Source organism: Canis lupus, chromosome 16, assembly GCF_011100685.1.
Source record: "Canis lupus familiaris isolate Mischka breed German Shepherd chromosome 16, alternate assembly UU_Cfam_GSD_1.0, whole genome shotgun sequence".
Lineage (NCBI taxonomy): Eukaryota > Metazoa > Chordata > Mammalia > Carnivora > Canidae > Canis > Canis lupus.
Genome location: NC_049237.1, coordinates 51,115,814 through 51,176,761, shown reverse-complemented (window position 1 = coordinate 51,176,761; position 60,948 = coordinate 51,115,814). Strand labels below are relative to the sequence as shown.

At 34.7% G+C, this 60,948-nt stretch overlaps 1 long non-coding RNA gene across 3 annotated transcripts; it reads left to right on the top strand.

Annotated features, from left to right (window-relative positions):
• The first annotated feature begins 3,808 nt into the window (after positions 1-3,808).
• On the top strand, positions 3,809-42,463 carry LOC119874733. 3 transcript variants are annotated; one of them, XR_005371137.1, is made up of 8 exons: positions 3,809-3,940; positions 7,589-7,837; positions 29,086-29,208; positions 31,947-32,082; positions 38,849-38,947; positions 40,952-41,032; positions 41,505-41,650; positions 41,977-42,463. It is a non-coding gene; the product is annotated as an uncharacterized LOC119874733 (long non-coding RNA). The 3 variants fall into 3 exon arrangements; XR_005371136.1 differs by having other exon boundaries at positions 40,882-41,032; XR_005371135.1 differs by lacking the exon at positions 40,952-41,032.
• The last annotated feature ends 18,485 nt before the right edge of the window (positions 42,464-60,948 follow it).

The following is a 60,948-nucleotide window of genomic DNA, read 5'->3' as shown; positions in this document are numbered from 1 at the left end:
AAAAATGTTTATTAATTTAGGTATAAAATTTCTCAACTTGTTGCTTTTTGCACCACCGAACCACAGTGGCTGTGCATAAAGTACACCAGGTCCATGAAATTCAACAAACTATAGAGAAATACGGTATTGAATACGATGCCTGGTCACCCTAAATTCTTGCTCTTTGCTCTGCTGGGTCAAAGGACCATTGCTAGAAATTCTCATCGGGTCTGTTTCTCTAATCTTATGTAACTTATCAGTCTCAAGCCTTTTTTTTTTTTTTTTTTTTTTTTTTAAGATTTTATTTGAAAGGAGGAAGTGAAAGAGCACAAGTTTGGGAGGCAGAAGCAGGCTCCCCACTGAGCAATGGGCCTATGGGTGGGCTCAATCCCATAACCCTGGGATCACAACCTGAGCTGATGGCAGACACTTAACCTACTGAGTCACCAGGTGCCCCATCGTAAAGCCTTCTTTACATATTTTTCTATGAACTAACTTCAATGCATTTTTAATGGCAGATCTAAAATTTAGCATAGTATTACATATTTAAGATTTAATACGCTTGTTTTTATCTGTAGGTTTGCTTGCTTGATTCTAAATATTCACGTGTACTGGAAAATTTGCTGTGAAACCTCTTTTCAATATAACCTAGTAGCAAGTTTAAGGTAATAATGTTCTTGCCTAATTCTGCCAATTAATTATTTCCATTATACTCCCAAATAAGTTAATATTTGTGCCTAATAACATTGATTCAGCCTCCTTTTTAAAATTTATAATTTTTCATAAGTAATTTTTTTAGGAACAGACTTACTCTCTTGGATTTCTGTTATTTAAGAACCTATTCTGTGTAGTCATTGGTACTATTTGTCAAATATTCCTGGCCTGTGCCTTCTGGACGCCTGGTAGTAGTGGGGGCCATATGTGTGGGTCTTATTTGTAAACTGTGAACAGCAATGATGCTTATCACTTGCAAAATAGAGACTTAATTGATGATGCAAGACTCAACTACAGAGCTTTTTTTTTTTTTTTTTTTTTTTTTTTTTTTAACTTTGGGCAAGGTGATTGACATCCTTCAACTAGTTGCTTCTCTGCCAGTTTGAGTTTGTGAGTTATGAGCAGCCTGGATCTTTGAGTTACTACCATTAGTGATGGACATAAAGCAAATGCAGGCAATTAAGCTTTGCTCAAGCATCTAGGATTTGGGGATATTTTGTTAACTGCTGCATAAATTAGCCTATCTTAACAGATGTGAAGTAAAACTATATCTAATGACAGAGGTACTCTTTATACTCACAGGCTAAAATTCATTGGTTACCTTGTATATTTGGGTACTTTGAGTTCTTATTTTTATTTTTTAAAAGATTTTATTTATTTATTCATGAAAGACACAGAGAGAGGCAGAGACATAGGCAAAGGCAGAAGCAGGTTCCCTACAGGGAGCCTTATGTGGGATTCGATCCTACAACCTGGGGATCATGACCTGAGGTAAAGACAGATGCTCAACCTCTGAGCCACCTAGGTGCCCCAGAGTTCTTATGTTTAAAGTAGAGCCAAACTTCATGTAGAATTATGTGAATGTAAAATCAGTCTCCCAAGTCATTTATAAATCTTAGAAAAAAAACATATTACAAATATGGTACCATTAATTAATAAACCATTGTTAGAAAATTGTTGTAAATACTGTTTAGATTTTATTTAGAACTTTTATGATTAACAGATGAAGATGTTGAGATTATATACCTTTTATTAATAATCCATCTATAGGGACACCTGGGTGGCTCAGTAGTTGCGTCTGCCTTTGGCTCAGGTCATGATCCAAGGGTCCTGGGATTAAGACCCCCAATGGGCTTCCCTCATGGAGCCTGCTTCTCCCTCTGCCTATGTCTCTGCCTCCCTCTCTGTGTCTCTCATGAATAAATAAATAAAATCTTAAAAAATATATTTAAAAAATCCATCCATAAATGGCACCAGTTTTTACAAGTATAGCACGATTCAATTCCAATACATTTCCTTAAAAACTGTATATTTATAGTAGAGTTTTAATTGTGTTTTTAGCACATTCATATTCTTGGTAACTATTGTATAATAAATGTTAAACGTTTTTCCTTCTGCATTTTTAGAATACATTTTTAGTTTTACAAATTAACTAAATTCATCTCCACAAAAAAATTCCACAATATAATGCATTTTAAAATTAAGAGAAAAATGTTAAGATTTTTATTTTCATTATGAAGTGTTTTCAATCACCTTCTAAAGTGTTAAAATATTCCCAACATTAGGGCAGCCCAGGTTGCTCAGTGGTTTAGCACTGCCTTAGGCCTAGGGCCTGATCCTGGGGACCCAGGATGGAGTCCCAAGTCCGGCTCCCTGCATGGAGCCTGCTTCTCCCTCTGCCTGTGTCTCTGCCTCTCTCTCTCTCTGTGTGACTATCATAAATAAATAAAATCTTTAAAATAAATAAATAAATAAATAAATAAATAAATAAATAAATAAATAAATAAATAAAATCTTTAAAAAAATATTCCCAGCATTAAAATAAATGCTCAGAAAAATGACAATTATTATTTTTTTTTATTTTTTACTTTTTCTTGAGGGGGGATTTTATGTTGAAGTAATCTCCACTCCCAGTGTGAGGCTCCATTCACAACCCCAAGATTAAGAGTTACCCATGCTCTACTGACTGAACCAGCCAGGCTCTCCAAAAATTACTTTTAAAATATTTTATGTATGTATGTATTTATTTGACAGAGAGCACAAGCAGGGGGAGCAGCAGAGGGAGAGGAAAAAACAGATTCCTTGCTGATCAGGGAGCCTGACGCAGGGCTCCATTCCAGGACCTTGAGATCCTGACCTGAGCCACCTAGGCGCCCCTCAATAATTCCCTTTTTTATAAACAAATCAGAGGTAGTTTGTCTATCTCTATTTTGATGGCTTTTATCAAAAAGGAATATTAAATCTCTCTGCTAACTTGCTTGCATTCTCTTTCCTTCTTTTTTTCCTCCCTCTCCTTTCCTTATCTTTTCCCCTTCCCCTCTCTGCCTGCCTGCCTTCCTTCCTCCCTCCCTCCGTCACTCCCTCCCTGTCTTCCTCCCTTCATCATTCCTTCCTTCTCTTTCTCTCTCCCCCTTTGTCTCTCTCTCTCCCTTTTTTCACTCTTTCTTTCTCTACCTAAGGAACTTTGCTTGGAGTAATTAAGCTTTTTGTGTATTTCTTGGATCATGGCTTTTTAAAATATCATTCTAACACTTGCATTTTTCTTTAGACAATTCACAGTGGCATAGCCTAGTGTTAAATAGCACAGACTGGTCAGACAGCTTGAAACTTAGCTGCAGAACGTGTTATTTGCTTCTAGGGCAGGTTTCTTAACATTCTCACTGAGAACGTTTTACATTTAATTTGTTTAGTTACAAAGAAAAATTCAGAAGCTATATTTCTCTTGAATGTTTTGACATTTTTGTGTCTCTGTGGAATTTTTTTCATTTAAATTCATTGAAAAAGTCGTTTTTTAAAAAAAGTAGTTCCTTATATTGTCTTCTAATTTATGTAGGATCTGTAGTGATGCCCTCTCTTCAGTGTTACCAGTAATTGTGTCATTGACTTTTTAAATTATTATCGCTCTGAGTAGGAGTGTTGATTTATAGACAAGCAATCAGTTTTTGGATTTATTATTTTCTCTATTTTTTTGTTCATTTTGTAGTCATTAATTTTGTGCTCTTCATTTACTTATGCTAATTTGACTTTTTTTTTTTTTTTTTTTTATGATAGTCACAGAGAGAGAGAGAGAGAGAGAGAGAGAGGCAGAGGGAGAAGCAGGCTCCATGCACCGGGAGCCCGACGTGGGATTCGATCCCGGGTCTCCAGGATCGTGCCCTGGGCCAAAGGCAGGCGCTAAACCGCTGCGCCACCCAGGGATCCCTGCTAATTTGACTTTAATTTGTTCTTCTATATTCTACTCAGTAAGGTAGAAGCTTAAATCGTTAATTTAAACTTTTATCCTTTTCTAATATCTAAACTCTTAAAACAATAAATTTCACTGTAAGCACTATTTTATCTTCATACAACAAATTGTAATATATTATGATTTTAATTTCAGGAGGTTATTTTTAATTTTATTTAACATGCAGTTTCCTTAACTGTACTGTTTGATTTCCAAATCATTACTTTCATTAAAGTCAGAAAAAAACTTTTCATCATAACAAATCCTTGAAATTTGTTGAGTTTTATGGTCTATTTTGTTGAATGCTCCTTACTTGATGAGAAAGGAGTGTTGAAATTTTACAATTGTACATTTTTCTGTTTTCCTTTTAAATTGCCAGATTTTGGTTCTATTAATATCATTTTTGAGTATGTACAATTAAGGATTGATGTCTTACTGAAAAATTGACCAGTTATAATATGAAATGTTCTCCTTTATCTCTTCTAATAGTTCTTGTTCTGAAGTCTAGTTTGACATTAATTTAGCCATACCAGCTTTCTTATGATTAGTTACATATCATATATTTTTGTTGTTGTTACTGATTTTACTTTTTAAACATGGAAAATTGTATGCATCCTTGTAAATTTCCTTAAACCTGTTTTCTTTCTTTCCTTCTTAACTAGTTTGTTTTGATAAATTGAAAATGGATTTACTTCAGATAGCACATAGTTAGAATTCATGTTTTTATTTCCTTTTTAATTTTTTATTGTCTAGGTCATTTATATTTGAGGTAATTTACCATATGTTTGTGTTTAACTCTAGCACTTTTTAAAATTCCATATGTATTATGTTTTTCCATCTTCCTAAAATTTATTTTTTAGGATGGCATTTTCCCCCACTCTTGGCATGATTACTGTAACATTTATTTTTTATTCTGTGGTGTTTTTTTTTCCAGGATTTACACTACATATATTTATAGTATTATAATCTACTTTCATAAAATATAATGTCAGCCCACATAAAAAAGCTTCAATATAGGTAGATCCTCCTACTACCATTTATTCTATTGTTGAAATATATTTTATTTCTATGCATTAGAAATCAAAAATTAAATGCCCAATTACCATACAAACAAAATACTAGAAAAGTATAATTATTTATTTATCCCTTTCACTATTCTTCTCTTATTATTTCCATCTGATATCATTTCCCTTCAGCTCAAAGAAGTTTCTTTAAAAATTTCTTGTAGCTGAAGTCTGCTGGCAGCTACATCACTCATATTTGTTCATCTTGTTCTTTATTTTTACTTTTTTTATTTGCTGGTTTTATAATTGTAGGCTGACAGCTTTTTTCTTCCAATAATTTAAAGGTTGCATAATTTTTGATGAAAAAGTTATGGGAATTTTCATTTTTGTTTCTTAATATATAATGATTGGGTGTGCCTGTGTGTTTTCCTGACTGCTTTATTAATTGTTTTCAACAATTTGATTATGATGTGACATGGTATGTTTTTGTTTTTGTATTACTTGTGGTTTGTACTGCTTCTTGAATTTCTACGTTTATAGTTTTCATCAAATATGAAATATTTTCATATAAAATTTCTTCAAATATATTTTCTGTCCCCTGCCCTTTTCTAAGACTTCAATTTCATATGTGTTATTGTCCTACAAGTCACTCAGACATTCTTACTATCCTTTTTTCAGTTTTTGCTATCTCTGTGTTTTATTTTGAATATTTTATATTACTTTACTTTCAGGTTCACCTGTTATTTCATCTTTAGGGTCTATTCTATTAATCTTATTTAGGAAAATTTGATACATAAATTGTGTTTTATATCTTTTAGAATCATTGCTAATTCCATAATTCTTATCTCTTGCAATTTTTTATTGCCAGATTTTTCTATGATATAGGTCACATTAACTTATTTATTCATTTATGTGTTTTTGGGAGACAGGAATGCCATTATTCTAGGATTAGGCCTATTTTCTTCAAACCTGTTGCTAAGGTACAGCTTTGCTCTTGTATTAAGCAGATGCTCTCCATTCCAACTGTTCAAGACTCTAAAAGTTTCAGGGAGATCTGGAAGTTGTTCTTCCTACTACAGTTTTTCTTGTTTGGTCTTATGGAGTTTAATCCTAAATTTGTTCAGACTGGTATTTACCTGAAGACTTAGAGACTTTGAGATTCTGGAATTTATTTCTCTGTGCAGTTCCTGCTGCTCAGGTACTCTGACCTACAAATCTAGGTGCCTTCACTTTCTTGAACGCTAATTTTAGTTTCTTCAACTCAGAGAAAGTGCTGAATTCTGTTTGGGTTTCCTCTCCCCACACTGCTATCTGCAAATTGTTCCCAGACAGAAAGCAAAGCATTTCATAGGATTCATCTTGCATCCTTTCTTTCAGTGACTACAGCCCTGCATTTCTGGGGTCCAATGACTGAAAAGTACTGTTTCCTATATGTTGTCCACATTTCTAGTTATATGTGTGAGAAGGTAATTCTCATAGAAGTTACTCCTTCATGGACTAAAGGCCAAGAATCCAAAACATCATTTTAATTCAATAATATTTGTGTGGCTTATAGAACTTCAGTCTTTTTGAAGGAAGATATAATCTTAAGTGTAAATGAAACCATATAACATACTAAGGGCAACTTTCTTATTTATTCATAGTAAAAATTTTTATCTATTCAACATGTGTTGCTGAACTAAGATTCTTTATTCTATATGCAAATAATTCTTCTATGATCTGACTTTTTGTAAGTTTAGTCTTACTCAAGAAAACTATTATTTCACTTTTACCTTTTGTAAGCTTTAAAGTATAGGAACTTAAGGGATTCTTTTTACTGAAATAAGTCTCTGTAGGCACAAGTGTTAGTTCAGTTAATATTGATTTAACAGCCTGTACCAGAATGCCATATTGCTTTTGGCAAGTTGTCTAGATGTCCATTATCTCTAATGTGGGTTCACCTAAGGATCAAGAATTCCAATGACAGTAACAAGAGGGCTAAATCTTTTATTAAGGTGATATAATCCAGAGGTTCCTGGCATCTTTGGAGGTGAAAAACCACAGGCTGTGTGAAACAATTTAAAGAATAGGTTTACTTGACACCAAGAGTAGAGAATAAGAAACACTGGCTTCTTCAGCTCCCACAAAGGTATTAAACTCAGAGGGAATCTCAGGGGCTAATATTTAAGTGAAATAATATGGAAGAATAATTGTAAGGACCCTTCACCACTTTGAAACCTTCTCCATTTTTGACTTGAGTTTCTCGGTTCATGATCCCAATGTATAGTAGTTAATTTGTGGCAAGATTCATCTTTCTATATTTACCATACCTTCATTCTGGCTACCTTCATGTAGCCAGAATGAAAATTTAATTTTAATTTTCCATTAAAAATCTGAGGAACGAAGTATTCAGAATCCATGAAGAGAAAGCTACAAGTTGAGGTCATTTCAGTTATTCTAAGTATGATGTTATTGACCAGGAGCATTGGTTGTTCATTTTAAAATGAGTTAGGTAGATGTTCCAATAATCATAACATAAGGAAAATTTCGTTTTTTAAGAATTTTTTCTTCAAATAAGAAACAGGGAGAGATGGTGACAGAGACACTTGACAGGTTGACAAGCAACCAAGCCCATTTTATGTTTCCTACCTGAGATAACACTGCATTTAAAATCTGATTGCTTTTTCAGGTCCTGAGTCAGACAGAGCTGTCTCTGGCAACAGAAAGGATGGAAAAGGAGATATCTAAAATAAGACAACTGTGTGATGCCGGTACTCATAATTCAGTTATGAGCTTCTGTTGTAGTAAGTGTCTATATTGCTATGAACAACCAGGACTATGCCAGAATGTTGGAGCAGTAAGGACCAAAGACCCACGTTTCAGATTAAGACTGTCATTGACTGAAATCTGCTTATAGGAAAACACCGTTAGCTGAAAGGTGAGTGGTTTGACTTATCTTTCTTCTTAGTAGTTTGAAATTACAAATGTTCTTTTATAAGGCTATAAGGAACCCTTGTATTTAAAGAATCATAACTCATTGTTACTTGATCTGCCATCCATGTTCTCCTTCTAAGAACTCTCTCTTAGCCAGCGGTCTCTTTTTATATCATAACATTGTATTCAGGGGTTTCTTGTAGCACAAAAGAACCCAGAGCATTTTTGGCAGGAGAGGTAAAAGGAAAACAGATGAAGAAAGCAAGCCAAGTCATCTCGGTTGGTATATATATATATATATATATATATATATATATATATATACACACACACACATATATATATGTGTGTGTGCGTGCACGCACGCAGTCCATTTTTGAAACTAGCTGATATAGGTATCACCTGATTTCTGATCATATTTTCTCCCAGAATTACTTTCCATTTCCTTTGTTTCAACAGCATAGAGGGATTCTCAAAGCATGTTCTCAGGACAATTTTGCCAAAAATCCCAAACCACAGAAGGGTAGAGGAATCTGAGACTCCACAATCTGCCACTTTGACCTATTGATTATTTTGAGCTGTAGGTACTTGGAAAACAGCAAATTCAGGGATATTTCTCTGAACTCCCCTTATGTGCTTAAAGGAAGATCCTCCAAATGGAACTCCTTGTCATAAATCACCTCCCAGGACTGTCATGAACCAGGGAGTACGGACTTGTCACAGGAGAGGAGTCTAAAAGTCAACACCATACCCAGAAAAACTTCATCTCAAGCTATCACATTTCCCATTTCTTCTCCTTTCAGCCATCACCATTCCTAAAAATCATTTCATCTCCCCTAAGAGATGCACATCCCTTCCCCTTTCTTTCTTAGAGTGATATCTAAATCTGTATTTTAAACCACCTCAGGGAATTACTCATTTTCTCGTGGGCATCTTCTTGTATACATGACAGATACCTGTTAATCAAATGTCTGTTTCTTTTATTCTTCTTAATCTGCCTTTAACTTTAGGATTCTGAGCTAAGAACTCCAGAAGGTAGAGGTGATATTTTTTTTTTTTTGGCCTCCTCTACACCACAAATAATTCTTTTAATATAGTGTGATAGTACATAATTATGGCATGTCGCTTGAATCCCTTGTACCATGTTTATTTGTTATAATATATCTTATTCATAGGAACCAATATTTGTTGAGAAATAACTCAATAAGTACTGAAGTATTGTTCTAAGTCACTTAATACTCATAACATTATAAAGTACTATCAACATCCACATTTCATAGATGAGGAAAGAAATTAAATAATGTCCCCAAGTTTACACAGACTGTAAGTAGTAAGGCAAAAATTCAAACCCAGCCAATCAAATCCATGCTTTTACACACTATACTATAATGTCTTTTTATAGCCTCATAGGGTCACACACAGTATTGTACAAATAATATGAACTCAGTAAGTACGTGTAGAATAATGATTTTTGAGGTCAAATAGGCTGTTAATAAATGGCATTTTTAAATTTTATAATTAAAATGCATATTATTAAGCACTATTTTTGGACTGTTAAAGTTATTTTGTTTAGTTAGAAAATAAAAATATAAGAAATAATTTTATTTTAATATTATATTGATCTAATAAGGTATAAGTAGTTGAGTAGAACCACTCACTTGGAATTTTCTAAATTACCACGTGTAATTTTAAACAACTCTAGCAATTTACTAGGGATTCTCAAACTCCTCCTAGAATTCTATTATTGAACTGCTCTTATATTTTGGTAAAGTCGCTTAACCTTCTTTCAGTGCTCACTTCTGAAAAAGAAAGATAAATAATTCTTACATAAGTTCAGGAGGCAATTCACAGAGAAGTAAATAAAAGATTCTACACATTCATAAAATTCTAGAGCTATGCTTGACCTTAGGAGCTCATTTATCCTCCTGGGAATCAAGTTTCTTGTAGGTAGATGTTTTTTCAGCATTGTGTGTGTGTGTGTGTGTGTGTGTGTGTGTGCAGCTTCCAACAGTACAAAAAATTTGCTGTGAGGATTTAGAAAAAAGGAAAATCTGGATCCTAAACCATTTGCATATCCTATTTTTAAACACCATTTCAGATTCAATATTTATCTAAGATATACACTGACTTATTCTTATGTCCTATAATTCAACATTTAATCTTTACTTTTGACTTAACATCTTAGAAATTTTTTGTTACCTTCCCTTATGGAACTACCATTCTCTCCATCATGAGAATTCCCCTGTCAAGCTCTTCATTAAGATTAAGACTCCTTTCTTGATCTTTGGTACTCTTCCAGTATCTTTTAACTTTACTTTCTCTGTCCTCTATTTGCTTTGCTTCATTCAGGTGAGACTCTTAATGAGGTCTTTAGTCTCTCTTTCTCCTATTTTTTTTTAATGCTTAACCTCTCTTTCTAACACTTAGAATGATATCCTTTGCAATCAAAACTTAAATTCTGATGTCATGCCTATTAATGTACTCCAAGACCTATGCCACTTTTTATATATCTTGGACTTAATAATAGTAGGCTGTAGAATCTTCACCTCCTTTAGCCTATATCCTCTAAAGACAAATAATTTATTCTGAATACCATGCCATTTTTCTTTATACTTTTGAAATTTTAGTGCATATATACTGGGAATGAGAATATACAATAAAAAGAGAATACAGAGAGTTTAGAAAACTTAAAAATGTAATGAATATGCTAGACTAGGAAATATAGAAGTGGAGATAAAATATTGAACATTGATAACTAGATGATTGATTGTACCATTAATACAGATTTTGAATTCAGGATGGAAACATTTAGTTGGAAAAAACTGTGGTTTTGTTGAATCTGAGTTGCTGGCAGTGCAATAAGGCATAATGGTTTTACAAGTATTTAGAAATTTATGACTCTAGAATCTTGCGAATGACTTGAGGATTGGAGGTACAGACATATATTTCACAAAGAGATGTGACTTGAAGTCATAGAAATAGATGAAATTTTAAAGAAAAAGAATGAAAAGTGAGTGAGCCATAGGTGAATTATTGAGAAATGCTGACATTTGGGGAAAAATTAGAAAATAAATTGTCACAGATAGAAAGAAAACTAGGAGAATGCAGAATTATAAAAGCAAAGTCTTTAATTAGAAGTACATACTCAATATAGTCAAGATGCCTATACATAGAATTAAAGATATTTCAGGGAGTGATATTTGCCAATCAGTCTATTTTCTTTAAATAGTATTCTTTTAACTCCTAAGCAGAGAAGTGATATTGCTACAAACAAGGAGTATATTTATTAAACCGGGTATGTTTTATGAGAGATACCTTGGAAATAGAGTGTTTTTTTAATAAGTCATGACACATTTTAAAACTTGTGTCCAGTTCCTAGCTTGTGAAGGGTTCACAAGGTCCACAGTGCCTGACTTTCTCACAGAGGCTATTCCAAGGACTACATATTCCAGACATGCTGAGCCAGTTCATTCTCAGGTTAATACAGTGTGGTCTTCATCTGTCAAGGGTGAAATGTTGCTGGGAATCTAACTACCTTACAAGTGGAGTCACAAGAACGGCCACATTTCATTAATATTAGAGTTAGATCAAGATATTGTGGGTCTCGGGATGCCTGGGTGGCTCAGCAGTTAAGCGTCTGCCTTTGGCTCAGGGCGTGAACCTGGAGTCTCGGGATCGAGTCCCGCATTGGCTCCCTGCATGGAGCCTGCTTCTCCCTCTGCCTGGGTCTCTGCCTCTCTCTCTCCCTCTCTGTGTGTCTGTCATGAATAAATAAATAAAATCTTTTTTTTAAAAGGTATTGTGGATCTCTAACTGGCTAGTCTTTATTTTTTGAACTTGAATTTGACCTTGCGATTATTAATTCATTATCTCTCTGCTCCAAAGTAACCTCCTCTTTTTTTCTGTTCTGTGAAAATGAATATGGACCTTTAAAATATGTTTGTGGTTTTTTTTTTCAGGCAGTACTGAAGCTTTCTCAATAGAGAATTCTAGAGAAACATAGTGGGCAGAAAGGGTTTTGCTTCCTAATAGTGGTATGCTTGATAGACTCCTGCACTGCATGTGGCTTACCCAGTTCACAGCTCCTATAATGTGAGAAGTTTGTCCAGTATTAGGCTCTTACAGTGTAGATGGCTTCTCTAGCACCGGGTGCCTGCAGTAGATGACGGTTAGCAGCACCCATATGCCAACAGCTTTCCCCAATCTTTTTTGGACAGTTTTGTATCGGAGGACCTCCAGCTTTTTCAGGCCTTACAGGATGAATAGCTTTCCCAGGCCCTAGGGGGTAGATTTCTAGCATGTTCCACGAGCCTCCACTCCAGGAAGCTTTCTGCCAAAATGTGAGTCATAGTGGTATACTCTCCAACAAAGTCTGAACCTCAGAAGGATGGGGATATATAGGGAGCTTTTTCTTGGGTGTTCATATCAATACTAGGGCTAATGACTACTCCTTATATCTAATATTTCTATGGTCTCTAGAGTTCTCTTGTTAACCCATCTCTCATTATTTTAAAATCTTGTTATATTTAATAACTCTTTATATTGATATTATTGTTCAAATTACTGCATGGTTTCCTTTTCCTGATTGAACCCATCCTGGTACATTGACCAAATGACATCCTACAATCAAATTTATGAAACTTTATGCAACTTAATAGAAAATGTATGTTTTTGTGCTAGTTATCATAATTAAATATCACCACCTCTCCAAATCTATATCCTACATGGATTATAGATATAAATTTAAAAATTAAGGTTATACAGTTTTTAGAACAAAATATCAGTGAACATATTTATTGATTTAGAAAAGACAAAAATATCTTGCATAGAACCATTGCAAAACCCATTATAAAATTTTAAAAAATGAAAAATTGTACTAAGTTCAAATAAGAATTTATATTCATCAAGAGGCACCATTAAGTAATTATAAATTAAATGACTTTAATTTACAAAAACAACTCCTATAAATGATTACAAAATGCTGACAACACAATGGAAAAATAAGCAAAAGACTTGATATAAAACAAGATGTATATCCAAATGGCAAATAATTATATGAAAATGTGTTCAATTTCATCAGTCATTAGGAAAACACCAATTATCTAAAATGTGATATGTGCTAACACTACAAATACTAGAAGGGCAAAGATGAAAAAAAAATAAGAAAAAATGTACAAAATACTAAGTTTCCAGCAAGGGTGTGAAACACGTGGAATGCTCACAAATTGTTAGTAAGAATACAAAATGGTATAACAAGTTTTCTAAATTGTTTGCCAATATCTACTAAAATGAATATATGGATAGTGTATCACCCAAGCATGTATGTTTACCAAAAATATGTTCAAAAATGTTCATAACAGGGGATCCCTGGGTGGCTCAGTGGTTTGGCTCCTGCCTTTGGCCCAGGGCGCAATCCTGGAGTCCCAGGATTGAGTCCCGCGTTGGGCTCCCGGCATGGAGCCTGCTTCTTCCTTCTCCTGTGTCTCTGCCTCTCTCTCTCTCTCTCTCTCTCTAAAATGAATAAATAATTAAACCTTTATAAAAAAAAGTTCATAACAGGACTATATATAATAATCCAGGACTTGAAGTAACTGCTATCCAACAACAATGAATTGGAAAAAATATAGTATAATTAAGTAATTGAATACAGAAATGAGAACTGCCAAACTCTTCCACACAGAAGAAGCTAGACAAGAATCAAATAATTGGAAATCAACCTCAGTGGATAAAGTCAAGTTTGTGGAAAAAAGTATGTGGATGGACAGAGGGTGGATTTGGAGATGGCTGTTAATCTTCTGGTTCTCAGTGCTAAAATAACAAGTGTGCTGACATTTTAAAATTAATTAAGGCTCTACTGTTCTTTTGGTTTCTATTTCATTGATCTCTATTCCCATCTTCATCATTCCTCTTCTCCTGAGTTTTGGCTTATTTGCTATTTCTTCCCTAATTCCGTTAGGCATAAGGTTAGGTTGTGTATTTGAGACCTTTCTTGTTTCTTGAGAAAGGCTTGTATTGCTATATACTTCCCTCATAGGACTGCCTTAGCTGCATTCCAACGGTTTTGAACCATTGTATGTTCATTTTCATTTGTTTCCATGAATTTTTAAAATTCCTCTTTAATTTCCTGGTTGACCATTCAATCTTTAGTAGGATGTTATTTACCCTCCATGTATTTGAGTTCTTTCCAAATTTCTTCTTGTGATTGAGTTCCAGTTTCTCAGCATTGTGGTCCAATCTTTTGATACCAGTTTAGACCTGATTTGTGACCCAGTATGTGATCTATTCTGGAGAATATTCCATGTCTGGTCTATGTTACATTTGGGCTCTCTTTTCATGTAAAGGTTTCCTTTTAATATTTCTTATAGGGTTAGTTTGGTGATCACAAATTCTTATAGTTTGTTTCTGGAAGTTTTTTATCTTTCCTTCTACTTTGAATGACATCCTAGCTAGATAAAATATTCTTGGCTGCATATTTTACTCACTTAGCATGCTGAATATATCATGCCAGTCCTTTCTGGCCTGCTAGGTCTCTGTGAATATGTCTGCTACCAGTCTAATGTTTCTACACTTGTAGGTTATGAACCTCTTCTCTGCAGCTGCTTTCAGAACAGATCAACAAAACTAAGAGCTGGTTCTTTGAAAGAATCGATAATATTAATAACCTCTGGCCAGACTTATTAAAGAGAAGAAAGAAAGGACCAAATAGATTAATTCATGAATGAAAAAGGAGAGATCACAACCAACACTGAAGAAATACAATTACAAGAACATATTATGAGCAACTATATGCCAACAAAATAAGCAATCTGGAAGAAATGAATGCCTTCCTGGAGACGTATAAATACCAAGACTGAAACAAGAAGAAGTAGGAAACCTGAACAGGCCCATAACCAGCGAGGAAATTGAAGCAGTAATCAAAAATCTCCCAACAAATAAGAGTCCAGGGCCAGAGGGCTTCCCAGGAGAATTCTACCAAACATTTAAAGAAGAATTAATACCTATTCTTCTGAAGTGGTTTCAAAAAATAGACATGGCAGAAAAACTTCTGAACTCTCTATGAAGCCAGCATTACCTTGGTTCTCAAACCAGATAAAGACCACACCAAAAGAATTACAGACAACTATCCTTGATGAACATGGATGCAAAAATTCTCACTAAGATACTAGGCAATAGGATCCAACTGTACATTAAAAGGATTATTCACCACAGCTGAGTGGGATTTATTCCTGGGCTGTAAGTATGGTTCAATACCTGCAAATTTAATCGATGTGATACACTAAATTGATAAAAGAAATGAGAGGAACCATATGATCCTGTCAATAGATGTAGAAAAAGCATTTGACAAAGTGCAGCATGGTTTCCTGATTAAAATTCTTTACATTATAGGGATGGAGGGAACAAACCTCAGTATTATAAAAGCCATATGTAAAAAGCCCACAGAAAATATCATTCTCAGATGATGTTTGAGTTTTTTCCAAATCTCTCAGATTTTCCCCTAAGGTCAAGAATACAGCAGGGATGTCCACTATCACCACTGCTGTTCAACAAAGTACTAGTCCTAGCATCAGCAATCAGACAACAAAAGGAAATAAAAGGCATCCAAATCAGCAAAGAGGAAGCCAAACTTTCAGTCTTTGCAGAGGATATGATACTCTATATGGAAAACTAAAAAGACTCCACCCCAAATTGCTAGAACTTATTCAGGAAAGTGACAGGATATAAAATCAATGCACAGAAATCAGCTGCATTTCTATACACTAACAATGAGACAGGAGAAAGAGAAATTAAGGAGTCGATCACATTTACAATTGCACCCCGAAACATAAGATACCTAGGAATAAACCTAACCAAGAAAGCAAAGGATCTCTACTCAGAAAACTATACAACACTCATGAAAGTAACTGAGGAAGACACAAAGAATTGGAAAAAAATGTTCCATGCTTATGGATTGGAACAACAAATATTGTTAAAATATCCATGCTACCCAGAGCAATCTATACATTCAATGCAGTCCCTATCAAAATACCATTGACTTATTTCACAGAGTTGGAGCAAATAATCCTAAAATTTGTATGGAATCAGAAAAGACCTCTAATAGCCAAAGGAATATTAGAAAAAGAAAACCAAAACTGTTGGCATCACAATTCAAGACTTCAAGCTCTATTACAAAGCTGTAATCATCTAGCCAGTATGGTACTGGCACAAAAATGACACATAGATCAATGGAACAGAATAGAGAGCCCAGAAATGGACCCTCAATTCTGTGGTCAACTAATCTTCAACAAAGTAGGAAAGAATATCCAATAGAAAACACAGTCTCTTCAACAAATGGTGTGGGGAAAACTGAACAGCCACATGCAGAATTAAGCTGGATCATTTCCTCACACCATATACACAAAAATAGACTTAAAATGGATGAAAGACCTAAATGTGAAATAGGAATCCATCAAAATCATAGCGAACACAGGCAACAATCTCTGTGATCTCGGCTGCAGCAACTTCTTACTAAATAAACATGTCTCCAAAGGCAAAGGAAACAAATGCAAAAATAAACTATTAGGACTTCATCAAGATAAAAAGCTTTTGCACAGAAAAGGAAACAGTCACAAAACCAAAAGAGAACCAAAAGAATGGAAGAAGATAGTTGCAAATGACATATCAGATAAAGGGCTATACCCAATATCTGTGAAGAACTTATCAAACTTAACACCCAAAGAACAAATAATTCAATCAAGAAATGGACAGAAGACATGAACAGAAATTTCTCCAAAGAAGACATACAAAAGGCCAACAGACACATGAGAAAAGTGCTCAACATCACTTGACATCAGGGAAATAACAAATCAGATCACAATGAGCTACCACCTAACACCTGTCAGAATGGCTAAAATTAACAAGTCAGAAAATGAAAGATATTGGCAAAGTTGCAGAGAAAGGGAAACTCTAATACACCCTTGCTGGGAATGCAAGCTGGTACAGCCAATCTAGAAAAAAGTATGGAGGTCCCTCAAAAAGTTGAGGATAGAGCTAGCCTATGGCCTAAGAATTGCACTACTGGGTATTTGCCCCAAAGATACAAATGTAGTGATCTGAAGGGGCACCTGCACCCCAATGTTTTTAGCAGCAATTTCCACAATAGCCAAACTATGGAAAGAGCCCAGATGTGCATTGGTAGATTAATAGGTAAAGACAATGTGGTATATAAATAGAATGGAATACTACTCAGACATCAAAAAACATGAAATCTTGCCATTTGCAATGACATGGATGGAACTAGAGGATATTGTGCTAAGCAGAATAAGTGAATCAGAGAAAGACAATTATATGATCTCATTTATGTGTGGAATTTAAGAAATAAAACAGAGGATCATAGGGGAAGAGAGGAAAAATAAAACACAGAGAGACAAACCATAAGAGACTCTTAATAATAGGGGATAAACTGAGGGTCGCTTGAAGGTGGGGTATGGGGGGTTGGGGTCACTGGGTGATGGACATTAAGTAGGTCATGTGATGTGATGAACACTGTGTGTTGTATAAGACTTATGAATACCTGACTTCTAAATAATGCATTATATGTTAGTTGTATTTGTTTTTAAAGTTTTAAAAATTGAAACCAATAATACATCATATATTAGTTGAATTTAAATTTTTTAAAAGTTTTAAAAATTTAAAAAATGAATTAGAACAAAACGAAATCCATTAAGGTTCACAGAAGATTTGTACCATTTTCTGGATGTTTGTTACATTATCAGAAGAGATTAAAAAATAATAACAATAACATGGTTCTTTAATAGAATAAGAAATTCATACATGTAATATATGATATGCCCATTCAGTTCTCTAAAGCATTGAAACTCCCTGGGGTCATATTACTCACTGAATTATTATTAATTCACAATTATCTTTATTGATGTTACTTTCTAAAAGGTCTTTTTAATTTACATTAGTTACTTCTATTCCTCTCTTTATTGGACCTATAAATTAGCCATTCAGTTACATGCTTACAGTCTGAAGCTTTCCATTTCTCACAGATTTATGTGACAAATAACAAACAGTTATACTACTTAGAGAAAATTGTATGAGTCCCATCAAAAGCACCCAGAAACTTATATATAACATTTTGTTAAATGAGACGACAACCATTCTTGCCTTAGACTTTCAATATTCAAGGTTTAAGGGTAAAGAAGTAGGCATATGAATTAAAGCACAAGTAACAACAGAAGCTGACATATTTGGCCTGTAAGAATCCTTTCAATTTGCACTACTCCATCTGTCAGAATCTTGGGGCCACTAGCAAGTTTAAGTTCTAGGATCTTGACTCCATAATGAAGTGCATTTTATGATGGGCATGATGTGGTGCTCAGTTGGTGGATTAATGTATTGTGATGGTTGCTATGCTTGCAATCAAAAGAATGACTCACTGTTCATCTATTTATTATTTATGGATTACATGGTGGGCCAGCAGAGAAAGAGAAGAAGAAAACTTGCAAACTAAAATCAATACAAATAATAGCCTCTCCCAAGAGAAATCCCAGGGGCTTAGATAGCTCTCCCCTTTCTTTGAGCTTTTTCTTTTTCACTTTTTTCTCTTCCTCTCTTTGCCCTAAAAACAATTCTCTATGAAAGAGTGTTTCGCTGTTTTGCTCTATTATATTCTTTGTAAATAATCATTAACGTTTCTGCCCTGTTTTTTCCTAAATGATCCATTCTAAATTACAGTAGTAGCAAGTAGGATATCCTTTAGTTAATTTTATACTCCCTTATGATTTGTAGAAAATATATGTTGAATGGTAGACACCTTTCAAGACCAGGAAGACAATCAACTTGAATAATCAACTATGCCAAGATTTATATTTTATTCTTCCTAATAACCTTTTGAGATATTATTCTCTCTCCTTACTAATTTGTCATTACTACATAAATAAGTACGCTAACTCTTGACACTAGGTCTATACCATATACATAGACTCTTTTATTCAGTGTCTTCAGGATTTTATTTTCCTGAATAGAACTATATTAAAATGGCTTCACATTGATATAAATAGTACCACAACATTAAATATATTATTAATAGAGTGTTAGGAAGTGAAAGAGGCAAATACAAAATGTAGTATCTGGAATATGCAAATGAAGTTTTTTAAAAAGCAATCTTTCCAATATTTTATTTCTGTTCACTAAAGTTGAGTAATAATTTAGGTAGGTGAGCAGAAAGAGTTTAGGAATCTATTTACTTGTTGAAAAAAATAAGTGCTGCTCAAAATCTTAAGAAAAAAGAAACCTCTAAGTTATATGCTTAAGTTTACTAGTATATATCTCTGTAATAATATTAACAAAAAATTACAAAAATAATTTCCTTCAGTATATAAAACAATCAATATTTTCCAAAACTGCATTTTATTTTTTTTAAAGATTGTATTTATTTATTCATGAAAGACACACAGAGAGAGGCAGAGACACAGGTAGAGGGAGAAGCAGGCTCCCTGTGGGGACACTGATGCGGGACTCAATCCCAGGACCCCAGGATCACAACCTGAACCAAAGGCATCTGCTGAGCCACCCAGGCTTCCCTTCTTATATCCCTTTATATCAAGCACTAAGTATTCTTCACTTCGTCACACTGATAACTAGATTATCTTCTTTTTTCTTTTTTTGACAGTTTATCTTCTTACCTTCTTGTTTTTCAGTTCACAAATGGGAACTTGATTTAATATAATCACAAAGGATAATGGTTGATGGAGTCCAGTAATGAAGGGTCTTGTGGGTCACAGAACAACACTGATTTTGATTCTGAGCAAGCTAAGAAGCCATTAGAAAAATTTCACTGATGAAAAAGATAAGATTCCATTTAAAAATTTTCACTCTAGCCACTCATTTGATAATGGAATGAAGAGGCCAAGAGAGGAGCTAGGGAAACAGCAAGGAATGATGAAGGTGGTAGCAGTAGAGATAGTGAAGGTGGCTGGGTTCTTGGCACCTTTTTGAAGGATTTAATTTCCCCAACAGGATTTCCTAATGGTTTGGACATATCGAGTGGGGGAAAAGAGTTAAGGAAGTCTAAGGTGGTAGACTTGAACATTGCAAAGATAGAACTGCTCTTGACTCTGAAAGAAAAGATAAAACAGTTTGGAGGAAAGTGTATTAACTTTGAGATGCCCATTAGATGCCTATGAGACATCCAAAGAGCCATGTGTTCAAAAAACGTGATAAAAGAATCCAGAGTACAAGGAGGGTATACATTTCCCAAAAGGTAAAATTTCCCAAAGATATATTAAACATTATACTTTGCTACTGAATGTGAGGTTGAAAGGATAATTTTTTGAAAGCTGTACTCCGCATCTTGTTTTCTGACATCAAAGCTAAGTATATGTGTAATCAGAAAGAATGAAATGAGATTTAAAGTCAGTATTGTCTGAATATTGCCATGGTTTATACATCTTCCAAAAAGTTAACAAGTCCTTAAAAATATATGATGTCACTGAGATTCCTTCCTCTTTGGAAGGGGCTATGAAAAACTACCAAGTTTTGAAATCTGTTAATCATATTTTTTTATTCCATAGCACCCTAAGGTTGTGTGAGAAATGAATGTTTTCTATTCAAAATAATTAAAATCTAGCTTTTGACCGACTTATAGTGCAAAGTATTTACGCTTTTCCTGATTAGCTTATAGTAAATTATATATCCACATTATCTACATAGAAAAAAATTGATAATATACTCAATTGTTGTCATTCATGGTACTTGTATGCTATATAGTCTCTGCAAAGACTGAATTAGCTAATACTGAACAAATGTCCCTAGAGAAAATACACAGTGGTTCCTGCAAACTCTGATCACAACGTTTTGTCAGCTGATCAACATGTAACATTGTCTTCTATATTAGTTTTGGTTCCACAGCACCTTACTCAATGTTATCATTGATTCATTAACATTGGACTCAAAGGCACTGTAACTCCTATCTGGAGGGAACTTATCGAACACATGTACTTTCATGTACTTTCTCCTTGAGGCACATCATAGCCTTCTTGCTCTTGGGAACCCTAGAGAGCACTTCAGCACTGCATCTGGATGACATTGTAAGTAATAAAATCACTAATAGCTCCAAAATGTGAATTATGTCACATGAAATAGGCTGAAAAAGCTATGTTTGTAGTATGAGAGCTGACACGGGAAGGCAGGGCATCATACTGTTTGACCTTCTCTAGGAACATACACATAAAATGACTCAGAGTTTTACTCACTCTGCACATATCTGTGAATGACCATGAATGAGCTGCAAGTATTGATTTGAGGGGTTAAAATAGACACTATGGGTAGGAAAATTTGCAAATAAAGAATCTGTGAATGAGGATCCATTGGTTCTATGTGCATATATTTTTATAGTCACATCTAAAAATCGATTTCTCCCCCACAGACAATAAAATGCCAAATACTCAGTAGGAGAGTGGGAAAAAGATAAAATAAGTGAAAAAGCAAAAAACAAACATAAGAGGGCTGCATCATAATGTCAGTGCTATACGACTGAAGAAAAATTAGAATGGGGGAAAAATGCATACTGGATACTAGCAGAAAATTATGTTAGCTTATAACCGATTAGACCTAACGTGGCTTTACAAGCTGATATTCTTCATGGTTCTATATAATTTTCCTGGTATCACATGTCTTTTACCTCTGTTAATTGCATCATTTATATTTCACTCTGAAACATGTTCCAACTAATACATATGCTATGGTAAAACGTGCCTTATTAGTTGATTTTCTACTGATGCCAGTTACCAACATTATCACCATGCCCTTCAGTCTCATATTGAACTTTAAGATTCCATCCTATCTTAAATTACTGATCATTGCCTTTCTGTATGCCAGCAAGAATAAAATCAACTTGGAATTCTTAGAATTCTACAGAATATATTTGGGCATCTGAACAAGAAGGCATAATTCTAGATATTTGTCCTATGTTTATAAGGAAACCTGAATGAGGGATTATGATGATCTGTAAACATTTCAAATTAAGCAATATTTGATTATTAACACACTAACATAATCATTGCACAATGGCAATTTTATTTCTAAAGTTTTTCATAATTTAAAAAATTTCCAAGTAAGTCTTTCAAACTACTTTACTTACCTTTGTTCAAAATTTGCCAATGAATTATGTCTTGATTTGGGATCATATCAGTACGTTTATAATATGTTATTTTATAAGTAGATTTTAAGAATTATTATAGTGTAGGCAGTCCCATTCCAAGGACCCAGAGGGAGGGGTTCACACAGGACCAACCAAGAGGTTCATTGGTTATGCACAGGATAGGAATCAAATGTCAGCCAGCAGGAAGTGAAAGCAGAATTTATTGAAGTTATTTGGAGAGAGTGCAAGTACAGGTAGAGTGTCTGGGAGATTCAGAAAGTAGGGGAAAGAGAGTCTCTTCTTTGCATCTTGGGTTTTTATTGAGGATTGTGGTCTGGTGTATGTGTCCTCTTAGATGTCTATCCAGGAACTGGTTAGAACAAGGAAAAGTTTCCAGGTGTCCTCTATAAATTACTTATTTCTTAGAACTAGGGGGTCTTGGTGTCAAGATGTCTGGCGCCAGTAGTCTAATATGTACTTGATGGCTTCATCCAGTCATTCTTGCCTGGTCCTTCCTTAGATGTTATCTATTGGGCTGGGAGGCTTTAAAGAAATCATTGACTCCTTGTCCCTCATAAGGAAGATATACAGTATGAGGCACATATGGGGTGGGGGGTGCGGGTCCTAGCAAGAACAGGAAAAGGAGCAAAAACAAGTTTTTTATAGAATCTCTTCAGCTCCCCTATCTCAATTATATTAACAGAAATAACATTGCAGAGCTTTTTATTTGCCCCATCTGATATTTCTAAAGCTCTCTTTGTTATCTAAAATTTACTTCCTTTCTTTGCTCTATAATTATTTTCTTTGAATTTTACTGTGCTCTAGATTTTAGATCAACTTTACAGTTGCATATAGCTATACCCCAAACCTACCAACTGGATACACAACTGCCATAGAGAGAAAAAAAAATAACTCACATAAGTAAACACTGAATCACAGAGTTTGTAGAATAATTTAGTCTCATTGCTTTTAGTGACTTTTGGACATTCAAAGTATCTACTAGATATCACAATAACCGAGTAGTTAATTATCATGAAAACACAGAACTAACAATGCTCACTTCCATGCAGGTTAGAATTATGCTACTCACATACCAGTTGGTCATGGTGCTTAAAATCTTTTAATTAAATGTCCCTATGCAAATTTATTATTAATAAACATTTCAAATTAATACATATTTCATATCAAACAATATTTGATTATTACAGATTTGGTTCAAGATTTCTTCAGCCAGTACTTACACCAACTATCAAAAATTCATGTTCACATATATATGAACAAATTTTGCACTACTTATTTTGAAAAACATCATTTTTTTTTTTTTGGTTCTCCAATGATCATTTTGCTTTTAAATAATTTAATAATTTCTTCTGGTCATTTTGTCTTAATACTCAGTGGCACATTGAATAGTTTGTGCCCCATCAAAAAAAAAGTGGCAGAAAAAGTGTAAAGAAATATTGTAACTGAACTTACATGAGTTCGCTCCTTGGTGAGTCACATAGAAACCATACCAGGTAGGGTTGTCACACAAAGGAAACTTTATTTGCAGCAAATAAGGAGTTCATGGGGAATAACCTTCAAAGCTGCGACTCTCCAGATGAAAATGAATAAATCCTTTTATTTAGTGTTCGGGATGAATACTTAGAAAGGGGAGCCTTGTTCATTGTATATAAAAGCAGGAATAAGGTTGCCCATAGATCTTAAGGAAACCTAGGTATCCATATATCGTATGTTATTTAAATGAGGCTTGTGCTTCTCGCTGGGCAGGGGTTTTAGTATTGCAGTGAGGTGAAGATAACTGCCGGTCCCTGCATGGGTCACTCCATGGTCCATCTGTACACATGTGCATCAAGGTGAGGTTCAAACAGGTCTGGGTGGTCTGGGTGCTGGAAGCTCCTCGTCCAGGCAGTCATTATTGCTTCTGAGGTAGTTCCAGATACCACGGGGGATGCTATGCCTGTAACTCTTTTACCAGAGTTAAGAGATAAACTGGAAGGAAGAGCTTAAGGGATGAAGGTGTGTGGATACAAGCAGGTGAATAAAGGTCAGGTCTTAGGGTGTAGCTGGTGACAATATTATAGCAAAAGATTATTTTAAGTGTCATTGCAAGACATGTATTCAAAGAGGCTGTGGCCTGAAAGCTCACAGAGAGAAAGAACTGAGAGGGGGTTGTGGACATTGCGACTATTCTCTATTATTTTCTTCAATCTATTGACCACTAAGTTCTTTGGACTTTGTTCCTATATATTATTTGATCCATACTTTACATTTTTGTCATAATTTGTTAAATAGTACAATTAAAACATTAATCAGTGATTTTACCTTTCTTTACATTTTAGACACATATCATTTGGGGAAGAAAAACTAATTATAGAAACTTCCTCTTGATTATATTAACCAGAAGTGTTTTAGTAAAACAATATCTTGATTAAGCCACATAAATCATAACTCTTAATGTTTTTATCAATGGAGATCATGTGTATTTTTACTGAGTCCAAATCAATAGCAGAAATAAATTAATGATGAAGTAGCAAAGACCATATGGTAAATTCAATTAAATTAATTAAGAATTTAATTAGAAACAAACATGTGCCTAGAAGTCTATTAAATATTGAAGGGCATACAAAAGCAGCACAGGGCACAGAACATGTTCTCCAGACACATACAACAGCATTTTAAAAATACATGAGATATACACCTGAAATAATTAAGACTAAGACAACTTAGAACTTTGGAAGTGGAGTGGCTTGGGTATAAAACTAAGAATCCCAGCTTCTAAATCTTTAACTTTGGGCACATTGTTTGAATTATTTCATCCTCAGAGCCTCAATTGTACAATGGCAATGTAAACAAACACATCTGTGGGTTACTTCAGGAATAAAATGATATATGAATATAAAATAGTTTATAAAATACTTGACATATTGTAAATATTTTTTAAATGGTAAGTGAAAATAAGGCAGTTTGCATCAATTAGCATGGTAATGGCGATATGGTATCTAACCATATAGATACTACAGTAATCAAGATGTTAGGAAAGCCTACAAATGTGTACAGGATGATGCTATAGAGGGTGCTATAAAAATTAGTCATGATTTTTCAGAGTGGTTGAAAGGATAAATGATATTTATGTTTTGTCTTTACACTCTCCTATATCTTCAGAATAGTTTTTTTTATAGTAGTCATTGATTACTTTTAATCAAGAAATTGAATAATGAGTGAGATATATTGCGTTTGTCAGTGTTCTCCCGCAAAAGAGAACCTGGGGTGGGGGAGAGAGACATACACACACACACCCCAATTCATTTTTATGAGGAAGTGGCTCACACAATTATAGAGGATGAAAAGGCTCATGATCTTCCATCCACAACCTGAAGATTTAGCAAAGCCAGTGGTATAATTCAGTCAGATGCCCAAATGCCTGAGAAGCAGGGGAGCTAAAGTTGTCAGTCACCCCAGGACAGGAGAAGAATGCTGACCCAGATCCACAGTCTCACTGAAAGATAAATTTTACTTTATTCCAACGTTTTTGTTTTATCAGGCACTCAACAGTTGAATGCTGTACACTCACACGGGGGAGAGTACTCTGCTTTACTCAGTCTATCAATTCAAATGCTAATCTCATCTAGAAACACCCTAATAGACATCCTCAAAAATAACGTTCAGCCAAGTCTCTTGGCATCCTGTAATCTAGTCATGTTGACATGCAAAGTTATTCCTTACATATATTTCAAAGACATTATATTTTAAGAACAATTAAGTATGGAAAATTTATTATCAGAGCATGCCATCTCTTCCCCTCTTCTGTAGTTATAAGAAATGCAGGGCATGGAGGGCATGAACTTGAACTCATTGGACATAATGACTACTCCTTCTTTGAAACATTTTGTCTTAGGGCTTTGTCTTTGTCTTTGTCTAGGGCTGCCATTATAAATATCATTGACTGGGTAGCTTAAATAACAGAATTTTTTTAACAGAAATGTTTTAATCATAGTTTTGGAAGTTAGAAGTCCAAGACCAATGTGCCAATAGGGTTGGTTTCTGGTAAGATTCTCTTCCTGACTTATACATGGCTGCCTTCTCATTGCATGATCACATGTCCTCTCTTCTGAGCAAGCATGGAAAAACAGACATGTTGTCTCTTTCTTATAAGGATACGAGCCAAAGCAAACTTGGACCCAACGGTTATTGTGTCCCTTAACCTTAACTACCTCCCAAAAGGTCCTATCTGCAAATATAGTCTCATTTGGGGTTGAGCCTCAACATATGAATTTGGGGGAGACATAATTCAGTCCAGGACATCTTTATTTAAGCTTCTGTAAGACACAATATTCTTTGACTTCTCTTGTCCTTTCACCACAAGACTGGCTTCATGGGTGTGCAAAATGTGTCTAGCTGCACAGCGTTTCCAACTTAAAAGAGTCCCATGAGTGATTATATTCTTTAATGTTGTCATTGTAAAGTTACTAGTAGCTTTTTTTAATTAGGAAACTTTGTTTTTATAGCAACTTTTGGTTCACAGCAAAATTAGGTGGAGGTACAGATTTCCCAAAGACTCCATCCCGGCCCGTACACTGCTTCCTCTACTGTTACTTACCATCAGTAGATGATAAATCTATGACAACTGGCTCACCTAACTGGCACATCATTATCATTCAAGGCCATAGTTTATGTAAGAGTTTGCTCTTGCTTTTGTATATTCTATAGATTTTGACAAATTGTATGATGACATGTACCTACCATTTCACTATGATACAAGATAGCTTCATGACCTCTGTGCTCTCTGCCTACCCATCAATCCCTTTCTTAGCCCCTGGCAATCACTGATCTTTTCACTACCTCCATAGTTTTCGTTTTCCAGAATATCATACAGTACGTAGTCTTCTCAGATTGGCTTCTTTCACTTAGTGATTTGCATTATATTTCCTCTGTGTCTTTCCATGGCTCAATAGCTCCTTTTTGAGTGAATAAAACTCCATTGTCTGGATGTTCCCAAGTTTATTCATCCATTTATTTACTGAAAGATAATCTTGGTTGCTTTTAAGTTTTTGGTGTTTTTTTTTTCCTTTTTTAAAGATTTTAGTTATTTATTCATGAGAGAGAGAGAGAGAGAGAGAGTGAGAGAGAGAGAGAGAGAGAGAGAAGCAGACGGAGAAGCAGGCTCCTTGCAAGGAGCCTGATGTGGGACTTGATCCAGGACTCCTGGATTATGCCCTGGGCCAAAGGCAAGCGCTAAACCACTGAGCCACCCAGGGATCCCTTTTGGTGGTTTTTGTTTGTTTGTTTCTCACATTTTTAATATCCCACTCTACTCTCTTCTTGCTTGCATGGTTTCTAGGAGAAATCGTATATAATTCTCATCTTTGATGCTCTTTAAGTACCCCCCAACTTTGTTCAAGATTTTTCTTGATCTTTGATTTTCTGAAATTTAAGTATGATTTGCCTAAGTGTAGCTCTTCTTACATTTATCCTTAGTGTTCTCCCAACTTCCTACATTTGTGGTTAGGTGTCTGACATTAATTTGAGGACATTATCAGTCATTGCTTTGATTATTGCTCCTGTTCCTTTCCCTTTCTTCTGGTATTCTTATTTACATGTTATACCTTCTGTAGTTGTCTCACAGTTCTTGGATATTCTGTATTTTTTCCAAATATTTCTCTCTTTTCAGTTTTTGAAGTTTCTATTGTCATATTGTCAAGCTCAGCCAAGCCCAGTCTTCTAATGTGTCATTCAAAGACATACAAAAAAAAAAAAAAACTCTTCAGTTCTATTACACTGGTATTGATCTCTAGCATTTCCTTTTTATTCATTCTCAGAATGTCCATCTTCCTGCTTATATTATCCATATGTTGTCCATTGAAGCCCTAGCATACTAATTATAGTTTTACAGAAATTTCTTATCTGATAATCCTTACTTTCTTGCCGTATCTGTCTCTGGTTCTGATAGCTGCTCATTTTCTTCAAACTCTGGGTTTTCCTCTTAGTATGCTTTGTCATTTTGGTTGAAAGGTGTACATGATCTACTGAGTGAAAGAAACTTCTATATGTTGGTGTTCAGTAACATGTTAAAGGGTGGGGGAACAAGGGCATGTTCCATAATCCTACAATCAAGTCCCAGTCTCTAGGTGAGGCTGTGTATCTGAACCGTGAATTTCACCAGTGCTTCCAGTTTTGTGCCCCCTCAGGTGGGATAGAATGGCTGACGTTCACTGGAGTTGTGTTCTCTCTTCCCCTATACAAAAGACTTGAGAGGGCTGGAGTTGGAGATTTCCCTTCTCCCAAGTATGTTAGGATCTAATAAAAGTTTCTCCTTAGAGCATGTTTTGCTAAGAGGAACAACAAGCTTTGGTCTATTTCAGAATGACTCACTTTCCCCTTACCCTGCCAGAAACCTGAGGGGATTTTTCTACAATATTCACTGTGAGGCCTGATACAACTAGAGGTAAAACTGGGACTCCTGGGGTTTTTCTCTCTCAAACTTGTCTACACCAAGACTCCAGCAATTTCTCAATTACAGTTTAGGTTTTCCAGTCCCAATACCAGTTTCTGGGCTGGTTTCTGTTCTTATAGTTGTGACTCTGAATCTGCTTGTCTGTCTCTCTAATTCTGCTGGCAGAAATTTGCCCTGGCATCTCACTTCTATGTTACATCTATGAGGAGTTTGATATTTTTAGTTTGCTGGGTTTTTTTTCACTTGTCATTATGATGGAGTAAAGACTTCTAAGCTTTTTAAATGCTGGATTGGAAGCCAGTAATTCAAGTCTCAGCAGCTTTTTGAACAAGTGGCCCATGTTTCTGAGTCCTGCAAATTGCATAGGACAGACTGTTAAAGTGTTCAGAGGCTCAGCTTGTGCCTGCTTCCTCTCACCCTCCCTCTCTGCTTTTGCACTCACCCTCCTATAACTCCCTATGTGTTCTCATCCATGATGACTGTCTACTGACTCCTCCCAGATGTACTATACCCAACTGCCTCCTTGGTATCTGGATTCTCATATCTAGCAAAAATCTGAAATATTATTTTTCTTGAAGATTTTTCATCAGCATAATAGGATCACCATACACAAAATCACATAATCAAGAACAAAAAGCCTAAGAGTCTTTTTATGTTTAATTCTTTCATTCCCCAGATTCTACATCCAATTCAACAGAATGTCCTGCCAACTCTACCTCCAAAGTCAATCCAAAGTGGACAACCTCTCACCCTTTCTATTATCTGGCATCAACCACTACCAGTAATCAAGCCACATACGGTACGGATCCATTTATATGAGATGTCCACAAAAAGCAAACCTATAGAGACAGAAAGAAGAGACGTGCTTGCCTGAATTTTGGGATGGGAATGGCAATGAACTACAGATGGACGTGATGGATCTTTGGTGGGGGACAAGGAAGGGTGTTCTAAAACCTATTCATAATGATGATGAAACTCTTGGGTAGTTATTAAAAATCAATGATGGTTTGAGATGGGTAAACTTTGTGATATATAAAATATACCTCAACAAAGCTATTGAACCCTTAACCTCTTCTTTTCCTAAACCTGCACCTATAGCATGCATTTTCAACTCAACTGTCAGAATAAAATTCCTACCAGTCACTCTTCCTCATGTTTCCAGTGACTTCTCATCACCTTGCCTAGATACCTGACTCATTATTCTACTACAGCTTGGAGTGCACTCCAGCTGCATTTGGTTCATTTTTGTTTCTTGAACGAGCAAACCTTGTTTCTGACTTGGGCTCTCATAGTTGTTATGATCTTGGCCATTGGCTGGTGCTTCTCCTTATTCAGGCATAATGTCAAAGCTCACAAGGGCTTCCCAGATAATCTAGATGGTACACTCTCTCCCTTTAGCCTAGTTAATTTTCTTCATACCATCCTGTCAGTCTCTGAAATTCTTATTTCTGTGTTTATGTCTTGAGATTTGCTTCTTCCAGCAGAATATAAGTTCCTTGAAGACAGGGATTCCATTCACCACTAAACTCCTAATGCTCAGACTAGTAGCTGTTAAATGTTAGGGGCTTCAACACTTTGACCGATTGATATCAGAAATGAAGCCTAAGAGTGAATTAAAAAGACACCTTTGATTGTATAAGAAAAGAATTTTAAAAGAAGTCTAAGAAACATAACTGCATATCTCTTCCTAAATAGTATGTCATTTTATAACATTCATAATATAAATGGTTCTTTAAAATGTTACCCATGCCATATTTTTTATCTACATTCTTCATCATTATAATCTTTAATAATACTACTTAACAAGCATAGCATGTTCCAGCTTCAAACTGCTTTATAAATGATAACTGACATTAATTAATTAGTCATTATCAATTGATTTGTTGAATTAATCTCATTTCTAAAATTTCATTTTTATTAAAGATAATTAAGAAGGTGTCCAAACAGGATCTCAGGCCATATCTAATCATATCTCCTGTGCATATATTGTGTCTCAGTAAGAAATGGAAAATTCTTTTTTTCTGTGTATTTCTAAATTAGTACAGTTAAAATGACCTTCAGCTAACACCTAATTTATTCATAGTCTCTCACTTTTCTTTCTAGATCTCAAAAATCTTTAAAAATGTCCTATGATAATACATTTTCTTATCATAGTCTAAAAAGCTCACAGGTGATCAGAATAAATTCACTATTTCTCATCCTTCTTGTCTTTCAGTATATCTTAAATATTTATTTTTATTAATAATGTTTGGAAAGCATTTCTGTGTTTTATCACCATATATTTTATCTTCAGATTTAGGATATTTACAATTAACCAAAAAATCTATCTCAATTTTAAGTTTTATATATTATGCTACACAAAGAACTTCTAACCCCCAGCAACAAAATATCAACAAAGTATGAAAGAACGGTTCTCTTCTTTTCACTGGTATTTCCATAAGTATTTAATGCTTTCACGTTCTTCATTAAGAGAGGTGAGAAGATACTTTAAACACTGTAAAACCCAGTTTAAACATCTGTTTTATATCACTTTAGTAGTATGAATTATAGAAAAATAATAACACTCCCTGAATGGCAGTTTTAAAACTCTCAGTATTTGTATTTTCTATCTTATCTCTGTCAGTAATAGCAAAACTGAATCAAATTTGAACTATTCTATGGAGATCTCTAGCCAATATACCTAAAATAACAAAATGTCATAAATGACTTGGCTTATCCAAAAACAAAAAAAAAGTATAAAAAATATTTTCCGACTTTTACTCCTTTTAAAAAATCTAGCTTTAAATTTGTTGTCTTATCATTTCTACATGTGGGTGACCATATTTACAGTACAGTTTTAAGTGACTTTGATGTAGGTACTCCCCCCATCATCTGCTTTTATAATCTTATTCACACAAAGTACAACCAAACAAAAACAAAAAAAAATTACAGTTTCATGCTAGTGTATTAAACAATATTTCTGGTTTGAATGTAGGTTCATTAAATATAATTTTGAGGTACCTATTCAAAACAATTGAAACCGGCCTAGATGAATGATTGAATATATTTTTATCTTTACTTTGTTATGACGGGGGGAAGATGACTATAAAAAGTGTTAGGGCTTTTTCTCTGCATATGGCACATCGCATATATAAATAATATGTATTTGTATCCTTTTCCTGTTTGGTCTCCATTTAAATTAGGTATACTATGTTTATAGGATTAACCATATAATTTTGACCATATGGTAATTTGTTTTAGTGGCAATGTGAATTGATACATTAAGGGAGTTACTAGGGTAGAAAACATTATTAATTCTATTATGATAATTTACTATATAGCAGCAACAGTATATATTAGTTTCCTAGGGCTGCTATAACAAAGAGCCACGAACTGAAGCATTGGAAACAACAAAAATTTATTCTTTTACAATTCTAAAATCAAGGCAGAGGTAGGGCTGGTGCCAGCTGGAGGCCCTGAGGGAAGATCTGTTCCATGCCTCTGTCCTAGTTTCTGGTGGTTGACAGAAATTTTTGGTGTTCCTTGCCTTCCTTACAGATGCATCCATCTAATCTCCACCTCCATGTTTTCATGTTCAAATTTCCCATTTCTTAAAGGAGCATCTTTCATACTGGTGTAGAGCCTGAGCTAATCCATTTTGAATTGATCACATCTGCAAAAATCCTAACTCCAGGTAAGGTTACACACTGAGGTTTGGGTGGATGTGAATTTAGGGAGGAGGGCACTATTCAACCCAGTACTGTCCATCTTCTGTCCTCCCCAACTCAAATCCTTTCCATGTGCAAAATACAGTCACCCAATTCCAACATCTCCAGGTCTTTTTTAAAATTTATTTATTTATTTATTTATTTATTCATTCATTCATTCATCCATTCATTCATTCATGAGAGACAGAGAGAGAGGCCGAGACATAGGCAGAGGGAGAAGCAGGCTCCCTTCAGGGAGCTCTATGTGGGAGTCGATCCCAGGACTCTAGGATCACGACCTGAGCCAAAGGCTGACACTCAACCACTGAGCCACCCAGGCATCCCAACATCTCCAGAAGTCTTAACCCATTCAAGAATGAACTCTAAATCTGAAATCTCATCTAAATATCAATTCAAGAATATCCCAAATCTATTTTTTTAAATATTATTCATTTATTCATGAGAGATACAGAGAGAGAGAGAGGCAGAGACATAGGCAGAGGGAGAAGCAGGCTCCATGCAGGGAGCCTGATGTGGGACTCGATCCCGGGACCCTGGATCACACCCTGGGCCGAAGGCGTGCTAAACCGCTGAGCCACCCAGGGATCCCCTCTTCCAAATCTTATTATCTAAATCAGTTATGAGTCTCAGCATATTGTCCATTCTAGGACAAAATTTCTTTTTATCCAGTGATCAATAAAACAAAACAAACAAACAAAAAAAAAAAACAACCTAGTTATATGCTCCCAAAATACAGTGATGGAACAGAAATGGAATATATATTCCCATTCCAAAAGGGGGAAGATGAAAAAAAGGTGGGGGGATTACTGGTCTAAAGCAAGTTTAGAACCTATCACTGCAAATTCCTTAGAGTCCTCTCCTGTGGCTGAAGCTCTGTCCTGTAAGGCTTCTGGGACACTCCACTGTCTTGACCCTCCAGGGCAGCAGACTTGTCCTTTCTGTCCTCAAAATCCTTGTCTCTACTCTCAGCATAATTCTTCCTTCATTTTGTCCCATTTCTCCCCTTTTCAGTCTAGGCTAGAAGTGTCAGTATAAAATTCTCAAAAGCCTTACTATTGCCCTTCTGTGACTATCAAGGGTATCCATACCATTAAATATGAGGGTTCTCCACAGATCTCTTCTGGATAATCCCATGTCTATTCCTGGCCTCTGTTGAGATGGTTGTTGGATCCATAAATTACATCCTAATCTGTTTAGCAAAGATTGCCCAGCTACACTCTCGGGCTTGTTTCCAAGGCAGGCTACCTAGAAAGGCTGAGAAATATCCAAGTCATCAAGTGTGACTCCTTTGTGTTTAACAGCTTCTTCCTCTCACATTTCATCGTAAACAGCAAAGAGAAATCAGGCTTCAGTTTTTGCACATTGCTTGGATAGCTCCTCAGCTAAATATCCAAGTTTATTATTTACAAGATCTACTTTCCACTCAACAGACGTTAATTCAGTCATAATTTCTATCATTTTAAAACATGGATCCGGGTCCGTGGGTGGCTCAGCTGGTTAATCACCCAACTCTTGATCTCAGTAGAGGTCTTAATCTCAGGGTTGTGGGTTCAAGTCCTGTATTGGTCTCCATACTGGGCATAGAATCTACTTACAAAATGGAAAAACAAACAAGGATCATCTTATTCCAATGTCCAATAATATGTTTCTCATTTGTGCCTGAGACTTTACCAGAAGTACTTTATTTCTAACAGTATCCTGTTCATGATAATATGTTTCCCTAAGATAATAGACATGTTCTCTCTGTTTTAACTTCTTTTTGAAACCTCACCAGAATTGCCATTAATATCCATTATTTCTATAAACAGTCTCTTCAAGGAAGCTTGGATTTTTCTATCCTGAGCATCAAAATTCTTCTAGCCTCTGCCTATTACCCAATTTCAAAGCCACTTCCACATTTTTCCGTAGTTGTTACCGTAGTGCCCCAGGGCCCGGTACCAGTATCTGTATTAGTTTTCAAGAGCTGCTATAGAACAGATCCCAACAAACCAGGGGGTTTAAAACAATAGAAATATTTTCTGTCACAGTTAGGAGGGTAAAGTCTAAAATCAAGGTATCAGCAGGGTTGGTTCCATTGAAGACCCTGAAGAGGAATCTACTCTATGCCTCTTTCCTAGCTTCTGGAAGTTGCCAGAAATCCTTGGTGTTCCTTGCCTTGTAGATGCACCACTTCAATCTCCATCTTTTGTCATCATATGGTGTTTGCCCTCTGCGTCTCTATGTCTGTTTTTCTCTCTTTCTATAAGGGAATCTACTTTTCATAATTTGAGAAGGGCACACTATTCAACCCAGTATAGCATATTGTTCAAAGATTTTATTTATTTATTCACGAGAGACACACACAGACAGAGACACAGGCAGAGGGAGAAGCAGGCTTCCTGCGGGGAGCCCAATGCGGGACTGGATCCCAGGACGCCGGGGTCATGCCCTGAGCCAAAGGCTGACACTCAACCACTGAGCCACCCAGGTGCTCCCCAGTACACCATATTTTAAGGAAATGAGTAAACCTGATAAGGTGGCCTATTAACTGAATAACTGAAAGGTTAATTATCATGTAAACCCAATATTTGGAACTGTAATTCCTTGAATTTGAAGAAACTCAGAAAAAAATGACATAAAATAATTTGGTACCTGCAGTTTTTATAAAATAAACAAAACTATCATTAAAATATGAATGCCACTGTTTTACTAACAGAAATGACTACTATTACTAGTGATCATACATTAAAAAATCTAATATTAAAATGTAATTATTAAATTTGAATTGATCAGTAACTTACTTTTGAATATTACAAGTTTTGTCCTATGTAAGCCTCATTCCCCCTCCCTAACCCACATAAATTTTATTTAATCCATGTTAACAGATACAGAAATTAAAGGAACAAAGATTCATTTACTTGATTCACATGGGAGTAAGGAGACAGATCTGCTTGATGGCATGCTTTAGCATGCTAAACATGTTTATTTTGCTACCATCTTCTTCAAAAAGTTTTGCTATTTGCTATTTCTTTAGTTATCAAATCTTTCTTCTAGTCCCGGATAAAGTTTATCATCATAAATTCCTTTATGATTCCTATAACTTGAAGGTAGTCTTGCCTAAGATCTACTGGAGAAAGCATAGTGAATATTGATCACATGCAAATTTATTTCATGAAATACTGATGGAGATCATATACTATCTATATGCTGATACAGAAGTTTGGATCTATGCAGGCTTACAATTATGGTTTTTATCAAAGAAATTATTTAAAAGTCAGTCAGTCTCATAGTCACTGTGTATTAAAAAAGGAACCAGGCTTTGGGCAAAGAAGAATGTTCATCAAAATTGAAAGTAAGATTCATGTCATTATTAGTGTTTTCCTTGGGGCCATGGTGCTACTTACTGCAGTGTCTTCCGCCCGTTCTTTATTGTGTTCTCGGAAAATGGGAGTAAGTGGGGGAGTTGGCCTATGGTGGGGGCTCAGTGGGAGGATAAAAATAGAATTTGTGGATTTATCTCCCAGTCAGAAATTTTCTTTAGTAGCTTAAAATGACTTATGACCGTGATTATTACATTTATTTTCATGACACCCTTGGGCGACAGTTTGAAATATCATTGTCGCTATTTTTAGAGAGAAAAACCTAAAATTAACAGATTAAATAACTTTGCACAGGGCAAACACATCCTGAAGTGGGAACAATGTTCCCAGAACAGGACTTAAGTCTTCTATTCCGTAAAAGTACAGGAAATCTTTCACCAAAGGCAGAAATCTAGTTCCAGATAGGCCTTTGAAAGTCCTTGAGGCTTCCGATGCAATGTGGTAAGATGGTCAACACAACAGACGGTCTGAACATTTGGATTAAAATCCACTGTCTATCTGGGTAACTTCTTAACCGGTGCATGACTTTATGCAAGTTGTTTAACTTCTCTGAGCCTCAATTTCTACCTAACAATTCTGCTTCACTGTGTTTTAGCGACTGAATGAGGACGTATATACAGGAAAACACTAAGCCTAACAGTTTGGCACATAACAGGCACTGTGGAAACATTCACGTCAGTTCATTACCTCCACACATGCCTCCAGGACACAAGATTGCAAGTCACAGTTAGAAGTCTATTCCTACCTTTAATGACCCTCAGATTAAGTCTCTGGAAAACATTTATTTAACAAGCCTGTTGTTCTCAGCCTGGCATGCTTGAAGTATATTAAAAAGCACCTGTTTGGCTCCTGTAGAAAATCAGGACTGAAGAATGACTAACCTAGTAGGCCAAGCAGAGTCAAGAAATGTCATTAGTGTGTCTTTCACATGGGTGTTTACGTGTGCCCCATAAAGCACACAAGCTATGATGCGAGTCTCAAATATAACAGTCAACAATATGGAAGGGTAAAAGAAAAGCATAATATAAACATCAGAGCACATCTGTCAGAGAAGTTATGCAGATCCAGAAATTACAACCTGCCTGGTTTTAATCATTTTATTCAACTAAGGGTCGTTTAGTATATTTATTAACCATTTGCAAAATTTCTTCATATAATACTACCATAATTAATACTCCTAAATATTTCATTATAGGAAATCTAGGCTCTAGCCTAGTAATCTTAAGACTTGAATCCAGTTTTTAGGTAATGATGATCAGGGACATGTATTTTAAGTATATTTTACCTATTAAGTATATTTTAATGGACTGATCATTCAAACTGTGTTCTTGATGTAAGAGTATAACAAACATTAATTCCTCTCCTACAGATATTATGTTTAATTTTATATGATGGATTTTATAATAACAAAGTCATATTCATCTTGCAGTTTTGAATATTTGAAGCTTCTCTTTAAAATGTTTTTCTACTTGGGACACCTGGGTGGCTCAGCATCTCCCTTTGGCTCAGGTCATGATCCTGGGGTCCTGGGATTGAGTCCCTCATTGGACTCCCCTTAGGGAGCCTGCTTCTCCTTATGTCTGTGTCTCTGCCTCTCTCTGTGTATTTCTCATGAATAAATAAATAAAATATTTTTAAAAATGTTTTCCTACTCTAAAAAGCCTATCAGAATCACATGTCTATCTTGCATACAAAATCTCCTTATTTTTATGTAAACAGACTATGAAATATAACTGACTCTGCTCTGTGATGTTGTCTTAGAATTAAACAACAACAAACAAAAAGACCACACACACACACAAAAAAAAAACACCTTTGTAGTTAGATCCAAAAGGAAATATTTTCAGGCAGAGCAGACAGGGAATATACCCTGCAAATTACAGTGAGTTAAAATGCTTTAGTTAAGAGAGGTGTATGCATCCACAGAGCACTCATCAAAAGCTGCCTCTTGGCTTCTTGTCAGGTTTCACCGGATCATCTAGGGATGGTTCTCACCTCAGAGCTTATTTGCAATCTAAGTGTAATATATATTGATTTAAAAACAATTTCAGAGCTGCAATTTTTTTCCAAGGAATCTTAGTTTGTAATTACCCTCTTGTTTCTGGGAATCAAAGTTTGCATATTAAAAAGTAAAAATGTAATTAGCACTAACAAAACTATTATTACAGGTTTATGCCATTCCCAATATTTTCAGAGATCAAATAGATTTAATTTGTCATAAAAAGTACTTCTCTATCCTAATAAAAACAAAAAAAATAAATGCATGTACTTGAATGGAATAAATTATTTCAAAAGAATCCAAAGTTAACTACCACTGTGTTATATTTAGTAGAACCTGTGAATTACATGTTGCTTGTATTCTTGAATTATTTACATGGGTGCCAATGACTTAAAATTTCTGGAAGGCATAATGCTGATGATGACTAGGGCAGATGTGAAGAATAAAAGACCACATCCTATGTCGATCCCATTATATACCTAAGATAGTAGTAGTCTGGCAAAGAAATTGAATGTTAATATGAAAACAGATGGTTGTCACATGTAGTGGCATATAATAAATCTTTATCCATGAATTTAAGCTTTTAGGAACCCATTTATATTTTAAGTATTTATCACCTTTTAAAATAATAAATACCATACACTTACTACCAGTGAAACCTTAATTTAAGGAGATCCGCTGTCTACATCTCAGAAAACATGATTTATGTATTGCCATTAACATGTACACACATACACACACACACACACACACACACACACTACCCTAAATACCTTCAGGTGCTCTGCTGTCAATAGATGAGCCCAAAGATTTACAGTGTAAGGCAAAAGAGAGGGACAGAATGAGAAGGAGGGCAGAGGGAGAGAGAGAGGAAGGAAAAAAGAAGGAAATCTAGTCCAAATTTTAAAGAGTATCTCTGCTGCAATGTGGTTTGCTGTTATAACTTAGAGAGAAAAGTCCATTGTGATAGGTTTGTGAAGTCTATTAAAAAGGGACAGAATTTTCACAGAAAAGCTAATAAAAATGGAAGATGGAGGGAAGCTAAGAAAGGAAAATGAAGATGCTACTAGTAATTTGAATAGAGTTAAAAACAATAACTAGGGTAACATTAGACACTGATGGCAAACGTCTTCCCACAAAGAGGAAAAGTGACATGAAGCAGGGTGCGTGTGTGTGTGTGTGTGTGTGTGTGTGTGTGTGTGTGTTGGGGGTTCTTCGGCCCTGAGAGCTGGAGCTTATTCACATCTCTGGGTGTGCCCTGGGGGTGTGGGAGCATTGAGGACAGGAGAACAGACAGCTGCCCATGAACTGAGACTCTCCATAAGGAGGCAGAACAAGGTTAGCCTGACTGTTCTTGAATGTGCTGTTTTGCAGAAATCCAGAAAACAGAACTTCTGATAAATGGGAATGTTATCCTCCTGGAGCATCCGCATGGGTCCCATATGTACTCATTACTGCAGAGTGTAAACCGATGTGAGTATAGACACAGTAGTTCTTGTTTGACTGACTGGCTTTTCTGTAGCAAAACATCACTTCAGAACCATGCACATGCCTAGGTGCAGAATAGGATTCCTTTGCTTGGCAATCATGGAATTAACCTAAAGAAGCAGGGTCTTTGGAAATATATTTGCTGTCCTCTTGCTCACCAATGACTTCGTTACTTCTTTGGCTTAGTTTGTGTATGAGGGTCTAATTTGGAAGTTTTAATACTACTTCAGAAAATGTTTTGGATAAACCAATTCATTGTTCATGAGTCCCACCCATTAATTCATCTTAATTAAAGATAATGTTTTGAATTTGGCTTATACTTGTATTCTGATCAAAGTAAAATATTGAGGAAAATTTGAATATTCATTCTAAAATGTTTTCTTTTGGAGCTGTCATTCCTCCTCAGTGTCACTGCCACACTCGGAGTCCAGCATTCTGGTGATTAGCGGAGCCAGCTCATGCCTCCCTCCCTAAGATAGGAACCCTTCCCAAATTGAGGGACCCTCTGAACAAACCTATGATGATGCAAACACTTATTACACTGTTTCATCACAACTATGTGTCTCTCAGAAAACCTCACTAAAAAGTGAGCTCTGTCATGCAGCCTTGCATTCTTCTTCATTATATTCCTTGTGATGAGTATAAAACTTGATGGAGCTTTCTGGGTTTTAGGGTTTTTGTTTTTCCTTCAAGTGGGTTCAAGGAGTCAGGTTTTTATTAATTTTATTATGTATTAAATATAAAAATACATCAGAAATGAGTTTACTAAACATGTTGCATCAAATTTAAATTTGAAAAAGACATTTATATGCACTGTTTTCTGAGTATTGATTAGTTTCTAAACTCTTATTAAACTCTTACAATTCTTATATAGCATCTTAAATTCTGAAAATTGAAAACCCTTCATTGGGCACAAAGTATTCAAAGGAATCAAAAAAATTACCTTTTGCCATTAAAGGCAACCTAGTAAACATTATTTTTTCATTTTCTCCTTCTACTAACCCTTTGGTAAATATTAGGACAGAAAAATCTTGTTTTCTTAATCTAGCATGTTCCAAATTAATATCAAACTGATCATCCAGAGATTGAAAGTGACTTTTTTTCTCCCAAATAGATTCTTTGCTAAGATCCTTTTTTTTTAAATTGCTAGCTTATACCTAAATCATTTATTATTTCTGCAATAAGTGATAGGTCTCAAGAGTTAGTTCCACCAAGACATATTATAACAAAACATCTAATATTCCTGAGAACATTTATATCCACACATCTCTTTTCCACTTTACCTCCATCCTAAATTAGAAGATGAAAATAGAACTTTTGCACTACTAAGCGAAAGGCCAGGTGTGTTTATAGGGGGCTATTTTATTTAAAGCAGTTTAAATTTGCATAAAGAAAATGAGGGGGGAAGGACCAAATTACTACTCTTTTTCACCTTAAAAATGTAACTGTATTGGTAGTTCTTTGGTGTCATTGGGGTTTGGTTCTTTGGTCCTTAGTTTGTTTTCTGTTGGTAGCATTTTCCTTCTTTTGGTAATTGCACTACAAACCAATTCTGATGGGAGTTTTGGTAGAGAAATCTAAATTGCACTACTGTGTCGGGCCATAAACATTTTTTTCTGGGATTCCATAATAAGATGGCCTGACTTTGTTAGAACTGTGTCCAAAAGAAAATGTGTCAGATTATGAGAAGTTGAACAAGGCAATGAAAACATGGCATAGTTGAAGAGCTAATGTGGACAATGCTAATGATTAAGTATTTGAAGTGCACTTGGTGTTTATCTTCTCATGCTAACTTCATATGCAGCAACTGTAATAGGGCCATTTAGTGCCATCATGACATTTCTGCTTATCCAGATGTCATATAAGTTCAATTAATTTCAACAGTATCTAGGTCTTCAAAGACCATATGCTATCTCTAGGGAATGTCTGTGCAATCTACTTGCCAGATGTGAAACCCGGGCTATGAACCAGCAATGTTCTGATTCACAGTTACAGCATTTATGGCCTGATACCACCATCCACATGAAGGAAGAGTGCAGGCCCGCTTCACTCAATGTATGGAGTAAGGGTGTAAGTAGTGCAATCATTTGAATGATCTTATATTATGCTTGCTTAACTGTGCCCCACCATCCCCAATGTGCTCTGCCCCACTGTATTTTGTGTGAGAAATCACAAATATCTATTGCAAAGTAGGTACATTTCTCCTTTAAAATGATTTACTGCATTTCTGTAATAACTTCTCCCTACAATGCATATCCCTTACTAGAAAATACAAATAACTTTCATATTGCAAAATACCCAGTTGATATCTATAATGGTTCATTTTATGTGTCAACTCTATTGGGTTAAGAGATGCTTGGATAGCTGGTAAGACATTACTTCTAGACGTGTCTGTGAGGGCATTTCTGAAAGGGATTAGCATGTACTTTAGTAGAATAAAGAGACCCGTTCTCTCCCCGGGTGTGTATCCTCCAATCTGCTGATGGCCCAATAGAACAAAAAGGTAAAAAAAGGACTGATTCCCTCTTTCTTCTTGAACTAGGGCATCCATCTTCTCCTGCCCTCCAGCATTAGAGTGTGTGGTTCTCAGGCTTCCTGACTCAGACCGAATTATACCACTGGTTTCCTGGTTGTTGTTCTTCACCTTGCTGACCACAGACTGTGGGACTTGTCTGCCTCCACAGCCAGGTGAGCCGACTTCTATTATAAATGTTTTCATATACGTATATACATCCTATTGGTTCTGCATCCCTAATACAATAGTATCTAAAGTTGAAGATATCATAGAGCATTCACACTAGATGGGTTTGTTGTCAAGGAGGAAGTGGCTGGAGAGGACTGTATGTGTGTACTTGTGTTAAAGCAAGAGGCATAGTATACTCAGATCATAATATGAATACAATGTAAGAGGAAACAAAGGTGAAGAAAGGGCTGGCCCAGACATTACCCAGTGCATCCTGTTTAGCACTGCCATTTTCTTGTGCATTTTACTTTTTCATTTCTTTTTCCTATAGACTGTGCCATATATGATGGAAAATCAAATTTTCACCTTCTCTCATCTTAGAAAGACTACAGCAAACTCACTTTACTCCAGTCTTGGACGGAATCAGTTCCCCAATCTAAATCTAGCAATTGTCAAAGGTACACTAAACCATCAGGTAGATTTCATAAGGATTTTTTTTTAAGATTTTATTTATTCATGATAGACATAGATAGAGCGAGAGAGAGTCAGAGACACAGGCAGAGGGAGAAGCAGGCTCCATACTGGGAGCCCGACGTGGGACTTGATTCCAGGACTCCAGGACCGTGCCCTGGGCCGAAGGCAGGAACTAAACCGCTGAGCCACCCAGGGATCCCCTCATAAGGATTTTTAAGCAAAAGAAATCTTGGAATTTCAAATAAAGAGAGCATCCACCTGAATAACCCATAGATGATGGTGTCAATGGCAGTTCTTGGTGGTTTGCTGGTGGTAGGATTTAGAGTAAGTTGTGTTTTTACTACTTGTGGTCTGTTATATATTTTTTAGTTTTATATATGTAAATATTCAATTCAAAAAATCCGACTGATACAGTGATGTCTTTCTTATCGGCCTCAGATTGTTCTTCTTTAAAAAATAATTAGATAAAATGTCATGTAAGACAAATTCTTTGTGAAAACTAAAGATTTCAAGTGCAGAGTGTAGTGAGTGTGGTAAGCCCCTGTCAAGGAATACATCATTTCTAGTTAGCTCTTCCTGGATAAAATGAGTGTAGTGAGGCTTCAGAGAACTCCCTCGTTCTGGAGTACATAGAAATGACTCAGAGGAAATATGTGAAGGGCGACGTGAAAAGAGGGACGGTAACCACAACTTATCAAACCCGTGCCTCTTACAATATTCTCCTCTAGCTAGTATTCTGTTTTATATTCAAATTCAGTCTAAGGTGATTAGTAACAGTTAAATTAGAAACTCTTCCTGTGATGACACTGTTAGCTTTGAGAGAAAATTAAGTTTGGAAAAAAGAAGTTTGGTTTGATAAAGCACAGTTGCAAAATATATGTCAGAGTCTGTATGGGTTGATTGCTGGCAGGAAGCAGTATCATAATAATATTTTCATTCAAGTTTTTCATACTGGAAATGCTAATTCATTTATTAAAAAACTAGAGACTTAAAACTCCTACAAATCTTGATTTCAGTTCAGGCTCCCCTCAAATAGAAAATCGGCCAGGGTGCCTATTTGTGATCCAAATGCAGAAAAACACAGTGCCATTTCTCAAAGGTAACAACCTCACCATTGCTCTGCCCGAGGACTTTATTAGATTTAATACTGAGAGCTCACAGTCAGCTACTGCCAGTGAATCCCTTGAAAGCTGGAAACTTGGATTATCTTTTGTCTACATTTCTATTACACAGACTGTTGTTAACCTTCCATTCCCAACTTGAACCTACTTAATGGCGTTGCCAACCGGCAGCTGCACCTCTGAGAGCCTCCAGCAAAATAAAAGCTGTATTTCACATCTTAGGTGTAGTGTAGATTTCCAAGAAGAAAGGTAACCTGATCTTTTAACATTCTGTTTGTACTTGCAAAGTATAGCACATTTGCAATATGATATTCCTTCTGGGAGATCAGGATGTGGATTATTCTGCAACTTTCAGAGGTGATTGAAATATTTCAAATTAGAGTCTTGAAATAAAGAAGCTCATGGCCAGGAGCATTATCACTTCACAGAGTGGAAAATGAGGTTTACTAGTTACTAAATCAATAGAAATAATAGGATTTGTATGAATAAGTTAGGTACTCTTTATTGAATCTTTTGCTTTCTTTTGCTTTCTTTTCTTCTTTTATTTGCTTGCTGCTGATTTTAAAAGACACCAAGTATGGCCAAAGTTTCACTCTTCAGTACAACTTCTACATTCTTGGTTTTATATATATATATATATATATATATATACTGCAAATTCATGCACATATCAAAATGCTCCAGATTTACAGGAGACATCATAATTGTAATATATTAAACTAAAATATACACTCATTAATTTTCCCATTTAGACACATGAAAATTATGAGGCGAACAGTTCTTTTTAAGAGAAAATCAGAATTTTATCTCTGGATAAAGGGCATTAATAGTTCTTTATTGTGTATCCCAGGGTTATATGCTTTTATTCTGTAAGCCAATACTTCATTATTAATAATTTTCTAATTAGTTACCACAAAATATGGTGTTTAAGCAAGAATTTTGTTACATATAATTCAATATTCTTATTCGACACTTAGAGATCATGGTTAAGGAAGTATTCTATTCAGGATATGTACTTAACATGAAAAAAAAAAGTGTTAAACAGAAAAGCAACAACACTATTATTCCGCCTAAGTTACTTTCCCCTAACCACTGAAATATTTTTTATAGTGGCATTCCAGGTTCCAAATATCTTTTCCAATGAATAGGATAATTCTCTGCTTTACTGTCATAGTATCCAAAATCAAAAGTTAGGGAAGGCTGCACATCCATAAGATAATCTGGCCTGTCATGCACAGCCTTGACACTTAAGTCCAGAAGCAAACTCGGTATTGACCCAAGGCTTACCAACCAAAATTCTTGTAGAATATATGAAATGATGACTGATGCTTTACAAAATAAAGAAATACTAAACCTCCCTGTTTTTTTCCAGTACACTTAACACATAGTGTTAGTTTTAGGTCTACAATGTAGTGATTCAACACCATAAATTCAATTCTATGCATCAGTCAGTGCTCATCACCATAAATGTACTCTTAATCCCCATCACCTATTTCACCCATCCCCCACCTACTTCCCCTCCTGTTAACTATCAGTTTGTTCTCTATAGTTAAGAGCCTACTTCCTGGTTTCTCTTTTTCTTTGTTCATCTGTTTTGTTTCTTAAATACTACATGTGAGTAAAATCATATGGTATTTTTCTCTTACATCACTTGGCATTATACCTTCTAGATCCATCCATATTGTGGCAAAATCTCATTCTTTTTTATGGTTGAGTAATATTCCATTGTATTCAGACGCCCCACTTTCTTCATTCATTTATGAAAGGGCAATTGGGTTGCTTCTGCAGTTTGGCTATTGTAAATAATACTGCAATAAACACAGAAGTGCATGTATCTTCTTGAATTAGTGTTTTCAATTTCTTTGGTTAAATATCCAGTAGTGGAATTCCTGGATAATTTATTTTTAATTTCTTGAGAAACATCCATACAGTTTTCCACAGTGGCTGCACCTGTTTGCATCCCACCAACAGTGCATGAGGGTTCCTTCTTCTCCACATCCTCACCAGCACTTATTTCCTGTGTTTTTTATTTTAGCCATTCTGACCTGTATGAGGTAGTATCTCCTTGTGGTTTTGATAGGCATTTACCTGATGGTGAATAATATTTAGCATCTTTTCATCTATTTGTTGGCCATGCGTATGTCTTCTTTGAAGAAATGCCTGTTTGTATCTTCTATCCATTTTTTAAATTGTATTATTTGGGGTTTTGGTGTTGAGTTATATAAACTCTTAATGCATTTTGCATATTAATCATTTGTTAGATATGTCATTTGCAAATATGTTCTCAATTCAGTAGGTTGTGTTTCAGTTTGTAGACTCCTACCTTCGCTGTGCAAAAGCTTTCTATTTTTATGTAATCCCAATAGTTTTTGCTTTTGTTTTCCTTGTCTTAAGACACATATATAAAAAATGTCATTACATCTGATGCCAGAGACATTATTGCCTATACACTCTTCTAGGATTTTAATGGATTCAGATCTCCTATTTAGGTCTTTAATCCATTTTGAGTTTATTTTTCTGTATGGTGTGAGAATTTTGTCTAGTTACATTCTTTTGCATGTAGCTGCCCAGTTTTCCAATACTATTTATTGAAGAGATTATCATTTTTCCCATTGTGTTATTCTTGCCTGCTTTGTCCAAGATTGACCAGACAATTGTGTATTTCTTTCTGGGCTCTCTCTTCTGCTCCACTGATCTGTTTTTGTGCCAGTACCATACTGTTTTGATTACTATAGTTTTGTCACATATCTTGATATCTGACCTTATGATACCTCCAGTTTTAGTCATCTTTTTTCAAGATTGCTTTGATTATTCAGGGTCTTCCGTGGTTCCATACAAATTTTGAGATTATTTGTTCTAGTTCTATGAAAAATGCTCTTGGTAATTTGATAAGTATTGTATTAAATCTGTAGATTCTTTTGGGCAATAGGGACATTTTAACGATATTTGTTCTCTCAGGCCATGAGCATGGACTATCTTCCCATTCATGTCATCTTCAATTTCTTTCACCATTGTTTTATAGTTTTCAGAGTACAAGTTTTTGGCTAAGTTCTTGTTATTTTTAGTACAATTGTAAATGGGATTGTTTTCTTAGTTTCTCTTTCTGCTACTTCATTATTAGTGTATAGAAATGCAATTGATTTCTCTATATTGGGTTTGTATCCTGAGACCTTACTGAATTCATTCATCCATTCTAGTAGATACTACTAAAATTATGAAGAGAAAAATCATAAACATTTAAAGCTAGAAGGAAGAAAAATCAGTTCATCAAACGTCCATACATTTTAAAGAAAGAGGCTGGAGTTGGGAGTGGTCAGGTGACTTACAGACTTAATATATAGCCATTGTGCTATATGATTTAAAATACAAAATTACTATATTGGATTTTACCTTAAGATATCCGAAGCTGATTAGTAGGGGTGAACTTTGCTATTTATTTGGCTAAGGCCATATTTGACACGTCATGTGCCTGCACAGCAGGGTCACTGCCAGAGAGAGTGCAGATTTCTCCCACAATTTCCAGTCAGTTTTTTGTCCTTTTATTATTAGCTCTTCACATACCTCAAGCATTACAATATGCCTCAAGCAGTTAACTTTGTTGAATCTTCTGGTCTACATCATGGACTTGAAGCCTTTCCTTTTAGCCAGTAGAAACTCTCTACAAAATGTCTGCAATTTAACTGTTTTGTGATAACTATGAGAGTAGTATCTAGGCTTACAAGCAGGTTATTGGGTCAATGAACTTTTTCATATAATTTATTAAATATTTATTGAATAGTTACTATGTTTGAAGTGGGTATCAACCTATTATTCAAGGTTGAGAAAGTACACCATTTTCTCTCAACAATCTTATGAATTATGTGAGTATATATAATATACTTTATGGCAGGACATTTGATTTGTCTTAAGAGGAATAACAGAGTGTTTCAAAATTCAAGTCAACTATATTTGTTTGAGGAAGATCTGGAAAGACTTGAGAGATGAGATTATATTTGGCTTTGTATCTAGGTAGTTGTTTTTCTTTTATTGTAAAGAGTGTTTTTATGTTATTTTATGAAAAAGACATTCATTATAAGAAAAAAATATGGGCAGAAACAAAAAAATATAAAACATCTAAAATTCCATCATTCATAGAAATGGATATCAGTGATATTTGGTGCATATTATTCCATACATTCACAGGCATGACAGTTGTTTTAGGTTTTAAATTAAAAAATAGGTATTCTCACATAATTCAAATATCCATGTGGAATATGACTGTATAAATTTTATTTAATGTAAGAAAATATCTTTCAACATATTGGAAACAGAAAAATGGATCCTTTTAGCTATAGCAGAGACTCTTCTCAATCTAATTGAGTGGTAGCTCAGTGCTCCTGAATGCCAAAATTGTGTTTTTGTTTGTTTTACAGTATGTAGTAATATTCAAAGTGCATTTTGGAATTCTATACATCCCTAGTACCAAAGAAAGAAGAGAGAGCTCTTAATTAGTAATATTGGAGGTATAGAGATTATTCATTTTAGTTCTTAATACAACAGTGAGTATACAGCAATTTATTCTTTTACTGATATTCAGTGCCTAGCATTGGGTTGTTATAGTCTCATTCATTATCTGGGGATTTTACATTCAATTTTTTCTTTAATGTTAGTATTCTGCATTAGCAGGTAATAAAATGAATTCCTTTATTAGAACTTCAATAAGGATAGACTACATCTTCATTTCCATATATGTAAACCTAAGAAAAAGATTTTATGTTTTTCTCTGCTTATCTCCAAGAAGTGTTAAGTGTAAATAAAGATGTTTTAAATATTTAAGTGCCAATTTACCCAAAGAAAATTTCCTACAATATGAAGGCTTGGAGTTTTGTAAATATATTTAGTTAAGTCAGTCATGATAATAATTCAAATGTATTTATTCCTCTCGTGTTTAAGTGGTTTTACTCAGTGCCAGAAACTTTCAAAATTCACAACCTTATGAGTAAGGTATTAATATTATTCCCATTTCATAGTTTAAGTGGTTAAAGCACAGAGATAATGTTACGCACAAGGTTACCTAGCTGAGGAGGGTGGGAGCTGAAAGAGTAATCCAAGCCATTACCCACAATGCAATACTCTCTCTTATGATGAAATAAAACTACATTTATTCTTTTAACAAAGGAACATTTTCAGTGAGGGATTTTGTTCTTGATTGAAAATCTTTTACATATATCAGTAGCTTGTACAAGGAAGACATTCTTACTCTTACATTTATGATGGCACAACTTTTAATGTTTAGATCAGCACTTTTAAAAATATGTTCTCCACAACACTAGTTTCATGAAATTTTAAAATGTATGACTTGAAAGCTATCCATAATAAAGTAATTTGATAAATTTGGTATTAAACACAATTAAACAGGCTTCTATAGTATGATAATTAATTTTAGACTTTAACATGTGAATATACACTATGTCTCCTCATGTATAATAGAGTATGTCCAGTTTACCCTATGAAATGGAATGCATTTATTTAAATATTTATGCAATTTTATTACTTACCTTAAATATGTTACATGATAATGGGTTCTGGGTACAGTATAGTATAAGTCTACTGATCTATTTGGTGGAGAGTTGGTTTGGGGGAATAACTTAATACTTCCATTTGTACTGGATTAGAGAGGTACCTCACTTTTTTCTGGGTTAGAGATATGTAAAAATCATATCTAATAACGCTTTGGATACTCAAAACTGCATGCCAACTCTGCTTTTCAAAATTTGCGCATGCCATCTTGTCATTTTTTTTCTAATTGGAGACACAGTATGCTACATATCATTTATCTTAAAACATGTTGAAACTCAAATTCCAAACCTCTACTTGAGAATAATTAGCAGTGTGAAAAATTTTCATCACCTATGAACATTTTCCTTTACAAGTCATTTACCTTATTTTAAAAATTAATTCCAAACAGTGGTTCCCAAACTTGAGGGTGCACTGGAATCACTAAGAGCACTTGTTACAACACAAATTGCTTATTATTAGGTATGTGTTGGAGCCAGAGAATTAGCATTTCTAGGAAGTTCTCAAATGATATTGATACTGCTGGTCTCCAAAGGACTTTTGAATCACTAGAAAGTTCATCTTTGACAGGAATGTATGGGGTAGTAAATATTTGTGATCATAATATTATTTTTGAAATATCATTCAAGATGAAATATTCTGATTTTTGGTTTCCCAGCTTGTATAAATAACACCAGTTATTCAATTAAATACTGATATGGTATTTTTTTAAGATTTTATTTATTTATTCATGAGAAACAGACAGAAGTAGAGACAGAGACAGAGGGAGAAGCAGGCTCCATGCAGGGAGCCTGATGTGGGACTCAATACTACCAGGACCCCAGGATCACGCCCTGGGCTAAAGGCAGGCACTAAACCACTGAGCCACCCAGGTGTCCCTGACATGGTATTTAAAACATATTTTAGATCACCTCACACCATTTGCTACTTTTCATGCCAATGAATCAATGAGATTTGAATTACTTGGAAAATATCACACCCAGAATCCATTTTGTGTTTAGTGTGGAATACATTATTAATAAACCAGGAGCTACAAAGCATGAAATACAACTCAAGTCTCACCTGGATTCATTAGTGATGACACAGTAGACAGTCCACTCATCTCTTCACTACCATGCATATTATGGAAAAGAAAAAGAGAAATGGTAAATTATTAACTATATAGACAAACTCCCTGAATCAAATAGTATTTCTAGATATATGGTCAAGAAGACCAGACTGCAGTGGAAAGGATTAGATGTGCTAGATTCTGTTGCTCATTGTTGCATTATTAGACTACAGACAAATCATATAAACTTTCAACACTTCAATCTATTTGTTAAGTGAAAGGATACCACTGGATGAGGTCTAAAGTCTCTTGTATTTCTGAAATATACTGATTCTTTGCTTGCTCCTATAAATATTTTTCAACTCACTTGCTCAGAACACTGTGATATTCTGACACTGGTAATGCTCGGTTTTGCTTATTTAGTAAAGTAAATTAATTAGGTGCTCTCTGATTGTAGTAGCCATAACAAAAATCAATTGGAAGTCATTAAGAGATCATAATTACATTTAAGTGAACTCTACTATAATTCAAAATTCATGTTGCTTAATAGGAACTTCTAATAAACTCATTAATTTTAGAAAGATTTAGAAATTATAATTATCATAGTTGTATCCACATTTGCCCACAAGAATATAGAAAGATAACAAGTACAGTGATTAAGCAGACAAGAATAGAATATAAATTTCTGAATACTTTCACTAAAGTCATATATTGTATGTACATATATACATGTGTAACTTTTTAGATTACAAAATATAACACTCACATGAAGCAATCCTACAAAGAATATTGTCCTCTCAGATATCAGTTAATGTTTCATCAAGTGTAAAGTTCATCTATATGTGAGGGTCATTAGAGACCTAGCAGGAAACCAAATCATAAGCATATTCAGGTGACTGACCATTTAGGATGTTTTAGATTAGAGTCAGAATCTCAAGTCCAAATTAAATGCTTAAAGAAATTCTCATAAATTTGCAGTTAGCATGAATATGACCTACAATTCAGAGTAAAAAAAAAAAAAAGCTGTTGATACATGTGTGTACCATAAGTCTAAAAATGATGTTTTCTAAAAGAGCAAAATGACAGCACAAGATAAAGTAGCAAAAAATGGGATTTTTTTAACTCAAGCAATTCTACTTAAAGCAATAATTTCTACTTAGAGCAATAACTCCACAACAAAAATAATTTATAAATAGGAAGACCTGAGAGTAACATTTTGATTTTGTAGCACATGGTATTTTTAAAGCTGAAATGAGGTGTCTTGCAGAAAATATTTATTATTTTGATCCAGTCTTCCAGCTTTGTGCTTTGAGATACTCTGTTAATATAATATTCTGGTAGTATAGTATTATTCTCTTGTCATCGGTGTTTCAGTTTACCTGGTTCTATTCTGATTAGTGATTCCTTTTAATCCTTTAATTTAAAAAAAAACAACAGATTTAAAGCTTTGTTATTATTATAAGCCTCCAAATTTGGTAAAAATTATATATGACTATGTAATGTGAGATATCTCCAGTGTGTGTTAGCCATAGGAAAGAAATAACCGGCAGTTTCAAAATACTAAAATCTGTAAGAACAGGAAGATAAATCTGACTCTACTAACTTATTTTAGAAGAGAAATTTGATTAGTATCCATGTAAATGTACACAAACAACATGGTGCTTTACTAAAATAGATAATTAAGAAATGAATACAATTTAAAACAATGAGAATACAGAACATTTTATACACAAGACATAGTCTTATTGATAGAGAACTTTTACAATCAGCATAGGTAATGAAAACAAATGGCACAGGAATTGAAATCAATATATTTGTAAAGCAAATATGAAGACAGAAGATACTGGAGATAAATGAGAGAGGAATAAATGTAAGCTCATAAGTACACCCCCACTCCTATAAGGAAACAACTCAGGTACATGCATGGCTTTATAGAACTATATTTCAAATGATCCATAATAAAGAGTAAATAAAGGAGGTTATTAGGGACTCAGATGAACAAATGCAGAATGCAAAATCTTGCCAGGAAAATAGACTCAGAAATACATACAATTATGGGATAATGAAATAATTATTCAAACTCGTCCTGATACGGATTAATGACACACTTTTGATGGAGACTAATGGATGGGGATACTGAGTTGAATTTAGAGAAAACCAAAAATCTAGGTCAGGTTGTCATATGAAGGAAGGACCTTAGATTTTCTAGAGGACAGAACTGTACAAATGTTCCCTAAAATGTCAGTAAATAAAATATATGCATCTTTCTTTTGCTTAATTAAAATAATTATTAAGTGAACCATGATTCGTAGGTGGTTTTTGAGTCTCTATAATTGAACTTAAAGTCTAACACTAACATTTTATACATAGCAGTGGATGGGTAATATGCTTTTGGGCCAGTACAAAATGACTCCTACTTTCCAGGAAATTTCATGCCAGGCAGAGTCCCACCAGCCAAGTTTGTCCTGATGGCTCTGTTCTAGTTAAGGCTAGAGTTTTGTATACATATACCCCATACAAATATGGTTAGAATGACTCAAGCCACATCAATCATAATTTTGGTATTTTTCAAACTGGAACAGGATAAAGTTACTTTCGGTTAGTGAGCAGGAACAGGACAATGCAAATACCTAGACAACTAATAGGCTTATTTCCTGATGGATTCCCTAAGATTATGTAATGAAGCTAACCGAGACAGAAAGAGAAATTTAGAGGTGAATATAAGAAGAAAGAGATCACTTCAAAAGTTTGGTGGTTTCACAAAGACTGTGCTAATTTCATTTACAATTTGGTTTAAGGGAGAACAGGCTTATACCAACAAGGTGTGTTGAATAACACACCATGGAGCACTGAATCCCTTTTATCATAAGATTATAATATGTGAATAAATGCTTTCAAAACTGTATCAGAAATTTTACTTCTAAACAGTATGTAGGAAACCGCAAGTATTTGGAAATTAAATAACACATTCTAAATAATCTATCAAATTAGAAATCATACACACAAATTTAATTTTTTTTCACTGAATGATAATGAATAGCCAACATGAAAACTTTCAGAGTACATATAGTACTTAGAGGAAAATCTATAACTTGGAGTTTATATTTAAAAGGAAATAAAAAGGCTAAAATATAAATCTGTATTTTGTCCAATACAGACAAATAGGAGCAAATTAAAGTCAAAAGTATAGGGAAGGAAATAATTTAAGAACAGAAAACAATGAAATAAAAATAGACAAATATTAGAGAAAATACATAAAACTAAAAGCTGTTTGGAAAATATGAGTAAACTGATAAACAACTAGTAAGAATGATCAAGTAAAGAGGAGAAACAAAATTGCCCATTTCAGAACAAAATAAGGATTATTACTACACAATGTATAGAAACTAAAGTAATAAAAAATGAAGTTTAAAAAAATGCAATTGGAATAAATTTGACAACACAGACCATTAAAAGGTAATTTTTAATTAAAAGCATTTCGACAAAGAATTCTCCAGGCACAGATGGTTTCATTGATAAATGTTTCAAATTTTTAAAGAAGGAAAAGTACTAATTCTACTCAAACTTTTTTAAGAAATAAAGGAGATTGAAATGTTTTTCAACTCATATTCTGAAGCCTAGCATCACACTGACTGCAAAAGTAGAAGTGATTATTAAAAAACAGAGTAATATACCTCATGGACACAGAAACAAAAATCCTTAACAAAATGTGAGGAAACACAATTTAAAATCATACAGAGGACAAGCATCCATAAACAAAGTGGGTTTGTTACAGGAATGCAAGGTTGCTTTAACATTAAAAAGTATCAAATCTTGTAATTTACCATATAAGAGTCTGAAAAAAACAAAAGACATTTAACAGGTGCAGAAAAAGCATTTGCTAAATTCAACATCTAATCATGATAGAATTTATTAGCAAAGTAGGTATAGAAGAGAATTTCTACATCTGATAAAGGGTATTGACAAAATGCCTAGTTAACATCTTATTTATAGAAAAATACAGAACATGCTTTCTATCTATACATTAACACAAGGACACAACTCTCAATTATGTCATTGTGGAAAACGAAAATGCAGGAACTACAAACATAAAATGTCCATTTCTTCTCTTATCAAATGTTTAAAAAGAGATTCAATTAGGTCTCACAATTTAGTGATTTGTCCTCTACATCCTTTTCCTTTCCTGAATTTGTATAAAGGAAAAGTAAATATGTGGGGAGATAACCATTCCTTTAATTATCTCAAAGGCAAGAGCAGTTTGATGGAGATTTCGGGAAATGTAAGAGGATAGATGTTTTTTCTGATATCAAAATGTATTTATTGAATAAGATTTATTCTTAAAAAACAGGCAGTGTAGCTTTGCAAATACACATATATTGTAAATACACTTAAAGTTGTGTTCATGTTTTTATATAGAAGACAAAATAAAGATGAATTCTGCTTTAAGTCTTCTATTGAAATATTTTGATATTTTACAGATCACATAATCCTACTGATATTGATATTATTCCCAGTATAATTAAATGGCTCGGTAATCACTTTTAGAGCTACTCACATTAGCATTCTTAGATGAAATAGAAGAACCACCAATATACGACAAACTTAGTAAAATTTATTATCACATACTTTGTCTGAAAAATATATTTTTTAAAACCATGGTAAGCTAATAAAATTGGGGAAAGATTTCCAAATAAAGAGAATGGCAAGTAGCAAGTCACAGTATTTCAATAATAGGAAATAATAAAACCATCCATTATGTTTTCATTAAATTTCTATTCAATGTACAGGAATGTAGTAATCACTACAAAGAACATGAATAAAGATGAAACAGAGCCTCTGTGCTACACTGTTTTTTTCTTAGTCAATGAAAAAAGTGAAAGACATGCGAACATCAATCATAGAGTCCAACTGATTAGGACAAGTTGCCAACAAAAACGACAATTACAGTAATATCACATTTTATAACTATTATAACACACAGATTTCACAGGGGGATTATGGAAGAGGAGGAGGTGAAAGTCATAAAGATACAATATAAATATTAATGAATTTATGTAAAATAAAATACCAGGTAAAATTTTGTTTTTACAAGCTGCTGAGTTTATTGAAGTCAGGAGTAACATATTCTATAACTCATCAAAAGAACTATGGAAGAATCCTTAATTACAAAGCTGAAAGAACAACACCTTGTTTGTATTGCTTTCACATAGCTTCTCTGAAACATGATTTTTTAAGATAACTTTAAAGTGCTTAAACAATGGTTTGCTGACCTCCTGATTACTTTCCTCCTTTACTTTTATAGACTATATGGATTCAAATACTGGAAGACTATAATTGTAAACACACACACACATAAAATCCATTAAATTAGTAATACTGATATTCAAGTGATATATATTATTAAAATAATTTCATTAGATATTATTTCATCAAAATAATTAAATTTCTCAATACTTAAAATATATGTATGACACATTTATGTGTATATATGTATTATATAAGTTTGTAAATAGATAAAAACTTGGGCAACATTTTATCACAGACATAATAGACAAGGGAAGTTTTATTTTTTTTGAGGAAGGGCAATGTTCTTTTATATATTGACACAGCACTCAATTCATTTGACAAATATTTTTTTATATATCTGTGTATTAAGAATTGTATTATATATTGGTTACACACTGTCCAAATATAACACCTCCTGCTGTCAAGAGGCTAATATTCTAGTCCCCGACAGCCTCAGAACTGGGCTGGCAGCAGACATCCAATAAGACTCAGACCCCACCACCAACACAAGCTTCTCAGAAGACAATTTAGGAAAAGCACCCTGAAGTTTGGTGCTGCTACATCTCTGACAAACACCTATCTGATAACTCAAGGTCAATGTGGTCTCAGATGGGTCACTAACAATGTGGGAATACCTGCTCCTAATAAGCAAAGAGAGCCATTGTAGACTTCTGGACTCAAGGCAAAAGTGGCTCAGCGACCACTCTAGGTTGCACATAACATGCATAGGAGACATTCCTGGAGTGCCAGATTCTGGTGAACAGGGCACACTGAACTGCAAGGCACCACAGGACCTCTTGTTCATAAGGCCAATATTTTCAAGAACAGGACACTTGGCTAACTTTCCTAACCCACAGAGACAGATACAGAGGGTTAGTCAAAATGATGAGAGACAGGACTATGTCCCAAATGAAAGAACAGGACAAAATCACATCAAGAGAGAAAAAAAAAAAAATGGAGCTAAGGAATATGCCCAATAGAGACTTTAAAATAATGATCATAAAGATACTTACTGGATTTGAGAAGAGTGGGGGACCTCAGTGAGACTCTCAACAAAGAGATACAAAACACGAAAAAGAACCTATCAGAGATGAAAAACTCAATAATGGCAATTAAAAATACACTAGAGGGAATACATAGCAGACTAGAGGAACAGAAGAACAGATCAGTGACCTGGAGGACAGAGTAATGTAAAGCAATCAAGCTGAAAAGGAAACAAAAAATAAAGGATCAAAAAATCCAAATAGAGTGAGAGAACAGGGGCACTATAAAGTATAATAACATTTGCACTGATGGGATACCAAAAGGAGAAAAAGAGGCAGAAATCCATTTGAAGAAATGATAGCTATAAACTTCCAGAATCTGGGAAAAGAAACAGAATTCCAGATCAAGGAGGCATAGAGATCTTCCAACAAAATCACACAAAGGAGGTCCACACCAGAACACATAGTGATAAAGAGAATTTCAAAAACAGCAAGGGGAAATAGTTTCATATAAGGGAAACCCCGTAGGGCTGTCAACTGATTTTTCAGTAGAGACTTTGAAGGCCAGAAGGGGGTGGCATGATAAATTCAGAGGGCTGAAAGAAACCCTGCAAACCAAGTCTACTTTATCCACCAATGCTATCATTCAGAATAGAGAGAAATAATTTTCCAGACAAATAAAAGTTAAAGGAATTCATCAGCACTAAACCATCCTTAGAAGATATGTTAAAGGGGAATCCTTGAGTAGAAACGTAAGACCATGAGCAAAAGAAGTAAAATAGGAACCATAAAAGCAATAAAATTAAGTATATTTATAAAAATCAGTCAAGGGACTCACAAAAGGATATAAATTATGACACCATATGCCTAGAATGTGGAGAGGAGTAAAGAAAGGGTTAAAAAGTAAGCGACCATCAATTTAATATAAACGGCTATATGCATAAGATGCTATACGTAAGCATAATGGTAACCATTAATCAAAAGCTGGCAAAAGATATGCAAAAAACAGAGAGAAAGAAATCCATATAACTAAAGAAAGCCAGCAAACCATGAGGGAAAAAAGCAAGAGAAGAAAGGAACAGAGGACTAAAAAACCCCATAAAACAATTAACAAAATGGCAGTAAGTACATATCTATCACTAATTACTTTGAATTTAAATGGACTAAACATTCTATCAAAAGACACAGGTGATGGAATGGATAAACAAGCAAGATCCATCTATCTGCTGCCTCCAAGAGACTCATTTCAGACTCAAAGACACAGGCAGATTTAGAGTAAAAGGATAGAAAAGCATTTATCATGCAAATGGAAAGTAAAGTAGCCAGAGAAGCAATACTTATATCAGACAAAATCGACTTTAAAACAAAGACTGTTACAAGAGACAAAGAGGGACACTATATAATCATAAAGAGGAACAATCCAACAAGAAGATATAATAATCATAAATATTTATGCACCCAATGTGAGAGCACTCAAATACATGAAGCAGCTAATAACAAATACAAAGGAAGTAATCAATAGTAATACAATAATGGTAGTGGACTACAGCAGCCCCACTGACATCAATGGATAGTTCATCCAAACAGAAAGTCAACAAGGAAACATTGGCTTCGAATTAACACTGGACCAGATGTCATTCCTAGCCCATAACAGATATAAGTTCATAATATTCAAACCTTAAACAGCAAAATACACACTCTTTTATTTAAAAAGAGTAAGGTTTTATTTATTTATTTATTTATTTATTTATTTATTTATTTATTTATTTATGAGAGACACAGAGAGAGGCAGAGACATAGGCAGAGGGAGAAGCAGGTTCCCTGCAGGGAGCCTGATGTGGGACTCGATCACGCAACCCTGGGATCACAACCTGAGCCAAAGGGAGATGCTCAACCGCTGAGTTATCCAGGTGTTCCCACACTCTTTTCAAGTACACATGGAAACATCCTCCAGAATAGATCACATGTTAGGGGGGAAAAAAAAAAGCCTCAACAAATTAAAAAAATAGTGAAGTCATACCATGACTTCTCTGACAACATTATGAAACTAGAAATCAACCACAATAAAAAATCTAGAAAGAACACAAATACATAGAGCTAAAACCAGATGTTATGAACAATGAATGGGTCAACCAAAAAGTCAAAGATAAAATTTAAAAGTATGTGGAAACAAAAGGAAATGAAACACAATGGTCCAAAGACTTTGGGATGCAACAAAAGCAGTTCTAAGAAGGAAGAATATAGCAATACAGGCCTAGCTCAAGAAGCAAGAAAAATCACAAATAAACAACCCAACCTTGTATCTAAAGAAGCTGGAAAAGAAACAACAAATGAAACCTAAAGCTAGCAGAAAGAAGGAAATAGTAAAGGTTAGAGCAGAAATAAATGATATAAAAACTAAAAAAGAAAAACAAACAAACAAACAAAAAAACAACAAACAATAGAACAAATCAGAGACACCAGAAGTTAATAAAATTGATAAAGACACCTTGGTGGCTCAGCAGTTTAGTGCCTGCCTTCAGCCCAGGGCATGATCTTGGAGACCTGGGATCGAGTCCCACGTCGGGCCCCCTGCATGGAGCCTGCTTCTCCCTCTGCCTGTGTCTCTGCCTCTCTCTCTGGGTCTCTCATGAATAAGTAAATTAAATATTTTTTTAAAAAATTGATAAATCCTTAGCTAGACTTATCAAAAAGAAAAAAGACCCAAATAAATAACAGATGAAAGAAGAAAACAATCACCACAGAAATATAATTATGAGAAAATATTACGGAAAACTATTGTCAACAAGTTGGACAACCTAGAAAAAATGGATAAATTCCTAGAAACATATAAATTATCAAAACTGAAACAAGAAATGGACAATTTGAACAGATGAATCACCAGCAAATAAACTGAATCAGTAATTAAAAGCTTTCCAATGAACAAAAATCCAGGGCCAGATGGCTTCACAGGTGAATTCTACCAAATATTTAAAGATTACGTAGTACCACTCTTCTCAAACTATTCCAGAAAATAGAAAAGGAAGAAAAATGCCCAAACACACTTTATGAGGCCAGCATTATCCTGATACCAAAATCAGAGAAAGACTCCAGTAAAAAAAAAAAAAAAGGCAACTTCTAGGCCAATATCCCTGATGAACATGAATGCCAACATTCTCAGTAAAATACTATCCCATCAAATCTAACAATACATAAAAAAAAATTTCACCATGATCCAGTGGGATATATTCCTGGGGTGCAAGGATGGTTCTATATTTGCCAACCAATAAATGTAATACCCCACATTAATAAAGGGAACAATTAGAAACATATGATTATTTCACTAGATGCAGAAAACCTCATTTGATGATTTATGTCTATTCATGATTGAAATAAAGTAGGTTTAGAGGGAACATACCTCAACATAGTAAAGGTCATATATGAAAAACCCACAGCTAATATCATTCTCAGTAGGGAAAAACTGAGAGAGTCCTCTACACTTTGAAACAGGACAGGAATATCTACTGTCACCACTATAACAGTACTAGAAGTTCTATCCAGCAAAAAAGAAATAAAAGGCATGAAAGTTGGCAAAGAAGAAGTAAAACTCTATTTTAGATGATGTGATACTGTACATAGGAAACCCAAAAAACTCCATTGAAAAATTGCTAGAACTGATACATGAATTCAGTAAAGTTGCAGGATACAAAACCGGAATAGAAAACTCAGAAATGAACTCACAACTACATGGCCACTTAATGTTCAACAAAGCAGGAAAGAATATCTAATGGAAAAAGATATTTTCTTCAACAAATGGTGCTGGTAAAACTGGATAGCAACATGCAAAAGAATGAATCCAGACCACTTCCTTATACTATGCACAAAAAAAAAAAAAAAAAACCACAGAAACAAAAACACAAAATGGATTAAAGACTTAAATGTGAGACATGACGCCATAAAATTCCTAGAGAACACAGGTAATAACCTCTTTGACACTGGCCATAGCAATTTCTTTCTAGATATGTCTCCTAAGGCAAAGGAAACAAAGGCAAAAAATTTGCTGTTGTCAACTTCAACCAAATAAAAAGTTTCTGCACAGCACTGTAAACAACAAACAAAAAGTAAAAGGCAACTTGCGGAATAGGAGAAGATCTTTGCAAATGACATATGTGATAAAGGATAAGTATTTTAATTATAGGAAGAACTAATAAATCGCAACACCCAAAAAACAAATAATCCAAATAAAACTTAGGCAGAAGACATAAATATTTTTCCAACAAAGATGGCCAACAGACACATGAAAAGATGATCAGCATCACTGATGATCAGGGAAATATATTCAAAACTACAATGAGATATCACCTTATACCTATTCAAATCAGTAACACAAAAAACAAGTTCTGGTGAGGATGTGGAGAAAGGGAAACCCTCTTGCAGTGTTGGTGGAAATACAAACAGGTACAGCCACTCTGGAACACAGTAGGTGAGGTTCTTGAAAAGTTAAAAATGGGGACGCCTGGGTGGCTCAGTGGTTGAGCATCTACCTTCAGCTCAGGGCATGATTCTGGAGTCCCAGGATCGAGTCCCGCATTGGGACTCGCATAGTACCCAGCCATAAAAAAGAATGAAATCTTACCATTTGCAATGACATAGATGGAGGAACGGAGTATTATGCTAAGGGAAATAAGTTAGAGACAAATGCCATATGATTTCTCTCGTATATGGAATTTAAGAAACAAAACAAGCATGGGGCAAAAGAGAGAGAGAAGCAAACTCAGAAAGAGACACTTACCTATAGATAACTTTTGGATACCAGAGGGGATGCAGGAAGGTGATAGGTTAAATAGGTGATGGGG